Source organism: Symsagittifera roscoffensis, chromosome 3 (genome assembly GCF_963678635.1).
Source record: "Symsagittifera roscoffensis chromosome 3, txSymRosc1.1, whole genome shotgun sequence".
NCBI lineage: Eukaryota > Metazoa > Xenacoelomorpha > Acoela > Convolutidae > Symsagittifera > Symsagittifera roscoffensis.
The window spans coordinates 47,393,138-47,454,085 of NC_087064.1; the positions used below are offsets into that span (position 1 = coordinate 47,393,138).

Here is a 60,948-nt window from a genome sequence, read left to right on the forward strand (position 1 = left end):
ATCCTCTTTAAAATTTTATCTTTATTGGCATGATAAGGACAGTCGTTCACACTATGTTTCTTCAAGTTTTGTGTCTCCTCATAGTCGGTTCTCGTCGGCAAAGCGTAGCCAAGCTTCTTTCCACGCTGGATTGAAACCGTGGTGTCCAGTGTGTTCAACAACACACTGACACACAGTCCGTTTCGCGTTACCGAGAAGCTCCGGCCTAAAATCACCGAACTCTGACTATTTGGATTCGGTACTAAACAAACCTGTTTACTATCACTTAACGAATTCAAATTTCTCAATCTAAAAATTGCTACTACAGTTTGTCCTTGTTGTAGTTTTACTTTTCTATCCAAAAAAATTGGTACCTTGTTTTCGTCTGTTATTATCCTATTAATTGGTTTCTTAACATACTTCCAGTCCGGGTTTCTAATCCGTATCAGACCGTTGTTCAAGTCAATCATCACGTCAAAATTCCTGAAAAAATCTCTGCCCAAGATGAATTGGTCGGCGTCGTCCAAATTCTCTACCACCAGGAAGCTCATCCAAAAATCCCGTCCTCCCATGCGGAGGACCGTTATTGGTGTTCTTCCGGCTACGTAAATAGCTCCTCTATTGGCGGCGGCCAGTCGGAGATTCGTTGGAATTAGATCTTCCCGCGTGAAGCCCATTCTTTCCCAAGTTTTTATCGGCATCACACTCACTACCGCTCCTGTGGCCAGAAGCCCTGTGACTCCGATCTTTGTTCCGTTGGTGTCGAGCAGATGTGCGGTCACATCTGCTTCATACCCAATGTGTACTGCGTCTTGTTCCATCATGGCGTCATGGCCTATCCTGCGGACTTTGAGCTCCTCCTCACCCAAATAGATCTGCCCGATTTGGTCATCATCTGTTGTTACATAAGTCCTGGTGTAGATACTGATTCCATCCACGTTCAGCATCACTTGATACGGCCCATAGACCACTAAGTAGCGTCCATGAAGTTTCTTCATGCGAGGGCCACCCGTCGTTAGTAGTGCTCACACAGCTCTCGACTCGGTGCGTGGCTCCACCTGCCTCAGATAATCTGCATATGTGTCCAAATGCATCAAAGTGAACTCGGATGGTTCACTCAGATTTCTGATCACCTGGTGTCCAGCCACTGAAATTATCGACTGTATCTTGCTTCCTTGCGGCACCATGCCGAACCTCTGACCGGAGATCACATTTAGTTTCATGCTCAAACTGCTTGGTGCTTTAGTTTCTTCGAACTCCGTTGCTTCGAAGGTATTCAGTTGCTCCTGAAGTTTCTCATTCTCCAGTTCAAGTTTCACTTTTTGTTCGATCTCTTTTGTCACCAGTTCCTGCTGCACTCTATTTAGAGCGTCCCTCGCGGCTGCCCTATAATCGATCTTGAAGTCATCAGCCGCAGTTGCTGGTTCCGGTTCACGTGTCTCCTCTGTTACCGCTTGCTTTTTCTTTGCCGCCAGCTCTTGAGGTTTATCCTTTCTGCGTGCCTCCGCTTCACTCAAAAGGCGAGCCTTGCTGGCTTTCACTCCTGGCAAAGCTTCTTCTTGTCTTGGATGCTTGATGTCTGCCACTGCATCCCAGAATTGCGGACAATCTGATTTATAATGACCTTCCAAGTTGCAAAAGAAACACCTCGGGCCGAATTTTGCAATTACTCCTCTCATGAAATCCTCATGGTCCAATTCTGACGCATCTTCGTCCTCGAGGCTAAAGCCTATTGCTTTCATGCCTTGTTTGTAAGTTGGGCATGCTGACACATGATGGTCCGTTGAACTGCAATTGGCACAAGAGCGTCTCTTGTCCATATCATCCCTCGGTTTGTACCAGTTGTTCCCTTGGTTTGCTGGTCCGTTGTTAAAATTGCCTAATTTTTTCTTGTAGTATCCAGATCTCGAAGGAGGTTTCAACAAAAGATACTCTTTTGACTTGAGCCTCAACTCCTCTGGTGTTGGCGCATTGGTTGATAGTGGTGTGTAATGCGTTGCTAGCATCGTTCGAAGTTCATCATTCTTCACACCATCGATGAATTTTGAGGCTACGGCCAGGTTCATCCTTCGGTTTGACTCATCCGGTTGGCTGCGTCTTCTCAGCATTTCCAAGTCATCGAGAAACTTGTCTATCGTTTCATCTTCTCGTTGCCTCCGTTTCTCGAAGCGCATCATTGCTTGGTGCCCCTGCACCCCTGATCCGAAACGTTTCAACAAGATTTTGAAGATTTTCTCAGCTGTGTCACGCTGATATTGCTTCTTGGCCATGACACAGTTCAGGGCTGTCCCTTCCAAGTTGCTGGTGAGCGCACTGCATTCCTGTCTCTCCGACAAGTCCTCTTCCTCGAAATGCAGCTTCATTACCTCTATCCAGGTATCAATACAGCCATCAGATTCATCTTTATAGCATCTTGGTTTCTTAAAGACTCTTCTGGACTTCTCACTGCGTTCATTGGTTCTGGATAACCTTGTAAGGAATGTCTCCAAAGACCTGTTTAGGGGTTCAAATGCTGTGGCCATTGCCGTAGCATCCCTTGAGTGTCCCGCCTGAGGGTCCTCACACCTCGTCAAAGGCTCTGTATGCGGTGCATCCCTGCAATCCGAATCGCCGTGAGTGTTTCCCGCTTGGCCCACATGACTCCTCCCCGGGCTCGCATGCCCCCTGTTACCGGAATCACTTCTCCTAGTCGCATGTGTGCCTCGCGTTGGTCGTTCATTAGAGGTCTGTCTGTTCCCCGTTGAACTTGCTCTACTGTTCGGGCCCCATGTTCCATTACCCCTTGTGGCATAGCCTGATGAACTACCGCTGCATCTAGTGGATCCATACGTCTTCCTCTTTTGATGTTCATTGAAGTTCACCCTCGGCTCCCTGCTGGGACCTCCCGAGTTCGGTTTTCCTTCTTTTGGTCCACTCTTGCTGCTTAGTAGCCCGTCCAACCTATCCATGATAGCCTGAGTTCGCCTCTCCATCATCGCGTCTATCTTTGTGTCAAGAGTCCCAAGAGACTGCTCTTGCTGCACTCTTAACTTCTCCATGTCGTCTCTTAAGCGTAACTCTCGCTGATCCGCTTCTCTTGTCATTCGCGACAAGTTCTTCGCCATATGCTCGTCTGTTCTTTCTTCCAAGCGTTTTTCGCTCCTGCCAACTTCTTGTCTATTGCGGTTTATTTCTTCCCGCAGACTTTCTCTTTCAATGTGAACTGCCCTTTCTAGTTCACTCATTCTTATGGACATCTGTTCATTTTGTTCTCCTAAACTGTCCACTATGTTGTTTAAGGCTTCTTCTTGTGCTGCTCCGTTATCCACGAGGGGCGTCACTAGTGGCGGTGTAATCCTGTCGGTCCCAGGTAGCTTCGTGCTGGTCGAGATCCGGGCCTTGACTCTCTGCCTCGACGTCTTTTCATTATCCACCTCGGGTTTCGCCAATGCGTTGCCTAGCCCTCTGTTTCTACTTTCTCCAGTTTGCGGCTCTGAATTTGTCATAATCGCGAAGCCTCTCGACTGGCCCGGTGTGTTTGCCTCTTTGCTTATCGTTGTCACCACACCAAATTTGTCCATGGTTCCAGTCTCTCTTCCGACATATGCCTCATTCTCCTGGGTCGAACTATTGAGGCTGACTTGAGACCCAAAGTCCCCTCGCTCTTCTTTGTCCTCCTCCTCCTGGGATTCACCTTCATTTCCTGCGCCCCCTCCCATGGTGAATGGAAAGATGTTTCCTACGGTGTTCCTCATTCTTTCTGAGAACCATGACGACGTTGTTTGTTTCTCAATTCCGCCTGCCATCATAGTGTTGTCTGTCGGAGATCTTCTAGTTGCCGCTATTTCAGTTGAGATGTCGGACAGTTCCGACATCTCCTCTCGATCCAATGTCCCGGTGGAAGTGGCAAAACCATGGCCTTGTTCTACCGGAGTAGATTCACTCGCCAGCCTTCTGCTTCTCCCTTCCAGTCCATGTACTTCCTGGTCGTCGTTCATGGCATGGTCCGTACTGACCTCCACTTCTAACAGTTCTTTTTGCTCTTCTGAGGTCTTCTGACTCCTTGTTTCAACCATTTTGCCTGAAACCGTCTCCCTTTTGTCGGTCCGGGCTCGTTTGATCCAATCCACAAAAGGATCGGTCATCGGTTTTCTTTGCTTCTCAGGTATGAATTTTCTAGAGCTATTACCTCGTTTAGGTATCCTTGACTTGTCTAGGCTCATACTCTATCTGTCACCTCTTAATGCATATACACTTAATTCGATTGCTAGTGACCTTATATTTTGATTACCAATAATAATGACACAACACAATAAATTTCACAAGATTCTATTAAATAGTGACCACGAATCCCTGTATGTTATCAGAGTACAGTTTGTATAAAATTTATTCACACTAACCGATTATCGGTCGTATGATTTGAGAACTAGCACATTATGATGTTAAGAGTCAATTTAAAAGATAGTGTACTCACTACCCAATCAAGCACAGTTTATGTAGATTTAAAATCAATAACAAAAAATATTATATAATGACAGAATCTGAATACCTCTACGAAAAAACGTATGTGTAATGTACTTTTAGTCGGTCGCAGTACAATAGTCGAACTTGTCTTTTAAAGAAAAAGCTTTCCCTGCTCGGTGCTGCACCAAACAGACAAAACTTTGAAGGCAGTAATTTTCTCAAGTGGGCGTCTATTGCACCCACCGAGTACTGTGTTACCTAGCTGCCTTCGGAATGCCCGAGCTAGACCTACTAAAATCCTCAGGGCAGTCACTTTTCACAAAAACTTATTATGTTACAATCCACACCAATGAATCACGCTCTTTTTAGTTTAGACTTAGTGTCGCGAATATCCGAGTTCGGACCTGTTTTGTTTTGGTCTGGTTCTTATTGAAAGGCAAGTTACCAGTGCAGTCACTGATTCCTAGCCTGTCTGCTAATAACCTAATACCTCTCACTTTAGTCTTTCTTCCGTCTACCTAAGTCCTTTAATAAAATAATACCCCTCCGGATTGGCACAAATAGAAACCTTCCGGACTAACAAAATCTAGACCCCTCCGGATTGGGACCCCTCTGAGTTAGTTAATATAAGACCCCTCCGGATTTGGACCCCTCCGAATTAGCAACTATAAGACCCCTCCGGATTCGGACCCCTCCTAATTTGAAAAAAATTTTGACCCCTCCGGTTTTGTAAAAGTAGCTTTTCGGAGATCTCCTTCTTTCAACCTATACCCCTCCGGATACGTTTTCCGATGCTATTTTGCTTTTTAGATTAACTAGGAAGGGTATGTAATGTTTTCCTAGACCCTTCCGGATTGAAGTTAAGCCTCTTATTTGACAATTCACACTATCGGTGAAGGGTCTTATCGCTCGCCTAACTTCGGCTCGATTAAGGTTCTGCTGTGCCTTTAGCCTTCCCTTTTCGCCTAGAACAGCCTAAAGTTACTTTATTCAACCGCTATTACCTTTTGGTAGGCTTTTCTAAAAGAAGTTTACAAAACGTGAAGGGTCCACCTTCCTAAATTGGTGAATTTGCTAGAAACAATCTCAAAAATTTTCACGCTTACTTTTCCGAAAAACTTTTGTCCCTATCAGTAAGCTCAGCTAATTTCTGATCTATTGGTACCAAGATCAACTGGATATGCCCAGTAGTTCCAAAGTTATTAACCAAAACGTCTTTTTTCTAAAGTCAAGAAATTTCTCTCTTATAGGTTCCGCCTAACTTTTTCCGCAAATCTGGTCCTTTCGACTTAAAAATTATTGATCCGAGCTCAAAAGGCCTATACTTTTCTAGTTCAATGCAAAAGACCCGATCTAAAACGCTTTAGTTGAAAAAATTTGCGAAAAACTATGCTACCTGTACCCCTCCGGATTGATGAATCCACCAAATCAAACACGTTAAGTTCGATTTCTCTGCAACCCGGAAGGCTTTCGGGTAGCGGGTTTTAAAACTTGTAGATTCACTAGTGGACGTTGTCCGAACAACTATTTTTACGGTTGTAACTCAAAAACTTCAAAAAATTTTCTGAATTTATAGTGTTTCGTTTTCTCAAAAATCACGAAATTTCGGTTTTCAGTACCAAAACAGTTCCAACTACTTCTGAACTAAACTTAACCGGTTCTATCTATTATAGTAGTGCAGTTACGATGTAACACACTACTTTAGCGCTTTTTTCCGTTTCAAAAAATATCGATATCTCAAAAATCGCGATTTGTGGGGGATCAAAATATCGCTATTTTGACCCTAAAAACCGGTCTGCTTTCTGTGTTTTTCACTGAAAAACGGTATAAGAGTATTAATATAGGCTATACTAGTAATAATATTAGTAATAGTATACCCCTCCGGGTTTGTTTAATATCCGAATTAAGGTGCTCAACTCGGATATTCGCAGTTCGGTGAAGGGTCACTACAGTGCAGCACTGTCGAGCCCCCCACAGATTACTATCTTAATTTTTGTACCAAAAGGGATACAAAACTTGTTAACGATACCCAACAGTCGATTGTTGTTGTCGTTGAGCCCCTTCTTGTTGCTCCTTGTACTGCTTGCCGGATCAGTCTTCTCCCAAGACCCTTCCGAATTGAGCGCAAATCAGCTGACCCTTCCGGATTGAGCGCAATTTATCATTAACTTGCTTAAATGCTCAAATAACCCTACAGTAGAAGCCTCACAAACGAGCTACACAACTGATCGTAACAATCCTGACTGATATAAATGCCTGTAACAACAATATATCTATCAACAACAAACGGGAGGGTCGGATCACATCTTGTCTGGGGGGATGATTTCTACTGATTTTTTTACTTTTTTTACTGTTTTTGGTTTTTTCGGTTATTTTTTATGTTTTTTGTTTTTCTTCGGTACTATACTACTTTTTGTTTGGTTTTATATATATCTTTAAGTGTTTTTGGTCACAAACCATTCAGGAGATGACGGGACCGCGAATCCCCCCACCCTTCCTGGTTCGTGAATTTTCGGTCTTAACTAGGTTAAAAAGCTATTCACGGTAATCCGGAAGGCTTCCGCGTTCCGAACTACCCTTCCGCCCCGGCGGTTTAGGCCTACTAAGGGCGTTAATGTGAGAATCCGCTCGGCGCGGAGTGCTCGTTAACGGTTCTGCCGGCCATGATGTTAAAAAAGAATACCACCCAGGAGCGCCATAAAAACATGTATGTAACATTCGCCCGGAAGATACATATCGACGGAAAATAAAACTAACCCTAATACGACTGGCTAACGTCTAAACAGAGCTTTATATGCTTTTCACCGTCTCTACCAAGCCAGTACTTTCGGTGGTCTTTTCTAACATCGGGTCGACAGAAAACGTTACTGCTTTCGCCTTCGGTCAAAACACTCAAATTAACTTAAATACATGCAGAAATAGTGAGCTCATGGCTGGGTCTCAGTATCCCCAGACCACGAGGTCACTCCTAAAAACAGGGCTACTACTATTTATTGAATTATTATTGTTTTTGTTCAGTAGATAAAAATGATCATCTCCATCGAAGATGGATCAACCCTTTCCCCCAACTCCTAGCTTCTCATCCTTATCAAAATGAATCCAGTTGTTATTTAAATTCAATTCAGGACATGACAGGAAGCTAAAAGTTTATATAAAATGGTAAAAGTTTCAGTCCCGAAACCCTTCCGGATTCTTGAATCCACTGAATCAAGCACGTTAAACATGACTTCTCCGTAACCCGGAAGGCTGTCTTCCACCCTTCACCGTTGTTCGCAACGGCCTTGCAAATATTGTAGCGACACAATAGTTGCAACTCGGAACGTTCTCGTTTCTTAACCACAATTTCCGTTCTTCTCGCAATCGCTACTAATGTTGTTCTGTTTCTTTTTAGCTCTTCTGCCAAAATGGCCGTTTCTGACGTTTCTCAGAAATGTTACGTCATCACTTCGAAAATTTAAAATTTCAAAAGACTAGAATATCTTGTCCTTCACCGTTCTACTAATCATCCGAATAACGTCGTTAATCCTTCAAAATCACTAACTCGGAAGGTTCACTGCTAAAAATTCGAAATCTGCAGAGATTGCATTTTTTCCATTCTGGTCGAATGTCACAGCATCAAAGTTCCACTGTCCAATAAAAAGTAACTTAACGGATTGTTCCGACCCTGTTTTTAACGGCGTTCGTGTATTTTGGGTATTTTGAGACCTAAGTATGGGGACGTTCTTATTTTCTAGAGTGGGGGGGTATTTTGGTAGTGGCCTTTAAGCTGTAACGGGTTTTAGTCTCATGTCGCAAGTGATGTAACATTCGTCTACTGCAGTCACACATGAGGCTTAAGAAAAATAGGCCCTATAACCACTGGCTCAAGAGTCAGGGACACTATCTCTTGTGTTTTTCTACCTCAAATCAGTCGGAGCCAATTCGGTTCGTTTGTGACATGAGACTACGACCCGTTACAGCTTAAAGGCTACTACTAAAATATCCCCCCACTCTAGAATTAGGAACGTCCCCATACTTAGGTCTCTAGATGCCCAAAATACATGAACGCCGTTAAAAACCGTGTCGGAACAATCCGCTTAGTTACTTTTTATTGGACAGTGGAACTTTGATCCATTTCAGATGGATCAACCTAAAACTCGCCTTATCTCAACATAACTATCATAAAATACACTCGAGAAATTTAAATTGAGAATTCAAATGTCGATGCGCTTGAGTATGAGGAGTAATTAAAAGATGAGCAGCTCGAGAATCAAATAATATAACTAAATAAGTTTGATTCTAATTAGTTTTAACAACAGAAGTAAGTTCTGTCTCAAGAATCAAAGTTTCTGCATGAACCATCGGGACACTTGAGTTGTCCTCTCTTCCATTGAATGTTCACTCTGTTCCGTTCGAATAATCGTCCTTTCTCAAGTCTGTGTTCTATTCTCCTGTTTTCGGGATAAGACAGCTCTACTCTCTTATTATTTTGTATCAAGAAATTGCGAATAGCAATTTCCTGCCTTTTTCTTGAGTAGTTTCCCGCAATTGTTAATTCGGTCGTTCTGATTTTTCACTTTTTGTTTTCAGTTGGTTCGAGAAAACTGAGCATGACAGGCTCCATTTGAAATTTTTAAAATTAAAACTTCACTCCAAAATTACGTGTTTCTCAAGGTCAAACCAGACATGACCGACTGGCACATACTCCCCGGACTCGAGATCGATGTCCTCATCGCGTGTTGTCATCTGCCAGTGAGTCCCAGAGAACCGAGTGTTGCTCAAGATACAGTGCCAGTGGTCATTTACAGAAGTTTGCATCGGACTTAAGTTTATCTACCTTCCAAAATTCACAACCATATAAAATTTTCACACTATCGCTTAGCAGCAATCAAAATCTGCACACACCTGCACCCATGAATCCCCGCTTTTTAAGCTGGTAATTTTAAAATTTCTTTTGTCCTATTCAGTCAGGAAATTGTCATGCATCATTTTGATTTATATAATAGATCCATCATATTAATAACAATATCTTATTCGTCTAAAATTTCTTTTTCGTGAACCCGGATTTCATCCGAGCTCACCCTCGAGCCTCCTCCCTCTCAAGACTCAAGACTCTAGAATTTTCCCTTCGAGCCACCGGCTCACCTCGTGTCCTTCGCCCTCGAGGTACCCGACACCGGTGTTCTTGGCACTGTAATTTGTTCCAACAGTGCCACTTCGTCATCGGAGCTGATCACAATCTCCTCCCAGGCCTTCAGCTGTTCATAGGATTGCATCCACTCCCTCTGCTCTTGCAACCTCTTCGATTGATTTGGTAAGCTCTTTACCTTCGACTCCCGGTTCAAACAGAAGGAATTGTGAAGACTCATGCTTATATTCTTCGCCAGGTCCTCCTCTTGTATCGATTCCCTCGCTCTAGAATTGTCTCGGGATACTCTGCCCACTCTTTTCCACCCCGTCGTGATCGCATTTCGATGGGTTAGCAGAGGTCTCTTGAAGGCATCTGGTCCTATCTCGGCTTGGAATTGTCGATATTCCTTTTGATGTTTCCTCATGTGGTCCTTTGTCACCAGATATAACCAGGATGTTAACGTCGCACGAAACCAAGGAAAGAATCTCAGGCGGCTCCATATATGTCTGATCTCCACTGGTATGGCGAATACCTTGCATGCAGTCTCGAACAACTCAAGTCTCCTGTTGTAATCTATCGCATGAATCGACTCAACTGTTGGCGTTCTCGATTCTCTATACTTCGCTATGTTTTCTTCCATCCATCGTAGAGCCAGCATCGTGCTCACCACCAAGATGGTCACCTTTTGTCGATGCTCCGGTAGTCCCAACGACTAAATTTCTTCTATGTCCCAGATCAGACAGAGATTAGCGCGGTCTGGGTACCACACTGTCTGCGCCAGACAGTGGCATGGACAATCCCCATGCGTGAGGTCGATGTTTCTAAGATTGCGTTCTCCCGAGGCTTCTAGGAGAGGCTCAAGTTCCATCATTTTCTCGTGTATCACGTCGACTTCTTCCGAGCTTGGAGCACCTACTGCGGGTTTCCCCACCACGTTTTGCCTTCCGTGATCACTTGTGTTTTCGCTCTCCAAGCCTAGGAGTTCTTCACCCCAGATTTCACTCAAGTCGTCTCTTTGTTCCTTCGGTACTGCTCCTCGGATCTTCCTCAACAGCTTGTGTGAATGATGCGACATCCGAGCTAGTCTCACGCACTTGGGCACTGAGAAGGCTTTGTTTATCAATACCCTCTGGCTGGACACCTCCACCATCGCCATGTGTAGTGGATAGTGGCTTCCACATAGGTTAGCCAACACTGACCCCACTAAGGATTTCTCATTTAGAGGCAATCCATAGGCTTCGCTCATGGGAAATCCCATCTCCGCCTCGAGTCCAATCTTCCAACTCTTGATGTGCTTCTGGTTCACTTGTAACACTCCGGGCCATGATTCCACGCTCAACGCGGTCACCAGGTGGTGTTCTGACTCTAGCCTCTCCAGTGACTGGAGACTACACATTCTTGAGAAAAATCCCAAGGCTGTCGCTAGGTTCACGGTGCTACTCGCGTAACATTCAGCCACTATCTGTATCTCGCTCTTCTCCCTTTCGGTGATATCCTCAAACCAGGCGATGAGGTCCTCTTTCTGGAAAGACTGTATCCTGACGCATGATCGTCCATCACAAGTATGCTCGCCGTTGCCACATGTCGAATCAAGACAACTGCCCGGCTCCATCTTCTTCACCGACCCTGTTCCACTCGTCACCTCACTCGACTCTTTCATCTGAGGCAGGATCAGTCTATGTACTATACTCAAGGTCGCCAAATCCTCATCCTCTGTCGGTGCCAATCTCACTCGCTCAGTGACCTCCTCAATCAGGCTCGCATGGGGATGTGGACACCAGGAGGGTCTGAGTAATTTCCATACCACCCCCAGATTCGTGGTCAACATGCCATTCCCGTTACCCATTTTTAGTTCCACTCTTTTACTTGAGCGTGGCACACTTATCACTTCCGGCGTTCTCTCGAGAATCAGACCCAGGCTAGGTCTCTCTCTCTCCACAGTGTCTATCTCCATTATCTTCTCTGTCCAGAACTTCAGCAGCTCCGCCACCTCATAGTTTCTGTGGGCACTTCCGGCTTCCAAGTCCAAGAAGGGGTTGTACGCCATTCCCATCACTCCAGAAACATACTGGTACTCTCCCTTTTTGTTGAGTTTTAAGTACTCCCCTGACGAAGCCAGGTTGCGGTGAACGTCGTGTTTCTCCTCGAACTTCTTGTTGTAGAACCTTCGTATCTCGTCTAACTTCCTATGGCTCTCCAGAGATTGCCTAGAACCATCCTCCTTCTCTACTCCAGTACTCTGGTACACTTTCAAGATGACTGTGGAGACTCTCCTTTCCAGCGTCTTGCTTCCAACTGCTCTCTGATGACATGCTAGGATGGTACTGTCAGTCATCATCGACATCGTCCATCTCAAGAAACAGGTTGCATCTTTCCTTCTTGCCAGACTCAGGCCTGAGTTGTCCCTGGCGACGTGCTACATCAGCATTCGATACATCTCTAGATTTTTGCCTCCCAGCTTCAACTTATCGTACGAAGTCAGTGTCTCCAGTTCTATCCCCAACAGGCTCCACGCGAACATCAGTTGTCCTGCAGTCCTGATTAAGGGATTCGCCATCAGCGGCGGTGCCGATGAGGGTGTCCTCGTAGCCTCTTCAAAATGATCCTTCAATAAGTTTTGCCAGGATCTCTTCAGCTGGTTCGCCAATTCTATCTTGTTAACCTCAGCTTTCTGCTGGGTGGCCCAACTGTGTCGTTTGCGGGCTACTCCACTGTCCAATTTCTTCAATGTCTCAAGGGCTATCCACCACGGTCGGGGGGTATTTCTGGTTTTATTCTTCTCAAGAGGATCGCTGGTCACTTGTTTCCCAATAGCCTGATGTTCACTTGAGACCCATTCTTTGCCGACGTCTACCTCCCAGGTCTGCCCGCTCGTCGAACCTCGCTTCATTTTTATTCTCTGAGGTTTGAAATCTTCCTCCGTCACTGAGCTAGTGGGGTTTTCCATTTCTTTTTCTATGTCGAGCAGTTTCCTCGGTTCATAGTTACTCTTGTAGGCTGCCGTTTTCCATCGCGCCAGAACCATGGGGGCCGTCTCTCTCAAGTCCTTTTCCGAGACCGCGTCAGCTGAAGGACTGCCCAATCCCTCCACGTCTCTCTTCCTCTTGCGAGACCTCACGTCTTTATTCGGGGGCGTCGTCGTTATCATCACTGATTCAACTTCCTTCTCTCCAGCCAACTCTTGCCTCCCCCCTGCTCGAGCCTTAAGGATATTAGTACTTTTAATCATATTACTAGTTCCTACCTTATCCCCCCTTGTATATTTAATTATTTTATTGTCAGTTTTCTGTTTCGGAGTAGAGCTGTCTTTACATTTGTCTTCTCTGGTCTTTCTTGATGTTTTCCTCAACTCGACCATCTTGCTCAGCAGCTCTCCTCTAGCTTTCTCCTCTAAACCCGTCCCCATCAGGACAGGTTCACCGAACTTCACCACCGTGTCCCACAGTTCCTCTTTAAAATTGTCCAATGTGGTGTCTTCATCCACTTCCCGATTGAAATCGCTCAAGAATTCTTGCCAAGCATCCTTGTCCAGAGTGCCCAGGAAGGCGTCTTTGTTTCCCTCGAAGGTATTCTTCTCCCTTCTCTCCGCACTCAAGAAGATCATTCCCATGTTGGGATTCTCGCTCGTCAATGACAACTCTGGGTCCTTGCGGGGGGATGAGGTCAGAGGTGGCGTGGGGGTATCTGCCCAGTTTTCTTCACTCAGATCCTTCAACAGTTCCTGCGCAGTGAACTCCTCCTCCGCTGGCTTCTGCTCCGGTGTGTTTCCACCTCCATATCCTCTCCTGCCTCACTGAGAGTTTCATCCATGCTCTCGTCTCCCGACTCTGCTTCTCTTCTCTCAAGAGTCCTCCTGAATCGATCTTCCACGGTGCCACTCCTTTTATCCCCAGGGGTGTCCACCGATAGGGGTGATGGTGTCGTTGGATTCGTCCCCTTGTTCTCTGTCAGTGCCACGTACAATGGACCTGCTGCATCCAGCTCCTTCCCTTCCTGTCTCTTTTTCACCTGCTCTAGTCCGTGAGGTGCCCGGTATCTCCTTGTGGCAAGCAGTATCTCGTCATCTCTCAGCGCGATATGCCCTTCATTCACTATTATCCTGCCATCGTCCCACACCGGCAACTTATTCTCCAGACCTGCTCGTTCAAGTATTCTCAAGGCATCTCGCACCTCGAATTTCGGGGGCAATGACCCTCTCATTTTCTTCGCTTGAGTGGTCCATGGACTTATCTTCGCATCGCTGGTATGAAAATAAACCGCTGCAGTGTAGCCGATGAAGAGCGGATCCCAGCCGTCGGTGAACTCCTTCTGCTGTTCTTCGGTTGCGGTTCTCGCGTAAAGGGACGGGACAACCAGGGAACTGTTCATCCCCAGGGTCATTCTCCTCACTATGGGGAACTCAGGAACGCTCGCTGGCAGGACTTCTTTCTCCAATATCGCCTCTAGCTCCTTTTTCACTAGCTCGAAGTTTTTCGTCCATGCAGGAATTCTCAAGATTTCTCGCCCATTGGCTGTCAAGGGATTCAAGTTCCAGAACTTGGGGTAAGTTTCGATGGGGCCCTCGCGCTTGCCTCCCATCCGGCATTGCAGTTGTCCCCGGAAACTGTACACGACCAACTCCGGATCCTTCAACTTTCCAAAGAGCACCGTGTTGCTCATTTGTGTCCTTAGCACCTCTTGCTGACACCAGTTAAGTGTCGTTCCATCTAATACGCTTATGAGGCTCATGTGGGTCACAGAGTATCGATAAGCTGTCACCAGAGGATCTGGAAACGCGAACGTGACGGCCGGTCCATAGATACAGGTCACGACCTCCCCTAGCCCCCGGATCATCCCCATGGGGTCCGATCTCATGACCAGGCATAGGTCCGTCAATAGGGGCATGCCTCCATTCACTCTTCTCCATTCCTCTCTTGTCTTCGGGCTCTTTTCTTCACCAGTCAGGTGCCTGTTTTGCATCAGTAGGTACTGCACTAGCAGCGTCTTTAGCCCGGCCGCACACTTGTACGAGTAGGTATCCATACTCGAGTGTGTTCTTCCCATCGACAGGGGCTCCCCGTACCTCATCAATCGATGAAATGAGGTCAGTTCACCGTGGGTCAGAAGTACTAACGTCAAGTACCCGTCTATCCTGAGGGTATCCACGCCACGACTGAACATGTATGCTGGGCCCATATTAAACAAGTACCTCGGGTAAACCAGGTACAGCGCCAGCAACAGACTGATAGGCATATTCAATACCTCCTGATAGGCATATTCAATACCTCTTGTGCCAACCGATGCACCATCGACTCTAGTTGCTTCTCCGATGCGGCCACGTTCTTCCTTTCGTTGTTCGGCCCTCTAGATCTGCTGGTTGAGCTCGTGATGGTCAACTCCATGTCCCGAGACCACAGACTAGCCGTCAGGTGAGCCACCACTGGATGATCGTCCCTTATAATCGGGCTGAGCTTGAGTTGCCTGGCGAAGTTGGATATCTCCAACAAGAGGACCTCGTCTAATACGATGAGGATGTCGGCCAACTCGTAAAAGCCTCTCAACGCATGGGAGACATCCGCCCATGCCGCCGCGAGTTCTGATCTGCGCAGTCTCAAGTTCGTCGGTTCCAATTCTCGGTTGGGAGCTGCCATCAGGACACGCCACCCATTCCCCTCTGCGATCAAGATCAAGACCGCGTACACAAGTTGCAGAGCAAGCGGCATGTTCGAGTACCCGGGGGACGTTGTGAACGCCACTTTTGTCTTGGAGCCGAATCTTGAGGCGACATTCTCTTGTACTTCATTTATAGCCGCGAATAAAGTCTGGATGGCCTCCCAGATCCTCTTTGGTGTAGGCTCACCACCCTTGAGCTGCTCAGGAAATCCCGTTGCTTGCAGATGATCGTTCATCCCTGCAAACAGTAGTAACTCAGGTTCGCAGGGCATTTCTGACTTCATTGCCACCACCAGGGTCAACATCTGGTTTAGCTCCGCTCCCGGCAAGGCATATATCAGAGTTTCTGGCCAAAACAACTTGGGAGACGTTCCTTCAAAATCTGATCCTGTCACGATAACCACCCTTGCTGCAGCTGGGTCTGCCCTGTCGTAAACTGCCAAGGTTTTGGCCAGCTGCGTCTGCCCGCAGGGTTTCCCGTATCGGGGGTCATTGGCTATTCTTGTGCCTTCATATGCGGCGTCTGGTAACTCCATTTCTCTCGGGTCCATCAGTTTGTCTACCACTCTCAACTGTGCTGGAGTTGCCACTCTAATTCTGGCAATGCTGGTTCGGTGTTTGGGAGGCTCCACCACCAGTCCCGGGCTCCCCAATGACTTGAGAGGTCTGTAATTAATCGGTCCAATCACCGATTTTATGGGAATTCCAGTCAGATCCGCCGTCTCCATCAACTTCGCTCTCGAGAAATGTGTTTCATGAGCCTTCAACCAGTCCACGCACTGGTGTCTCCCCAAGTCTTCGTGTGATACCTGCTCAAGACCCAAAGTTCTCGCTAGCTCCAGCCTACATTCCAGATCCTCCAGATCCAGTTCCTTGACCTTCTCCTCATATTTCGACCTGCTGGTCTCCAGTGGCTTTCCTGACCTCTTCTTCTTCGCAACCACCACTGAGGATATTATCGACCCCTGAGGAGTTGCTGATGTCGCTTCATCAGCTTCCATGGGCGCGGTGCTCGGTAACTTGGTCCGGCTGTTCCTCGAACTGTCTCTAGAATCGGCTCTCTCGCCTAAGCGACTGGACAAAGACCTCGAGTTGAAGAAGGGTGGGTTTGGAGGTGGTCCGAACCTGACCTGTGCCGTCTCCAGCAACTCTGCCTCCAGCGCACATATGTGTCTTTGGAAGACGTTGTTCAACCACTCCACCCCTCTGGGCCTATCAAAGTGAATGCCATCCGCAGATGCATCGTCAGGGAAAGAGGATAGCTCCATTTGCTCAGCCACGTCCAGTAGCCGAAGGGGAAGGACACTCCTTTGATGTATCTTCCTGATTGTTTCGTTCAGGCTTCGCACTTTTGTGTTCATCTCCACTGCATGTTGATCCGCTCCCATGTTGTAGGGAACGGTACATACCGTGAGAATGGCCGGATCCATTTAGATCCGTATTTCCTCGAGAATGCAGCTCATCTTGTCGTGTAGCCTTGTCACCTTCCTTGCTTCCCCCTGGACACGTCGTTCGTCCCGACCATCAGGGTGACCGTGTATGCACTTACCATCCCTATCTGCGGCGTTGCGGCTCCGGCGAAGCTCAAGATTCCCGTTTGCCAATGGGACTGGATCCGGGTCAGCACCCGCAGCAAGCTGTCCCCAATGATCAAGTGAACCACGCCTTCAGGCACTCGCGGATGCGTGAAGTACTCCACCCAAGTCGCGTCGTGGAAGCAATCTCTCCTCTCCCTCTGCGCCGCGTTCCAGTCTATCCGATTGTGCTTGCGATATCTCCCTTCCGTATTCTTCTTGTAGCTCGAGATCACCACACTCCTGACAGGTTGCTCCCCCCACGTCGAGGGTAAGTCCGCTCTTGCCGGACTCTCGCGACTCCTCAGCTGTAGCCGCTCGTGCAACTCTTTCAATCGTGACGAGCTGCCACTCACCTGACTATTACCCGGGGTCGAACTCGGTGTATATCCAGGCAACGCGACGTCCATCAATGGTCGTATTACTTGAGTCTCCAAACCACGCAGGGAGGACGCTGATTCGGGCGGTATCCATACCTCCAGCCCCTCGTTCATATGTTCCTGAGCCGCTGTCTCAAGTTTTGCCTGATCTCTCTCGAGAGCCTGCTTCAGCTGCTCACAATTCGCGGCATTCTCCCGCACCCTTTCTACCTGTAGCTGTTCAGCTCTCATCATGTCCAGTTCTCTCCGCGCTTGATCCCTCTCAAGCACCGCTTGATCCCTGTCGAGGTTCGCTTTGTTCCTTTCCCGCTGGGTCCTCTCGAGTTCTCTCTTCATGGCGCTGACGTCCGGATAAACTTCCCCAGTCTGCTGTGCCCGTGTCATCGATAGTACTTTACTCGTACTCGGGCTCGTGGACCTGACTGATGGTCTGACCGGCAGTGGGAATTCCCCCGCGCCATACTCCGTATTGTTGTTCAGGCCAGGGTTCCTCGCCAAATCGAACCCCCTTATCGCCCCATCCACGTTCCAGGACAGCCATCTGGTTTGTTCTTGATTGGACACTCCATCAGTGGTGTAGCCTACCATCAAAACCGCTTCCGTCGCAGACTCCCGACACTCGCCCTGTTCCTCCAATTGGAGGATGGCATTCAGCATCACTGCCATTCTCTCGTCCACTTGAGTATAATCCAGGTCCCTCAGCCGCCTGTACAATCCGTCAAGTGTGGGCTTTTTCAGAGCCGATGGCATGGACTTCCAGAATCGATCTGTCATTTCTGTGATCTCAATTGAGTCCTTGAGTATTAGCAACTTGAGTTTTACCTGAGCAACTTGAGTTTTACCTGAGCAACTTGAGTTATCTTTTTGAGATATCGTTTTCTTCCTTCAATTGAATATAGATGAGTAGTCAATGTGAGTTCAACAAATCAATCTGAAAATAACACCCGATTTTTTAGACCGACATGCTGTGTTCCTAACCAGAAAACCCCATTACTTTTATGATTAAAAACCCTCTCCTTTTCGCCCTACTAAAATAGTTCAATTGAAATTTTCTAAAAACATGCAGATACATTTTATGTTTTAGCACCATCAATCATTTAAAATAATAATTGTCATGCCAATCACCCCTAAGATCCCTTACCTGTTTTGTACCCCAGTACCTAGCTCAAGACTCCTCCCTCACACCCGACTCGACACCCCCGTGTACCCGACTCAGGCGATGCTCAAGTAGTACTTCTTATGAAGATACACCACTATCTCAGTTTCTGCAAAGACTACATGTAGGATAGCGTACAATTCCCTTGGGCTCAGTTTGCCCCTGTTTGGGTCATACACCGGCATTGAGACCTCTGTTATCCCTCTTTCAATCATGAAGTCTCGTAGTCTTGTTAGTGCCAACATTACGTGTTCGGGATCAATTGTGTTCCTGTCATTGACCCTCGTCACTAGGAAGCACAGGTATTTCCCCGGGACTTGTGCTACTGATGGTGGGAGCGCTGCCATCCCTCCCAGTCCTGGTCTCTGTCTGAACAGAAACTCTACGTTCTGGTATTCTCTCTTGAAGTCAGCTTCCAGTCTTGATTTGAAACTCATGTCTGCCGTGATGCAGATCGCGCTCGTTCTGTTTGACAGGATGAAGTCACTATCTGTTATCATGATGTTTTCCGAGTACTGATTGGGTATTTCAAATTTCGTTTTGAAATTCCGGCCTATGTTAGTCTCTGGCTCTTGTTCTTCCAGTTCCAATTCGCTTGTTTCTCTCACTTCCTTGAGCTTCTTTATCATCAAGTTTTCGGTGTGGGTAAGTCCTACCCCCACTCCCCGTCAAAAATATTTATCGACGTCCCCGTCGATGTTGTCGGGTCTGAATTGTCCGGTGGAATGTCCAGCGGCCTGTCTGTCGCCGTCCAGCCGAAGAGAGGGTCTTCTGACTTCTTGTGTTTTTCCGCTGACACGTCGACTTGCTGGATACTCTGTCCTCCATGGCCTTCGTCTTTGACGTCGCGTATCCACTCTAGTATCCTCAAGTTCGTGTTCTCCCTCCTCTCTATCTCGCTCTGTTCGAGGTCCGTCTCCATTTCTGGTGTCGAGTAATCTTCCTGCGGATAGTGTCCACCATCATCAATGACCTGCCATTCCTCTTCGGCTTCCAGTTCGCCTGCACTCAGTAATTCCTCGCCCAATTTGTCTGGCTGTATCTTGTCAATCAAGAAGTCATCCCCGTATCTGTTGTATCTCATACCCGTCCGTTTACGATTGCCAGTTCTGGTTCCCGGTGATATTGGTCGATCTGGCTCCATCCACTTCGGCACCTCATCTTGCTCCGGGTCGTTCCAGTCTTCTTCTGCAAACGATCCTGCTTCAGACTCCACCTCTATCTTTTCATTGTCGTCCAAGCTCAAGTTTTCATTGCCATCATTTATCTCTCTGGTGCCCTTTTCATTCACTTCACACGCTGGCTCTACCACCAGGTACTCGAGACCCTCCATGTCTTTCGGTAGGCACCAGTCTTCCGGGGACGGGACGTGAGGCTTCAGATTTTCGTAATGTGCTGCTCGCCCAGTACTCAAGCGGTAGAACCGTCCTTGTTGATGTACTTCCGTTATCATGAATGGTCCCCTCCACTTCTTGAGTAGTTTCTTTGTTCCCTTGGGCGGTATGACATTTTGGAAGACCCACACGTACTGGCCCACTTCATATGGTTTTGCTTGTAATATTTTTTCGTCATATTTCTTGCGTTGTCTCATTTGCGCTTGCGCCGTGTTCCTCCTGCATAGCTCGTTTAGCTCTTGTTGTCTTTTGATCGCTTCCTTCACATATGCCTGAGGCGACGTCCTCTTCCCCTCGTATTCTGGGTAGAAGAATGTTAGAGGCATCGCCCTCTCTCTGCCCGTCAACATCATGAAAGGACTGATGCCCGTCGTTGAGTGCTGTGTACTGTTGTAGGCTCCTACTACCTGTGGCAGGTATTTGTCCCAGTCCGTCATGTATCTTGAGCAGTACACCCTTAACATGTTGACCAGTGTCCTGTTCTGTCTCTCTACCAACCCATTGGTCTGTGGATGATAGGTCGTCGAGTGTGCTTGAGCAATGTGCGATTTCTTCATCAATTCTTTTGTTTTTGTCAAGTCCCCCACAAAAGCTTTGCCGTTGTCCGACTGGAAAGTCATTGGACAACCATACCGCGATATCCAATGCGTTATCAAATGATCACATGTCTCCTCGGCCGAGGCTGTTTGGCACGGGACCGCTTCCGCCAACTTTGTGAAGTGATCTATTATAACCAGTATCTGGTTATATCCCGACTCCGTCATGCAGATTTTTTGATGGTCTATCTGCACCACTTCATTGAACTCTGAGCTCTCAACGGACTTGAGGGGAAACTTCATCTTCCTTGGGTCTTTTACCTGGAGACATGCCAGGCAGGCATTCACCCATCTCTCGCAAGCTTTTCTCATTCCTGGCCAATCAAACCTGTGAAGTATCCTTTGTTGTACTTTGTCTATCCCCTGGTGGCCCATCTGGTCGTGTGATCTGAAAAGCACCTCCGTTTGGTACAATTGTGGTAGTATGATGAGGTTGTGTTTGTGTAATATCTTTTCCTCATCTCTCCTCTTGCACGCTACCACCCCATCAGCTGTGTGATAAAGTAAGTCTTTCTTTTCTTTATAGAACTGGCTCAAGATCTTGTTGCTGTCTTCCTCAAGTTCCCCCTTCTCCTTGACCCCCGACTGGATCCATTTGGAGAGGTTACTTGTCATTTTGTCATTCTTCTGGGCTCTTATTAGGTCTGACAGCCTATATCTCGCCTTGACATGCTCCTTTAGCGCCATGATCTGTCCATTCATCTCACCAGGGCTGTGGATGTTGTCACTCAGTTTCACGCATATCATCCTTTTCACGATTTTCATGTCGTCTTCTGGTACCAGATTCGTTCTGACGTTTGAGTTGCACGATAGTTCCCTGAATGGCTTTCTTGAAACCGCTATTCTCTCAAGTTCTTCACCACCTCTTATCTCTTGTATGTCCAGATTGTACGTTCCTGAAGATGGGTCAGTTTGTAACTCCCTGTCGTGGTGCCTTGTCGTCTCTTCCGCTAATATCATGCACAGACTGTCTTGGCCTTCGCTGCTCTCATCCGAGTCTTCATCCCATTCTTCACGCTCCCCGGACAATTTTCCTTTTCCGGGTTCCTCTTCTTCTGTGAACCTGGACCACTCCCCGGACTCTTGATCTAGTCCCAGGTGTTCAGTTCCTTCTTTGAATGTCACTTTCTTTTTCCTGAATTTTGTCTGCTCCAGAATATTTTCGGGGATTTTGTCAACTAGTGATCGCACGACATCTTTGCTATCAGTGACGCTTCCTTTTGAGGAGTCAGTATTGTTCGCTGTTTCTTTTCTCCGAAGTATAGTTAGTTCCGGTCCCTCCTGACCCTTCTCTTGGATCACAGGCTTATCATCTGATAGTTTCTCGAGCAACCTCATTAAGTCATCATCTATCTGTGCAGCTCCCGCTTCTACCTGGTTAAGATCATAGCCTTTTGCCTTAAGTGTTTCCCTCACGATCTTCGACTTGAGTATTACCTCTATCGGGATCCTTCTGTTCTTCTTCAAGATGGTTTTTTCAAGAGGCTCTTTTGGTAATTCGGGATGATCTTCAATCGGTTTACCTGATTTGTCCAGCCATCTTGTGAGTGGAAGACTGTCGTACGTTTCCTTGTTAATGAAGGAGAAGCCCTCTTTGATTTCAGGTCTGTCTGCCTCTCTTTGTTCTTGTCTCTCGTAGAACTCCGTCTTCTTACTCAAGCTGTCGGCGTTTTGATGTTTATCCCGTGTTCTGTGCTCAATTATCATGTTGTATCCGTCCAAGCGAACTATCCACCTCCCAATGTAACTTTGGTCCATTGAGTACGTTTTCAGCCAGCTTAGTGCTCGGTTGTCGACTCGCAGCTTGAAGGGCTCACTGCCTAGGTATGCCCTGTATTTCTCGACAAAGGTGACCACTGCGAACATCTCTGCTTTCGGTGCTCCGTACTTCATTTCTGTGTCACTTAGGACTTTGCTCCCGTAAGCTATTGGTCTCAAGACTGTCTTCCCATTCCATTCTTGTTCCTGATGGAGAATTCCTGAAATCGCAACTACCGATGCATCCGTGTCCAGCACGTACATCCCCTTCTCAGTCGGCATACCTAGTACTGGTGCCTCGCATAGCTCTTTCTTTATCCTCTTGAATGACTCTTCTGCTGCGTTGTTCCATGTGAACTTTTTGCCCTTGTGCCTCATCAATTGTTGCATCGGGTACACCTTGTCCGCGTAGCCTTTTATGAACTCTCTGTAGTAGTTAGCGAAGCCCAGGAAGCTCATCAACTGGTGTTCCGTCTTCGATGACTTCCAGGTTAGGACTGCTTCCACGGCGTCTGGATCAGGTCTGATGCCGTGCTTGTCTACCATCCTGTCCAAGTATTTTATTGTCAAAGTCCTTGAGTATCCATCAAAGTCCTTGAGTATCTCGCACTTTGATGGTTTACACTTTAGCCCCGATCTTTTCATGCACGCGAATACCTCGTCAAGTCTCTCAATGTGGTCTTCTAGTGTTGGCGTTGCTATTACCACGTCATCCACGTAGCACATTACCAGATTGCCTTACTTCTTTGTCACGCCTATCAGCGCGTGTGCCATCAATCGCTGAAACGTGGCTGTGGCATTGCAAAGTCCAAACGGCATCCGTTTCCACTGAAACAGACCCAACTCGCATGCAAACCCTGTCTTGTCCCTGTCCTGCTTCCGTAGTGGTACCTGCCAAAAGGCCGAGCCTAAATCAAGAGTCGTAAAAAATTTTGCATCACCTAACTGCGAGAGGCTCTCATCAATCCTAGGTATGGGATAGGCATCCTTCACCGTGACGGAGTTCAGGTATCGAAAGTCACAACAAAACCTCAACTGGTCGCCTTTATTTTTGGCCATCACTACTCCACACGCCCACGGTGACTTGGATGGTTCTATCATGTCATACTCTAGTAACGTTTCGATCTCTTTTCTACACGCCTCCGATTTGTGCGGGGTCATGCGCCTCGCCCCCTCCCTGTGCGGTACCGCGTTCTCCTCAAGTTCTATTTCATGCTCAACGAAATTACAACACCCGATATCCGCTTTGAGCTTCGAAAAAACTTCTTCGTTCCGCTCTAGTACGTCCTTGATGGCTTCGAGCTGTTCGTCCGTCAGTTTGCCCCTCAAGTGTTCAATCTCCGGGAGAACCGGTTTATCAATTTGCATTTCATCTAGTGTGGGCCGCTCTGGAAAGTTCGAACAGCTCGACAGTCCATCGTCCGTCTCTGACTTAAGTGATTTAACAAGACCTGATGAATATTTTTTTTCTTGTAATCGTCTAAGGATACAAATTTTGTCCCTATGATCGGGACAATCAACGACTTCATTCTGTTTTGAGTTTTCAGTCATCTCATATCGGGTTTTAACCGGTAAAGCATATCCCAGTTTCCTCCCTCTCTGTATCGTGATCGGTATATCAAGGGTATTCAACAAGACACTGACGCAGAGGCCGCTCTTCGTTATCGAGAAGGATCTTCCTAAAACAGCAGCACTTTGACTATTAGGATTCGGAACTATACACACTTGCTTATTGTCACTTAATTCATTGTAATTTTTCATCCGCAAGCCTACGATTGCCGCTTCATTCGCCTTTAGCCTCACCCTCCTATTCAAGAACACCGGTGCTTTGCTTTCATTTGCCATTATTAAATTTACCGGTTTGATTGCGTACCTCCTATCCGGGTTCCGTATCCTGAACATTGCGTTGTTTAGATCAATCGCTACATCAAAGTTCCTGATGAAGTCTCTGCCTAAAATAAATTGGTCAGACTCATCTAGGTTTTCTACTACAAGAAAACTCATCCACAGGTTACGTTCCCCCAGATTGAGCGCTATTATCGGCGTTCTGCCCAACACGCGCAGGGCCCCTTTTTTCGCAGCCGATAACCGTATTCTCGAATCTATCAAGTCATCTTTGTTGAAGCCCATTCGTTCCCAAGTTTCGATTGGTATGACCGCTCCCGTATCAAGTAACCCACGTAACTGAGTCTTCTTGCCACTTATGTCTAGCACGTGCCCTGTCACATCTGCCTCTGTTCCGATGTGCATCGCATCTTCTTCAAGCATGGCGCAGTGTCCAATCGATCTCACCTTTAACTCTTCCTTCCCTACGTAGATTTGCCCAATTAGGTCTTCATCACATGTTATCATTGTTTTGGTATAGATGTTGATTCCATCTATATTTAACATCATCTCATGTGGACCATAAGCTTCTGTGTAGCTGTTATCAACACGTACCGACTTGCTACCCCCTCGCGTGAGTAGTGCTCTCAATGCTCTAGAAGTCGATTGTGGGCTTATTAAACTCAAGTAATCTGCGTACACATCAATGTGCATTATTGTCTGGTCGCTCGGTTCGCTCAAGTTTCTGGTTACCTCGTGGCCGCCCACTGTGATTATCGACATTATTCTAGCCCCCATTTTTGATATGCCGAATGGTTTTCCTGTCACCATCTTTACAGTGTTACAATTTCCAGTCTTTTTCGAGCCCGATACAGCCTCTGGTGCTGGCTTCGATCCAGTTAATGCTTCGTTGAAATTCTGCTTTTCGATCTCCTGCTTTAGTCGTTGTTCTATTTTTTTCGCTGCCAGATCCTGCTTCACTTTGTTGATGGCCTCCGCTGCCGCCTTCTCGTAATCTATTTCTGGGGCTTTCTTCGCCGTGGCCTCTGCTGCACTACCACATTGTGTTACAGTTTTCATTGATTTCGTTGGTAGCTCTACATTTGGTCCCACAAGTTTCTTCGTCTCAAATTCACCTTGTCTGTTTCTCTGGTTCTGCACCGCTGCTAGCGCCAACTTGTGTTTCGGATGACTCTGATTCTTGACCGCTTCCCAAAACAACGGACAGTCCATCCTGAAGTGCCCTTCTTGGTTGCAGAAGAAGCATCTTGCTCCTATTTTGGTGATCAAGCCGCTATAGAACTCGTGTTCTTCCATCTGACTCATATCTTCCTCATCAGGTGCATATCCCAAACTCTTCATGCCCTGTTTGTATGTCGTGCAATCCGCCACATGATGATCAACTGACCGGCAGTTAGCACACGACCTGCGTTTGTCCATGTCATCTCTGGGCTTGTACCATGGCGACCTCTGTGGCTGACTCCCCCCTTGGGTGTTCCTGTTGTCTGAGTACGAGTATTTCTTGGGTTTCATCAGCATGCATTCTCTTGACTTCTGCCTCATCTCTTCTGGAGTTGGCGCATTATCTTTCGACAATGTGTAATACGTTGCTAACATCGTTCTCAAGTCATCACTCTTTACCCCATCAATGAACTTTGAGGCTATGCTGAAGTTTCTTCTATTGGTAGTTTCTTCTGGGTCACTCCTTCTTCTCAAGCTCTCGAGATCATCTAGGAACCTGTCTATCGATTCGTCATCTCTCTGTCTCCTTTTTTCAAATCGCATCATCGCTTGATGACCCTTCATGCCTGAGCCGAATCTATTCAACAGTATTTCAAAGATTTTGTCGCGTTCTTCTTCTTTCTTCGCAACCACGCATTTTAATGCCGTGCCTTCTAAATTGCTGAGTATGGCTGTGCATGCTTGTCTTTCATCGTTCAAGTTGTCCTGTTCTAGGTGTATTCTCATCACTTCCACCCAAGTATCAATGCATCCATCAGAGTCATCTTTGAATTCTTTTGGCTTTTTGAATGTTTTTCTGGATTTTCCCTCTCTTCTATCATTCGAGTCAGTGTTCCTCGTGGCGAAGGCCTCTAGAGTTCTATTCATCATCTCCCAAGTGCTTGCCCATGTCATTGCATCCGGACCTGCGTTGCTGTTAGCTGTTGAGTCCCCCGGACCAGTCGTTGTACTTGACGTTCCATTCTTCATGATTGTTTTAGCAGTTGTTGGTGCTATGCTCACCGTATCCCAGGTTAAGGGCAACGGTGTCGATTGCCGTTTGTTCCTTTGTGGTTCCACAAAGTCAACTCTGGTGCCTTGCGTGCGATCCGCTGCCGGTCTTTCTTGTGAGGTAGAATTTCTCAAGATTGCATCCAATTTCGCCTGTATTGCACACGAACTTTCGGCCTGATTTTTGCTCATTGTGTCCATTCTCTTTTCCAGGCTACCTAATTGGCTGTTGACATCATCATATCGGTTTTTCAACTGTTGCATATCTTTTTTGATGTTCCTATCTCGTTCTTCATTGGTGGCTTCTACCTTATCTGTCATCTCCTTGAGTCTCTCGTCTGTTGCCTTAGCCAGGTTGAAATAACTATCCAGATACTCGTGTTTGTTGCATCTTAATTCTTTTCTTATCACTTCTCTGTCCTCTTCGCTGTGCTTCAGTTTTTTGTCGATCTGATTCAGTTTTGCCATCAAGTCACCTAGCTCAAGAGTAGCCTCTTCATGGTCAGCCGTCGGTCTGTCTTTGGCCGTAGCTTCTGCTTTAGTTTGTTCCTCTCTTGGATTTGCTTCTGTCGTCTTCGTGCTCACTGTCCCAAATGTTCGCGCTCTTTCAGCTTTTGGTTCTTCAGTCATGTTTTCTTTCGTTTTTATTCCGACCATCATCGCCAACTTTTCTTGAAGAGATGTCTTTTTTACTTGAGAGTCTTCTTTCACCGTTTCTTCGGTGTTGCCTATTGCATCTTCCACATTGTCTATTGGTGAGAACTCTATGGGTTTCGGGTTTGGTTCTTCTGCATTGGGCATTGGAGTTGACTCCGTCGCCATTTTCCTTGTTTCATCCACACTTTGATCAGGTGTCTCTAGATCAATCTCGATGGTGGGTTCTACTCGTTCCCCTTCCGTACCCTCTTTTGCTCTGTTCTCCGTTGTACTCCTTGTGCTGACCATATTAACTGAAAAGCTCTTCTTTGTTATCTTCGGACCCATCGATGTTGTTTTGCGTAGCGACGAATTATACTTTGTCTTTGCTTCGGTAGATCTTTTTTCAGCTACCGGTACCCTGCTCCGCCTCATTATTTACAATTGTTATTATTTACAGTATTATTATCTACAAAATTTCTACTCTAAGGTTAAAACTCTAAGTAAAAAGAAATTGACAATTCGCTAAAAACAATCTTTCTTAAACTCTTGAAAACTTTTATGTGTTAGGTTAGGATAGGGAATGTGTTGTTATAATTGGTTACTTCAACCTAACTTAGTACTCTTGTAGTACCCCCTTTCTAATACTGTTCCAAGACTTTCTCTCTACCGTCCCAAGACTATTCAGTGTTGTCCCAGTACTTCTTATTGGTATCCTCAGACCAATGTCCCAAGACCAACGTCCCTAGACCAACGTCCCAAGACCAACGTCCCAAGACCAAAGTTCCAAGACCAACGTCCCAAGACCAACGTCCCAAGACCAATGGCCCAAGACCAACGTCCCAAGACTAACGTCCCAAGACCAATGGCCCAAGACTAATGTCCCAAGACTAACGTCCCAAGACCAATGGCCAAAGACTAACGTCCCAAGACTAACGTCCCAAGACCAATGGCCCAAGACTAACGTCCCAAGACCAACGTCCCAAGACCAATGGCCCAAGACCAACGTCCCAAGACCAACGTCCCAAGACCAATGGCCCAAGACCAACGTCCCAAGACTAACGTCCCAAGACCAATGGCCCAAGACTAATGTCCCAAGACAAATGGCCCAAGACTAATGTCCCAAGACCAACGTCCCAAGACTAACGTCCCAAGACCAATGGCCCAAGACTAACGTCCCAAGACTAACGTCCCAAGACCAATGGCCCAAGACTGTTTCGTACCAAGACTGCTCTGGTCCAAGATTGTTTCGTACCAAGACTGCTCTGGTCCAAGACTGCCAAGGCTGCACTGTCCCAAGACTGTGTTGCCCTAAGACTGTCCCCAGACTGCAATGTCCCAAGACTTCTTCGGTACTGTCCCAAGACTCGTCACTGAGTGTCTGGATATCGGATCTCTTTCTTCTTCGTTGTAGGGACTTCTTGGTTCACTGTACCTTGTACCAACACTCAAGCTCTAGTGAAAATTTTCCCAAAAACCCTCTCTTGATGGCCAAATGCTGACCCCCCCTTTTTAGTTACCTCTTTTTCAATGTTCCCAGCAATTGAAAGCCAAAACTTGTGCGCAGGTATCTTGTGATCACCTGTTTGTATAAAAACCAATCGCAAATCTTCACCAAAATGCAACAATATATAAAAAAATTTTAAACCAGAAAAATAATAAAACAGAGAAATCAGCCCACTTAAAATTCAAAGGAGACAACTGTCGACCTTCTATCGAAAAAAATGTCTGGTACCTAATTGCCACGCGTTTTCCTCCCCCCACTAGCGATCTTATGGGGTATCACAAAAACTGTCTATATCCGTTCCCCCCTACCAATCCAACCAGCGTACCAATCTTAACTCGAGTTAAATTTTGGATATCCACCTATTATAACCAAAGCGTGTTGATGGCTAATGTAACTAAATCAACGATGTCGATTAATTAGTTACTCCTTTTCCCCCCTTTTTACAATTTACAACCGCCAACCTCTAACCTAACCAGCCCCCCTACTAACCTCCCCCCTCTTTAGCCCCCCTCTTAAGCCGAAAAATCCCTTAAGCGCCGGGTGCTAAACCTCTCGAGAGAAAACCGTAGACCTGTTTCCAGGCCTGCTTGAGTAAAAACTGCCTCAAAACAATGGGACTCCGCTTATCCAATTTTACACTTATTTCCTGTAATGTAATGTGGATTCTAACGATACCCGTTGCTCGTCCTCTTGCAGTGGTCCTGTGCTGGTTGTCTCTGTTCTGCACTTGACAGCAGAACCACTTTCCCACTCGACTGGTCACCTCTTCCAATCAAGTCTCCTAGTGGTCCGTTTCGATCCTTGTGAACCACTTTCCCACTCGACTGGTCACCCTTTCCAGTCAAGTCTCCTAGTGATCTGGTTCGATCCTTGTGAACCACTTTCCCACTCGACTGGTCACCTTTTCCAGTCAAGTCTCCTAGTGGTCCGGTTGGGTCGCAATCAATCTGAAAACCCTTAACAACGCCCCCCACTCGGGCACCTTGCTGAAATCACTGGTTTAAATTGCTAGATTGATCGAAACGATCGGTCTTATAAAACAGTATGTGTATACTATTTAATTAATACAAAGGTTTGATCCAACTAATTTGGTATCAAAGTCACTGTCTTTTTTCGTTTTATGGTTTTTGTTCCTTTTTGTATTCTTTTTTGCTCGTGTTTTTGTCCCCCTAGTTGCCCCCCTTTACTCGGTTAGCTAAGTCTCGTTCGGAGAGCGTACCAGGAAGTTTTCTTGAGTTTTCTTAAAAAGCTATCACGGTACAACCGGAAGGTTTACACGTTCCCGCTGAACCGTACCACCGGTACTCTAGAATGGGCATGTAGCCCGGAGCTGTGTCAAGTGGGTTCGACTCCGTAGTCATGATGTCGTAAAAACACCCAGGAGCGCCATAAAAACACTATGTAACATTCGTCTACTGCAGTCACACATGAGGCTTAAGAAAAATAGGCCCTATAACCATTGGCTCAAGAGTCAGGGACACTATCTCTTGTGTTTTTCTACCTCAAATCAGTCGGAGCCAATTCGGTTCGTTTGTGACATGAGACTACGACCCGTTACAGTTTAAAGGCTACTACTAAAATATCCCCCACTCTAGAATTTGGAACGTCCCCATACTTAGGTCTCTAGATACCCAAAATACATGAACGCCGTTAAAAACAGGGTCGGAACAATCCGTTTAGTTACTTTTTATTGGACAGTGGAACTTTGATCCATTTCAGATGGATCAACCTAAAACTCGCCTTATCTCAACATAACTATCATAGAATACACTCGAGAAATTTAAATTGAGAACTCACATGTCGATGCGCTTGAGTATGAGGAGTAATTAAAAGATGAGCAGCTCGAGAATCAAATAATATAACTAAATAAGTTTGATTCTAATTAGTTTTAACAACAGAAGTAAGTTCTGTCTCAAGAATCAAAGTTTCTGCATGAACCATCGGGACACTTGAGTTGTCCTCTCTTCCATTGAATGTTCACTCTGTTCCGTTCGAATAATCGTCCTTTCTCAAGTCTGTGTTCTATTCTCCTGTTTTCGGGATAAGACAGCGGGATAAGACAGCTCTACTCTCTTATTATTTCGTATCGAGAAATTGCGAATAGCAATTTCCTGCCTTTTTCTTGAGTAGTTTCCCGCAATTGTTAATTCGGTCGTTCTGATTTTTCACTTTTTGTTTTCAGTTGGTTCGAGAAAACTGAGCATGACAGGCTCCATTCGAAATTTTTAAAATTAAAACTTCACTCCAAAATTACGTGTTTCTCAAGGTCAAACCAGACATGACCGACTGGCACATGAACCGAATTGGCTCCGACCGTTTTGAGGTAGAAAAACACAAGAGATAGTGTCCCTGACTCCTGAGCCAATGGTCATAGGGCCTATTTTTCTTAAGCCTCATATGTGACCGAAGTAGACGAATGTTACACTTTTCGTCTCCTAATTATTGCGATTAATTGCCATCTTCAATTAATTGATTTTGTGGATTGTGAAATTTGTAAAAGTAACCTGATTTTGACTTACACTTGCTTTTTGGAGTTTTTTTTCAAAGTGCAAGTCAAATGTTTTTATTTTTGTTCCAATTGAAATTTTTGCAGTATAACTTATTGTATTCAACTTTCAGTTGGGAGGAATTGGTTTTCAAGGGAGGAAATGGAGGGATTGGTTTTCGTGGGAGGAAAGCTGGGAGCTGAGCTGAAGCAGCGGCCCATCCCGAAAATTGTAAAACCAGACGATGTTTTGGTCAGAATAAAAGGTGCCGGAATATGCGGAACAGACATAGGGGTCATCAATGGAAAGTTTCCGATACCGGAAAATACCATTATAGGCCATGAAGCTGCAGGACTGGTAGAAAAAATAGGTTTGTATTTGTTCACTATTTGATATCTTTAAATTTTTTCAAAAACAATTATTACCCGTGTGATAAGCTAGGGTTTTGCAATCGGGTACTAGACTTTTTTCCTGTAAATAACTTCAGGCACAGGGGATCTTCACTTCTAGAGGATATTCATTTCTAGAGGATATTCATTTCTAGAGGATATTCACTTCTAGAGGATCTTCACGTGATCATTTTCTTGAAAATTCAATTAAAAGTACTATCAATTAAGTAGTAATTAGTTCCAGCCTATTTCAGGTCGCAATTATCTTTTCAAAACAATTTTTCATTCGCGGTTTTCGTCCTAGTTTCTGTCGGCTCATTTTGCGTTTAAATATGTTAAACATTTCAAATCAATCTTTCTATTATATATTTAAATGCGGGCTTTACTATCTCGCCATGTTTAAGCTTTTTCAACGTATTATTTTTGCATGTTTAACAAAAGAGTTTTTGCACGTTTAAGCTATATCGTATATTGCAATAGTTAAGATTTTTTTAGATTTTCCAGTTTGATTTTAGCGGTTATTTCACCGAGTTTAAAATTTGGCCTCCAATTTTGAATGCCCAAATACTTTTAGTAAACTAGATAAGACGATTTTTTCAAAAATTTTCAGAAAACTAAAATTACAAAATAATATATAAAACTTGAAGTTCCCAACCCTGTAGTTCGGTACTGTCAGAGTACTATCAAGGACTGCGAATCTTGCCTCCAAATATGACTGCTCAAATACTTGTAGTTTTCGAGATATGACGTTTTTTGTGTTTTTTTTCAAAAATTTTTAGAAAAATTAAATTAAATATTTTTATAAAATTTGAAATTTCCAACCCTGTAGTTGGGTGCTGTCAGGGTACTCTCAGGAGTTACAATACTTGTCACATGCGACTGTTTGAATGTGACTGCTCAAATACTTTTAGTTTCCGAGATGTGATGTTTTTTTTTTTTTTTTTCAAAGTTTCTCAAAGAACTTATCTACAAAGAAATTCACAAAATTTGACACTACCAACTTGATGAAGACACAAACTTATTGTCAGCGTATTAGGGTGCTCTCAGGGATTCTCAGTGATTGCAAATCTGGCCTCCAATTTCTCCAGAGGCCCATTAAGTTTTCGAGATGACGTTTTTATGGTTTTTTCAAAATGGGAATTAAAAATTTTTGAAATTACCAACCCTGTAATTGGGTGCTGTCAGAGTACGCTAAAAGTTTTCAGATGTTATTTTCAATATATATGGTTTTTCATGAGTTGTGGAAAAATTTCGAAGCACCGGAGGTGTGTTAAACGCTAGTTCTGTTTTGATTTCCGATAGAAGACTTGTTTTCACACAGTAGACTTGCTTTCACGCAGTGCGGCGGATGAATTTGTTTTGAATCTGAAAAACGAACGTTTTAGGGCAACTGCTATTCAAAATACATCATTAAAAAAATGCATAGCTCTTTTATTGAAAATAGGTTATATATTTCAAAAAAAAATGTAACGATTGTATATTTAAAGGAATAGCTTTGTGAGATGTAGTAGGAATGATCAAGTGATATAAAGAGTTTAAATGCTGCAAGTGCACTAGTGAAATCAGGGTCAAAAACGGTACCCGCCGTCTTGTAAAACGTTCTGCTGCCTCTCAGGCATGTTATCGAGGATTTAACTAGCAAAAATGACAGTTTGCATCTGATCGTCGAGATTGTTTTTGACTATTCTGATGACTTTTGTTCTGATAAGAGTAGGCAAGTCTCTTCAAAATTAAGTCACTTTTACATCCTTGGCTTTCTGTTGATCCGAAAATAAGTGGGGTTACAACTCCATGCTCGATTTCCATAACATTGTAGCATTTTTTCTTTTCGTTTTCCTGCTCTTTGACTTAAGTTGATGAAAACATGTAAATGACGGGACTCATAAACCCTTAGGAAGCGTGACTTTCCAGAAGCCTCAACTACTACTACTACAGCCTCCGCTTTTTTCCTTTGATGGCTAGGTGCGTTGGGATAAAAAAAAACTCGCATCGAAGAATGCACACTGGCCATTTTGACTTCAAAAGTTTCGAGCGCTGATATCGAGTCGAGCATTTTCAGAGGAGTTTGCGGGTCTGTGAGCCAGGTGTTCAGTTATCAGTGGCTGAAGAGAGACGTTGGCAAAATCGACGATGACTTGCAGCCCCAAATTTCAATGTACCTGGAAAGGCTTGACTCGCCGCTTCCTTGACAATAGCAGATTCTACTTTTAATTGTTCATATTTTGAATTTCTCTTTGACCGAAAAGTAGTGCGAGTGTTTGCTGCAAGGCTGTCTGGGATTATCTCCTGCTGCAGCAGGATAACTGATTTCAGGTGGTCGCTCTGTTGCGAGAAGTGAGTTTTGAAATTGAATCTCAGCATCGATAACCGGGTTTGATATAATGTCGCGTGACTTCACGGATGAATGCCTACCCTCTTTGACCAGCTGGGACCTTGAATAAATTCTTTTTCCATGTGATGCGCCGAAGATCTGTTTTTTGAAGTCTTCAAACTTTGAACGGGCCGTCTGCTGGCGTCGGAGTCTCTCGGAGATGTATTTCGATACGGTCTTCAGATATCTTCAGCCGATCCATGGCCTGTTTTAGTCCGCACGATTGGTCTTCTTCCGCATGCCCTCGTTTTCCGGCTATCAGATCGCTCCTCCGCGCTGGAAACAACCACCCCCCCCCCCCCCCCGGTGCTGTGCTCAGTTGAGCAGTAACTACCCGGCTCACTTCTTCCGCCTTGTCTGCGTCGTCGCCTGTTAGTGTCGCGCCGGTACGGGATACTGGAGGGCTGCTGGTTGATGGGAGTGATGCATTTCCCGCAAGGCCACGTAGGAAAAGCTGTTGAGGGTTAAGTCTTCGCTTCTCGTTGGCGCTGCATCATGGGGTAAACATCTATTAAATAAATTGCTTACCCCATGAAATATTAGTTAGAAGACATCATTGAAGTAGCATTTGTTTGTTGCAAAAAACTGCTGCATGATATAGATGGGATAAAACTAAGCAGTGAAGCAAAGAAACCAAAGATATTTTAGGCAGTTATTGTCGAATTCTATCTTTGGCCTTAATTCCTAGAGCCATTTGTCAAAATTTTCTTGATTTCAGTTTGAAATGAGATATTAGAGTCAAGAACTAAACCTAAGTTTTTGCATTCTAATTTTTCTCTACATAATACTCATTGATAATAATACGGTCTAATTCTACATTGTGCTTACCATTTTTTTTGAGAAAAAGTATTAAAAAGCAAGTTGAGTGCTGCTTTATTTTACCATGAATGAGCAGTTTTTGTTCAATGCTTCAGGGTCTGTTTTTGTTCTACCACTGTGTAACCGATTCTGAATTGAACAGCATGCTCTCAGGAGTTCACTAATGTCGCCTTGTTTCCACTGATGAAATCTTTGTTCAAGTAAAGCTGAATGTTCTTTAGCCTTGGTTTCAAAGCGTGGTTTCTGGAGTAGGAGAACTGGTTTTATGATGATACTTGACATTGAGACAATTTGGTGCTTTGTACCTCTCGCAAACTCTTCTAAATGTTGCGTGACTTCACGGATGAATGTTTTTCCTCTTTGACCAGATGGGACCATGAATAAATTCTTTTTCCATGTGATGCGTCGAAGATCTGTTTTTTGAAGTCTCCAAACTATGAACGGGCCGTCTGCTGGCGTCGGAGTCTCTCGGATATGTATTTTGATACGGTCTTCAGATATCTTAAGCCGATCCATGGCCTGTTTTAGTCCGCACGATCGGTCTTCTTTCGCATGCTCTCGTTTGCCGGCTATCGGATCGCTCCTCCGCGCCGGACCCCCAAACCCCCCCGGTGCTATGCTCAGTTAAGCAGCAACCACCCAGCTCACATATTCCGCCTTGTGTGCGTCGTCGCCATTGATTTCGATAAATTAGTAGTGGTTCTTGTTTCATTTTCGGTTTTTCCTTGAATTCTGAATTGTTACAATTCGTTTTCAGCACGTTTTTTTTGCTGTGAAATTACAAACAAGTTTCGTTTCGATTCGGGCATGTTGTTGAAGAGCATAAGAAACTAAATATTACAGCGTTGAAAACTTGGTTTCTTCGTCTGTATTTTGATATTGATGAAACCAAGGAAGAGCGGGTTGAATTTGGCAAAACACCAATTGTCTTTTTTCCATTCAGTATCTTCTAGCGCAATGTGTTTTTTTTGCATAACAAGTGTTGAAATTTGCTGAATAACGTGCATCGTATTCATTCGGTAGTTTTCTAAAAAGTTTAGCACAGACCCACCAAGCGAAATTCTTCAACACTAGACAGCCAATTGGTGAAGACACGTAAGAGTTTTTTTTATTGGTCAAATTTAATTTGTTCGTTTTTCCTTTTTTAATGTTTGTATAGATATGCGAAGCGAATTGATCTTTTTTGTAGGGCGTATTCAAGCTAAATTCATTTCCATTCGTCTCAAAATTAGCAATCAGATAATTAAAATGGGTTTCGTCGAAGAACTTACTCGTGTTGCATCATTTGGAATATAAACATTCAATCCATATGGAATGTTGAATTAGTCCAGATTTTTTTCTCCGATTTGTTCAAATAGTTAATGCTATAATCCCCCATCAAAATCATTTGCTTAGATACAGAAAGTGCATTATCATTAATCAAATCAAGATTTTCCTGAAACTTAGTAAAATTCGCTCTGTTTGGGTAATAACTTTAAATTATTCAACATTTTTACTTGCTGGCAACATTAAAATTAGACTTGCATTCAACCCATACTGACTCATGTTTTTCGCTATTAAACAAGTTTAAACCGTCTCTCGATTTTGGGGCCAACGTAACTGGTATATATAATAAAACATCACCATTTTTTTTCATCACCGAGTGTCTGTCATATTTAAATATCACATGTGTATGGGGTTCAAGATTCCATAAGCTCATGTCATCTTCTTTCTTGAGCCACGTTTTTTAAATCTCAAGACTGTTTTTTCACCCATGTTCTGAACAAATTTACTAACCTGCATGCGTTTTCGAATGACTCTTCGAAAAGTTGAATGGGCAAACTTCAAATTGTTTGAACATAGTTTTTATGTTGATTCGACTATTTCCGAAAAGTTGGGAAAACTTCAATTTGTTTAAACATCGTTTATATGTTGGTTCAACTGTTTCCTTGGGACCTGGATTGGTTTCTACATCCACACTTTGTGTGAGTAATAGGGTAAAACTGAAATTTTGGGTCAGTGGAATTGATACCCGCTCAATTTTTTTCAGTTCTGCTGGAAACATTTCTGGATGGGAGCTAACACTACCCAAAAGACTTTTCGTTTGATTTAAGTTTCTATCCGAAATAAGAAAAAACTAGAAATGACGCAGAAAACAAACTTAAATTTAATGTTAAGCATTGCAGAAGATTGTAAAAATTATTTATTCTTCGAATTTACGCCCAAGATAAAGTTGGAATTTTTGAAAAAAGTTGTATCATATCGGCGGTTTGTGGATCTCAATTGGGTTGTTGATAGGTTTTTTCATACTCGGTCGAGTTGTTGTTTCACTTGTTTTTGCTGTTATGGAAAAATTTCAGAATGTTTGTACCGAAATTCCAACTCCACCATCAGAAGGATGCAACCCATCCGAACAAAGATCGTCATATCATTATTTATAGTACCTTACAAAACTAAAAATTACTTTATTGTCCGATTTTGAAAGGCATCTGATACAAATATGAAGTTTTTGTAGCTGTAATTTCCCAAATTTTTTCAAGTTATTTTTTCAAATAACTTTTTCCAACATAATTTTTCAGAAATTAAATTTGACTTCTGTCTTTTTATCCATTCACTATTTTGTAGCTCATTGGGTTTCGCATCGCAAGTGGTGCGCATCTTTTCTCTGCTTAGTTGAAAAAATGTGGATGAACTTTGAACTCGGGTGTGTTTTAGTTTTTTCGTTTGCTTTCCACGCAAAATGAGGAACCACAAATAATCAGAAGAATCGGCGGAGTCATATTTCATAATAAAGATTTCTCGTTCGTGATTCGAACGACATTTAAAAGTTTTGAACAAAAAAACTGTCGAGAAAAGCAGGTGTGAAATTTTGGTTTATTTTCGAGCTAATAAGGTGAGTGTACAGGCTTATAATAGCTTATTTAAGCTTAGTTTAAGCGGTGAACATTTAGTTTTACTCGAGTTAAGTTAGTTTTTGGTGTTTTTCAGCGACATATTGGAATTCAAAAAATTTTCTTCAAAAAATTAAAATTTTTACGATTTTTTTTGTTTTCCAGTCATTTTTCTATGAAAACTGTTTTCCGATTGGCCTATTTGGCTATAATTGTCGCATTTGCCTAATTACTATATTTTTTTCGGGTTTTTGGAGACTATGGTCGGAACACTCATTGCTACTTGCACAGTAACCGGCTATCCCTGAACCTGATTTATTTGTTTATTGGACTTCCTGATTATTGAACCTCTTCCGTTTTGTTTATCTATCAAATTTTTCCAACATAATTTTTCAGAAATTAGTTTTGACTTCTTTTTTATTCAATTACTATTTTGTAGCGCATTGGGTTTTTGCATCGCAAGTGGTGCGCATCTTTTCTCTGCCTCTGGGTTTTATGTTAATTTGAACAATTTTTTCTATAAGTGGAACATCACAACTGTAAATTTAACATGTCTGGTTTGAGTTTTTTTGTTTTTTTTCAAATTTTCAAGCAAATTCAGTTCATGGTATGTCGATCTATTAAACTTTTTTTGCGTTGTTTTTTGGCCAAATTTTTTCCGTTATTTTTTGGCCAAATTTTTTCCGTTTGGGATTATGTGTTTCACTTTGGATGGTCGTAAAATCTTAAATTTAATGAAATTTTTTTTGACAAGTTTTTTTTTCGGCTCAACAGGTTTTGACTCTAAGTTTGTCGCCGCTTGGTGAATGTTTTTTTTTGTTGTAGGGGTTTTTTATGTTTTTCATTCGATACAAATATGAAGTAATTTTTTCCAACATAATTTTCTCAGAAATATTTTTGACTTCTGTCTTTTTAAAAATCCACTAGGTTGTGGCGAAATGTTTTTTTGCTTTTCAATTGTTTGGAAGCTCCGGCTCTTCTCTATGTTATTTTTATTCGGTTCCCCCCTAACTTCACAACTTTTTAATTTTACCATGTCTGGCTTTGAGTTTTTTCCGATTTTTTTCGTGTTTTTTTTTAAATTTCCAAACAGTTTCAGTTGATGTTATGTCGACTTATTCAACTTTATTTGCGTAATTTTCTGTTTTCCGTTTGAGATTTTGTTAAATGGAAAATTTTTCCGTTTGAGATTTTGTTAAAAACGTATTGCCTCGAATGGTATTCAATGACCAAATTGACCTAGCTGTTTACGTTACAACACAATCCCCCACTTATTCTACATGCGAATGTCAACTCAGTAGAATAAGGCAGCAAGCTTCCGAATCCAAGCCGTTAACCTTTAAAAGTATTGGGTAACTAGCAGAGTTGAGATTGGTTTTTAAGTTATGACGCATATCGTTAAGAAAAACCATTGTCTTCGGTACGTTACCTGCTCTTGATTGTTTTATTAGCCAGATAGTTTGCATTGCGATGGAATGTTTTGCACAACGATTGCTTGTCAAGTTTACTTGTCAAGTTTACTCACTTTTCGGTGTTGTTAATTACCCTTGCCATAAGCAAAGGGTATTGCAAAAGGGTATTGGACTTTTTTCCCGCAAATAACTTTGTTCACAAAGTGGTAAAAATAAGAATGGTAAGTTTAGGTTCACTTCATAAAGTCAAGTTTCTTTGCGTTTTCCGCACACTTGGTCTGGAGGTTACGAATACGCTTGGGACGGCAAAGATCCTTGGTTCGAATCTGACAGGACCTGTTTTTTTTTAAACAGGAAAAATTGTCGTCTTTTTAATTGTCTGCTTATGTTTTGTCGGGTTAGTTATCACATCGTACAATTGTTTTTTTTTGCTCTTCGCAAGTTACACTGTAGTTGCTTTTAGTGCTTGGTTTTTTCTACTGTTTGTAATTTGATTTTTTCAGTCTTTACTTTGTAAATTTTCTTTTTTTAATGTTTTTTCTTCCGCTTAAAAAGTTTATTCGGTCCAAATAATTTCGGTTTATGTTTTTTTTTGGTTTAGTGTACTATTTTCGTGTGTTTTCATTGGAAACGTCATTTTCATGCTCCCCTTTGGATCGCACAAAACGCTACAAATCTGAATAAAACGTAGTTTTTATGACAAAAATTTTTTTCTTTTCATTTTTTTCGGCTATAGGTTTCGGCTTAGATTAAATCGGCTGCTTAATGGCCTCATTTTGTATTCTTCGGCGAGCGAAAAAAAAAATTGAATGTGCGTGTTTATATGTGTTTGGTTTGAGGGTGATTGGAGATGTAGTAACTTTTTTTCGTCGTATTTTTTTTTGATTTTTTTCCGATTTTGCCTCTTTCTTTTTTCTATCGCAAGTGGCGCGAAGCTCAGCTTCGCCTCTGTGGGGTTATTTGAATACACTGACTGGCTTATGTTTTTCTGCCCAAAAATGCTGACCAGCTCCTAAACAATCTGCTTCAACTACCAAAAAAAAACATTGACTGGGCTCCAAAGCTAACATTGACTCTGTAGCTGATACCCCAAACTCGCGAAAATATTCAACGCAGCTGGGATATTTATTCAATTTTTTTTATTTCGCTCAAGCTTTGTGGCATAATCTACAGCAGCTGGGATATCAAAAATAAAATCCAGACATTTTCGCTTTAAATGCAAAATTGTGTTCTGGCGTTTTTGCCAATAAGCAATGTGTTCGGGTTTGAAAAACGGCTAAAAATCTTTCCCGTCATGTTCAGCTAGTATGTGATAACTTCGAAGTTAACTACGTTAGTCTAATGCTTTGTGCTCGTATAGCGAAGCCGAAATTCACACCAACGGCTGATTCGAATATGCTTGATCGGGTTATGGATCGTGAAGTCCGGATAAGTTTTTTCTAGGAAGGATGAAATGGTACTTTGTAACAGTTTGTCACGAAAGTCTCCGTTATTGAGTTAATTGGTTCTCAAAATCAAATATGAGCAAAATAACTTCTAACTTCTTATGACTGTTGAAGAAGTTGAAAATATATTAAATATTCGAATGCAAAATAAAAACTGGAAACAACGCTTTTAAGTACAACAGCATTGAAGTTCTATAGAGGATTTGTACAATGCTGTTGTCAAATCTTAAATTGATGTTTAATTTTTTCTTTGTTTTTGTTTGAATAAAATTTCATATTTTTTTGCTGAATTTTGTATCGAAAGTGGCGCGAAGCTCCTCTTCTTGCTTCTTTTCTGTGTTATTTTGTTCTTCTTATTTTGCTACAAAAATTTTAGTTTCGACTTTGTATTCTTCGTGCAGTAGCGTCCTGAAGGGGGTCCTTATAGTATTTTTGGAGCTCGGAATAGTATTTTTGGGGTCCTTATAGAGCTCGGAAAATCAAATTGGTCGACCTAAAAAAAAGGTCCGCAAAGTTTTCAAAAATTTTTGAAACCGCTCCCCCCCTTTAGAAAAATTTTTGCGCACGCCACTGTTTTCATGAATTACCGTCTGTTAGCAGCATCAATGTTCTCCAGTTTTTGCGTGATCTAGATGTATACATTCATTTTATACAGATATATTTTGCTTATTTAAACCGTCATTTAAAAAAGCCAAAATATTTTTAAGGATATCATTTTAGGAGATGGCTGTCTGCGTATCAAATGTGGAGATAGAGTTGGTATTAACCCGGCTAAAGGATGCGATAAATGCAAGCTGTGTTCAACAGGTATTTTTGCCGATTTGTTTTTCACGTCACGAAAGTGCCTCTAATCTTTCTGTTTTCTATGTATTTAAGGGAAACCCAATCTGTGCGAGAAAGGTGGACTGAGTTGTTACATGGGCTTGAGTGTTGTAAATGGAGCACTTACAGATTACGTGGTAATAGCAGAGGAGCTGTTATTCAAAATACCCGATGATCTCAGTTTCGAAAAGGCAGTGCTATGTGAGACTATGTCCACTGTTGTGAGAGGTTATGACCAGATGAAGCCACTTGACGAAGTAAGTTTGATTTAAATGATAAGGGTCAGAAAAATAGACAGCTTTAAAAGATTGTGAGTATATCAAGTTGTGTTTTTGATGTGTTTATCTTCGCAAAATCGTATATCAAGACCAAACAAGATGATGTCAACTTAGCGATCACAATAAAGCTGTTTGCCAGAATACGGTTGCATTTAAAAAGTTTTCACAGGTCACAATTGACAAAAAAATGAGTTATTTGTTCAAAAACGGGCTATCTTTGCTTGCTTGGGAATATGGACGGACTAGTAAATATTGGATGCTTTACTCGCAGATCACGAACGTCAAAACTATCTTTTCAGAATATTTTCGAACATTAAAAATCTAACGGCTTTTTGGCTTCAGGACTCAAAGATTCTTGTACTGGGTGGAGGTATCACTGGTACTTTGGCAGCCAGTTTGCTCATTGACGAAGGATTCACAGATTTCACAGTTTGTCAGAGGTCTCAAGCCAGACAAGAGAACATCAGGAAGCAGTGTGCTGGTTTCAGTGTTGAAGTCATCAGTCCGGATCAACTGGAAAATGCGTATGACGAGAGCCATGGAGCTCGATCTTTCGGATTTGATGTTATATTCGAATCAACGGGGAACCCTGAAGCTGTTGAGAATGCAATGAAGTATCTCAAACACGGTGGGAAGATGGTGATCTTTGGTTGCTCTCCAGTCGATGAAAACATTAAAGTATCCCTTTTTGAAATCTTCCGCAAAGAACTGACTATTGTCGGGTCGTTCATTCAGCCAAACACATATGAAAGGGCCTTGGAGAAAATAATATCACTCAACAGGCAAAACAGACTCGATTTTGATGTTCTCAAAATTCAAACCTATTCATTGAGCGACTATCAAAAAGCATTATATGATTTGAGTTCTAAGTCTATCACCAAGGCCATCATTGTTTGATGTTAACAGGCATATTATTTGTACAATTCATAAATAGATTTTAGTTAGAATTTAGAGAGATCTTAGAGAGAGATTTTGTAGTTAAAACAAAGACGAATACATTTTTATATTTGGTTTTTTGAGTTGCAGATAATAGTTGTGTATCTAGCTGGTGCTTCAATTAATAACACTAGTGTAGCGTAGTGTCAGATTGCGTAGTCTACTTTTTTTCCAATTAAATTCGCAAGTAAAAGTGCGATTTCCCCCCCCCCCCCCACCTGCTAAATTTTACAAGTGAAGTTTTGTTCACATCGGAACGTTACGAAAATGTGAACTAATTAGGCATTGGCAAACATTTTTGGTCTTCATTTTTAACCTTGTAAAATCCCTCGTTACGCCATAAAATTGATGCTTATGTGAGGTGGGGCAGGGGAGAAAAGAGCCAAAAGTGCTTCAATGCATAGCACCGGTAATTTAGTAGCATCTGTAGCTGCTTTATTCCTGGCTTTTGCTGGAAGTTTGCAAGAAAGCGTCAAACAGAACACTTTTTGAAATTCTAAGCGGTTTCTGGAATAAAATTTTTTTCGCGCAGTCGCCTGCAATCATGGATGTTTTTCCAGTTGTCTTTGGCTATGTTTTCCATGCAACTCGCAACTTTTTGACACAATTTTTTCAATTTAGTTCAAGTCCTTCAGTATAGATAAACTTGTAGGTGATCTAATTGCACGTGGCTCAACCTCTCAAACAAAGCGCACTCATTGACGACAGGTAATAACGATTGAATTTTATGTGATAGTCTATTATTGAACCGTCTAAATGCTTGCCTATTATGCAAATAAATTCTTAATTTGGTCCACCGCTGTAGCCTGGTATTTTGCAACCATATTTTTTGCAGTCTATTTTCTTTGTTTATACATGCAAATGTTTATATTAGAATAGGAATTCATTTTTTCCAAGGTAACTTGTGCAAAGTTTTGTTCAAGTTTTATAACCTTCGATTAGGAACGTTGTTGCTACCGAGTGCTAATTTTTTCCCCGTTAACATCTTTTTCAACAAGATTTAGCTCGTGGAATTGTAACGCGTGTTTCATTTTGCTTCATTACACTTGCGAGAGCAAGTGCCTTGTAATCGGGAACAAGACTTTTTTCCGTAAACAACTTTCTTAGACTTTTGTAGGAAGTTGAGCTTGCTCTAAATGTGAACCCTCGTCACATCCGGTCACCTTGCGTCATGATCTCGAGGCAATACTGTTGCCTTGGCATCCTATGCTCTAGATTCGAGTCCCGCTCGGACCTAGTGTTTTTCAGTATATGTGAATATAATTTTTTTTCCGGAAAAAATTGCATCATCGGCCTATTGTTTTTCTGCTTAGTTGACATACCGGAGATTTTTTGCGCTGTAAGCTCTTTTCCCGGTAACTGCATGTTATGGTGATTTTCTACTATAATTTAAAGTTTTACTAACGCTGACTTAGCATATTTTCCTTATTTTTTCACTTTTCGTTCGGTCTACATGACTTGTATCGGCTTAGCTCACTAATTTGTGTCGCTCGAAGGGCAAAAATGAGTCGTTTGAAGGGCAAAAAAGTGATGTTTCAAATTAGTTTGTCGCTATTTTTTTTCTAGTTCAGATCGGTTGTTGTTCAAAAGTTCAAAGTTTTGAAATTAAAATGCTCAGTTCTGATGGCATTTTCTTACGTTTTTTGTTTTTGGCTTAACCGCCGTCTGCCTTCTGATTGTCGGCTTAGTGGCAGCTCGATAAGCAGTAAAAGCGCAATTACGTAATTGTTGCTGGCATTTATGTTACCGACTGTTTTTTTGAATATAAATTTTTCAATTATTCCAAAAAAATCTTTCAAGAAGGCATAAAATTTCTTTATATCGTTTGTCGTTTTTGGAGATTGTTAGCAATTTTTTTGTTTAGTGAAGCGCAGTTTAAATTACTTTAATTGACACGTAGTTTCGATAGACCATAAATCAAGCACTCGAACATTTTCGTTTTGGTTTGATAGTGGCCACTCGAATATAACAATTTAATGCGACAAAAATTCGAAACTCATAATTCGAAAAATTCAAATTAATAATGAACAGACAGAAAATGAAACTAATTTATCGTTTTCGTTGGTAAGTGGCATAACGTAGAGCCCAAGTCTGTAGCTCACAAAACAAAGTTTTTGTTTTGGCTTGCCACCAGAAAGTTCTTAGTACGAAGTGTGTTAGTACGAACTTTCTTTTTTCCAACCTAAGACGCAAATTAAAGTCCTACTTTTGGTGGCGCTTGTGAATCGGTAGGCTGCGGTAGCACTATAATGTCTTATGTGCTTTGACATTAGATTTGTATAAAGTTGACACAGTTGATGTATTTTTAATTCATCAAATGAATCGAAAAAAGTTATTTGTTTCAAACAGCAGTACAAGGATAAAAAGCTCGATTTCAAAGTTTTTGATTTCAATGTATAGTGCAATTTTTTTTGAAATGCATAATTTATACTTAATTTGGCTTTACGTTTTCCAATTTATTCGAAACAAAATTGTGTCCAATTTTATCTGATGCTACTTTTTCTGCATCGAATTGGCAATTTTTTAGCATACATAGCTGCCTTATCGGTGTCTAGTTTTCGAGAATTTTAATCATCCGTGCTTAGTGTGTGAGACTCTAATTTGCTAGGTCGTAGATTTGAATCCGGATCGTAGCTGAGTTTTTGCTAGTTTGAGGCCAATTTCTACTATCTTATTTTACTTGATCGAGCAGCTTTTTGGTCTAGTTCTTTACAAGTGTTTGCAAAGCACAGGTTCGCCTCTGTGTAGTGTGTTTGGTTTTGGCTGTGTTTGGGTTTCGATATAAGTGGATTGGATTATTAGGTTGAAATTCTGAGTTCATCATTTGTGATATATTTAATGTTTAACTCTGAAGGTGTTGATTTTTTTTCATGCTGCTTTTAAAGAAAAATCTGGAATGAAGTTTCAGCTTAAAGTTTGAAATCCTTTTGGGTTGCAAATTACTGGAACAATTTAGGGATTGGGTTTCTTCAACTTCATATTGGTAATTTTTGCAAATGTTTTGTTATTTTTTTGCATATTTTTTTGTTGGATGGTTTATTACGCTGTGGTTTTCTGAAGGAAAGTGCGTTATCATATCGCTTCAAAAACAGTTTGTTATGAGTTCTCACGAACTCTTTTTCGCAGGTTTTTACCTATTCATCTGTTTTTGTTTTCGATTTCGCGAGGCACTCGAAGCTCTGATTTGACCCTAAAAATGAGTCAAATACTGTGGAACGTTGTAAAGAGGCTTACGTTATAAAAAATCGAACTTATATTTAACGAACCACAACTTTTAATCGATTCAAAAGTTCTTGGAACGTTATTTCTCTAGACTGCTTTTCTCGATACAGCTTCGGGGGCTGCTGCAAAATCTTGGTTCTCTTCGCCGCCTTCTGATTGAGAGAACTGCCGGATAGTTCAACATTTTCAAAATTATGTCGAATTTAATCAAATGTCGAATTTAAGCATTCAAAGGTATGGCACTGCATGAAAGATTCAAAGAAAAGCTGATTACGCAAGATCCAGAATAAGTTGCATTTAAAATATTGCAATAGGCGCCTCGTAAACTACGTTATGGAGAGTTTTAATTGTACACAGCTCACGTTCTATCGAGGTGAATTGGGATTGTACTTTGACTCGGTCAAAAAATTTACGTACTAAGAAGGTTTACTTTATAATGGGGGACGTTATATTTAAATTCGGCTATACTCTTACAAGAGCGACAGTTCCCAAGAAAACTAGGTGATAAACAGGTCCCGAGTTGGTAATTACATTGGCCTGTAAAAATTTGAAAGCTTTATTGTGTATAGTTTTTGCATTTAAAACATCTCGCGAAACAATACTTTGGAAAACTTTTGATATGGAACTTTCGTATTGCTTAGAAATGGCGTAGCCTGTATTCCAAGTTTTTCCTTTGGATGTTTTACTTCATTTTGAGCATCAAAAAAACTATGTTTTGTTAATTTAATCTTTGCATTTTTTTGACATTCTAAAATCGGATAGGCATTCTGAACTAGGTTTATTCATTTCAATTATCTCACAAAACAATGCATTAGAAAATTTTGGAATTGTTATTTTACGCTGTTTAGAAAAGTTTTGTCCGAGATTCCACATTGTTTAGAAGTGATGTTTTTTCTACATTTTCATTCCCAAATAAATCATGCTTTGTCAGTTCAAGCTGAGTAAATTTTGCTTATGGCTTTTATTGATTGTATAAATATCGGATAGGTTTTGAAGTTTTGATTGCAACATTTACATTCAAAAGAAGTTAAGATAAAGTTTGACTTAGTTTACTGAGTTTATTACGATGTCGCGAAGAAAGCTTCAAATTAATTCAGGACACAGGATCAAGCTTTTTCACAGCAAAGTTATTGAAAAAAATGTCAAAAAAATGAAAAAGGTAATTGAAGCTCAACTTCGCCCCGTAAAAATAAAACCTTGGTTTTTTTTAGGTTGTAAAGATCAATCGAGTTCATGTTTTTGTTTTACTGATACGTAACTTTTTGTTGATGTAATTCTGCTGTCTTTTTAATTGTTCTGACCATTGAAAATAAAAGTGAGCTTACAATCCAAATTAAGCCGTGAAAATTTAGTCTTACTCCAGTAAATTTAAATCTCGAATTTTTTGAATCACCGAAAATTTTGAAATTCAACTCTACTGGAGTAAGACCAAAATTTCACGTCATAGCTCGGATTATAAGCTCACTATTACTTCCAATGGTCGAGTTTTGCTTTTATTTAATGAGAAAAACTGTTTTCAAATGTCCTTATCATACTATAACTATCGAAGTTATAGGCTTTCGTTCAGATTCTCTTGTCACATCACGAACAAGAAACGATGCAATTTGAGAAAAAAATTCTTTTTTTTGGTGGCCGTAGTTTAGCTGCCGCCTTTATGCACAAGCCACCGCTAGTTTTGACCGTTATGCTTTTGACCCCAAAAATGAGAATCTCGCAATATTTTTGCCATTTTTTCGTCGGGATTTTTCATTGACTTGCTTCTCAAAATAGTGAAAAGACAAATCTGAAAGTGAAATTTCCATTCATTTCCTGGGGAGAAATCTCACTTTTATCCAGAAGAGTTGTAGAATTAAAGGAAGAATGAATTAACTTTTGAAAGTTTTTCAGGTTTTCTTTTCAGTATAAACATAGCTGAGCGTATTTGTTTTGGTCACACGCATCGGATGACCTGGTTTAAATCACAATCTGAAAAAATTGGTTTTTATCATTTCATTTTTTCTCAGCTCTCTCATTTTCTAGAAGTGGAAGCGTTCGAAATTTTTTTTCCTCTGATCAAAAAAGTCGATGTCAAGTGTATCTGACGCGCACTCTTGATCTGAGTGCGCAGGTTTGAATCTTAATCTCAGAGAAAAAAATTATCGTTTCAAAAATCGAAACAACATGTTCCGTTTAATTCGAAGTTAAATTTTTAAAAGAAAATTCAAGACATGCGGTTTTCAGTGTTGTCACTTGTTGAATCTGTTTTTTATTAAAAAAAAAGAGCAAATTCAAGCTTGCTTGATCCGATATTTAAAAAATCATTTTTTTTCAGTTTTTTTCCATTTCATCAATTCAACAATTTTATAACAAAACAGCTTCACTTTCCGATTTTTTCTTGAGTGCCATTGAGTGAGTCTTTACCAGAAACATGTAGTGAAATGATATAGAATTTGACAAAAAAAAATCAGAGGAAGCAGTTCGAGTTCCAGATGAGCGAGCATATTTTTTTTTTCACTTCTTCATCTTGATCGAATTGAAATTGCTGAAATCATTTGAGTAAAAGTGTCTGCAATGTCTTCCAAACATTTGAATAAGCACAAATTTATCAAACTGTTTCGCCTCCCCACCGCAGGGGCTAGACCGGAACAGCCCTACAATATACTTGTCTCGAGCTACTCGATCGTCTTTTATTGATATCAATTGGTATTCAAGATTTGTTTTTTTTTCGATTAAACTCAGTGATTGGCAAAACTGCAAACACGACAGACTGGCGATCAGTACGTCAGGGTTCCAGTTCAAGAGAATTCAGGTACATAGTAAAAATTTTGAAAGTGAGATCTGAAAGCACGAGTTACTAACGTAGTGCAAGCAGCAAAGATCTAAAAACCCCGATGGTGTCTCGCGACCTGACCCCTTGTTGTGGTTGGAACTTTCTGTGCTATTGGCACTTCAACCAGATACCCTTGCTGTGTGAGCAGCCGCAGGTGAGTGGGTAAGACGCACGGCCTTCAACTCAAAGGTCGTGATTTCGAATCCAGCTTCGGTCACAGTTGGAAGGATCGCAGTGTCATCCGCCTCCTCAAAGCGGGACCGGTTGCGGGAAAATGAATGACATTCTCTCCCACACGGAAAAAGGGCCCAAGGTTGAATAGTGGGAGCTGGGCTGGGAGCTAATGAAAAATTAAACAAAATCCTTGCTGTGTTACGAATTTAATAGAGCAAGCTACTTTTGTTGATAGATGCTCTAACAGTGTATTCTGCAGTAACTTGTGAGGAATCCTCGCATTCCAAATCTACTTCTTTGTAGACCCTACTTCTTTTCCTCTAGAAACTCGAAATCTGTTAACTTTTTTGATGACTCAAGGAATCCTACAATTATGTCAAACCTACAAAAATGTGAGAGCAATTGTCTTGTAATCAGGAGCTGGACTATTCCTGTGAACTACTCGTCTTTCATACGAGTAAGAAAATGAGATTTCTCATTATGAAACTTCAATTACTTACAGGCCCTTCCCACCTGCTCATCCCACCCTTCCCATGTGGCTTCCGGTCATAAGGTTTGTCGTTGTCTGAACTTTTCGGTTTTCTTATCTTTTTCTTGTCGACGTAGTTTCCGTTCTGTTTTTCTTAAACGATCAAGCCAAATCCTCTTGAATGTCTTGGGTCCTGATCATTGTATGTATGACGATAGAAATTTGATTTTATTCAGCTGATAATTTTTTGATTTCCTGGTTTTCGATTGAAGCTCAGTCCTTTTAGTTTCCGTATGGTAAAATTATTTATATGAGTGCGTGTGCTCAGGGGCGGATCTAGGATTTTCTCGAAGAGAGAATAATTTTCAGAAATATTTTTGAAAATTTTGTCGACCGTTTGTTTTCTTAGCTCGACAAAATTGATTGTTTGAGCTCTCCCAGAATACTATAAAGGCCATATATTGACAAAATTTTCTGCGACGCAGGCAAAATTTCAAGAAAAAACGGGCTCTCTTGATCTGAGTGCGCAGGTTTGAATCTTAATCTCAGAGAAAAAAAATTATCGTTTCAAAAATCGAAACAACATGTTCCGTTTAATTCGAAGTTAAATTTTTAAAAGAAAATTCAAGACATGCGGTTTTCAGTGTTGTCACTTGTTGAATCTGTTTTTTATTAAAAAAAAAGAGCAAATTCAAGCTTGCTTGATCCGATATTTAAAAAATCATTTTTTTTCAGTTTTTTTCCATTTCATCAATTCAACAATTTTATAACAAAACAGCTTCACTTTCCGATTTTTTCTTGAGTGCCATTGAGTGAGTCTTTACCAGAAACGTGTAGTGAAATGATATAGAATTTGACAAAAAAAAATCAGAGGAAGCAGTTCGAGTTCCAGATGAGCGAGCATATTTTTTTTTCACTTCTTCATCTTGATCGAATTGAAATTGCTGAAATCATTTGAGTAAAAGTGTCTGCAATGTCTTCCAAACATTTGAATAAGCACAAATTTATCAAACTGTTTCGCCTCCCCACCGCAGGGGCTAGACCGGAACAGCCCTACAATATACTTGTCTCGAGCTACTCGATCGTCTTTTATTGATATCAATTGGTATTCAAGATTTGTTTTTTTTCGATTAAACTCAGTGATTGGCAAAACTGCAAACACGACAGACTGGCGATCAGTACGTCAGGGTTCCAGTTCAAGAGAATTCAGGTACATAGTAAAAATTTTGAAAGTGAGATCTGAAAGCACGAGTTACTAACGTAGTGCAAGCAGCAAAGATCTAAAAACCCCGATGGTGTCTCGCGACCTGACCCCTTGTTGTGGTTGGAACTTTCTGTGCTATTGGCACTTCAACCAGATACCCTTGCTGTGTGAGCAGCCGCAGGTGAGTGGGTAAGACGCACGGCCTTCAACTCAAAGGTCGTGATTTCGAATCCAGCTTCGGTCACAGTTGGAAGGATCGCAGTGTCATCCGCCTCCTCAAAGCGGGACCGGTTGCGGGAAAATGAATGACATTCTCTCCCACACGGAAAAAGGGCCCAAGGTTGAATAGTGGGAGCTGGGCTGGGAGCTAATGAAAAATTAAACAAAATCCTTGCTGTGTTACGAATTTAATAGAGCAAGCTACTTTTGTTGATAGATGCTCTAACAGTGTATTCTGCAGTAACTTGTGAGGAATCCTCGCATTCCAAATCTACTTCTTTGTAGACCCTACTTCTTTTCCTCTAGAAACTCGAAATCTGTTAACTTTTTTGATGACTCAAGGAATCCTACAATTATGTCAAACCTACAAAAATGTGAGAGCAATTGTCTTGTAATCAGGAGCTGGACTATTCCTGTGAACTACTCGTCTTTCATACGAGTAAGAAAATGAGATTTCTCATTATGAAACTTCAATTACTTACAGGCCCTTCCCACCTGCTCATCCCACCCTTCCCATGTGGCTTCCGGTCATAAGGTTTGTCGTTGTCTGAACTTTTCGGTTTTCTTATCTTTTTCTTGTCGACGTAGTTTCCGTTCTGTTTTTCTTAAACGATCAAGCCAAATCCTCTTGAATGTCTTGGGTCCTGATCATTGTATGTATGACGATAGAAATTTGATTTTATTCAGCTGATAATTTTTTGATTTCCTGGTTTTCGATTGAAGCTCAGTCCTTTTAGTTTCCGTATGGTAAAATTATTTATATGAGTGCGTGTGCTCAGGGGCGGATCTAGGATTTTCTCGAAGAGAGAATAATTTTCAGAAATATTTTTGAAAATTTTGTCGACCGTTTGTTTTCTTAGCTCGACAAAATTGATTGTTTGAGCTCTCCCAGAATACTATAAAGGCCATATATTGACAAAATTTTCTGCGACGCAGGCAAAATTTCAAGAAAAAACGGGCCAAAAAGTTTGCTTGTTTGTATGTTAGATATCCGTTCTATTCGGTATACTTTTATTCGAGATGTACCTTTTTTCCACTTGTGACTGTTTTTTTTTGCTAGTTTTCAATGCTATGCTTGTGATTTATTGTATGTGGTCCGAAGCTCCACTTCGATTCTTTGTAACCAACATGTAAGCTAATTATTTCGCTTTTCGGTCTTCAAATTATGGAAATCGGATTATCAACAAATAAAACGATGTTAATCGTTATATATGGAATTCCATACAGATTTTGTTGATCCAAACTGTTGCTCATTTTCGGCATACTTATAATCAGAAGTTATCAGAAATGGTACATCACCCTTGATGCTATGGAACAAGAATACTGCAATTGAAGATTATACCAAATCGCCGTAGGTACAGGTCAATGCCTTCAGTGATTTCTGTCAGAAAACTTTAGTCAACAGATAAGTTTGGTTCGCTTTTTGACTATTCTGCCCACGAGGGTGTTGATGCAGCTATCCAATCCCTTTTAACATAAGCGACTACCATTGACAAAGGAGAAGACATCACTTGATAAATGATATAGCTCGATGAATTGATTAGTTTTCTGAGTAAACGTAAAAGGTGGCAATGAGTTTGTATTTGATACACATTCATTGGAGTCAAATTTTTTTTGCAAAAGTTTTCTGGAAATAAATGCTTTTTTCAGATTTTAGATACGTTTAGTAGATTTGTGATTTGAGTGATTGTGTAACGAGAGTTACAAGCAGTAAATTCAACGCACAATCTTCAAACTAAATTATGAAGATGAGATGGAAGCATTTGTGTGCTTTGTTTTCTATCTTCTTTCTCATTTTGATCGTTCTCAAATTAGTACCAGACAAAGAATGGTTCCAACCGAAGAACAGTTTCACTGACGAGAGAATTGCGGTTTTTGTGAGGACATCGACGCAGACTGCAAAGACAAGGTTGCCTCTACTTCTGCAAACATGGATAGGTCAGTCTTGATCAGAATTATCGCTCCTCTCTCAGCTGTTTTAGACAATGTATGCGCTGATTCAAAAGAAAATTGCGGAGGGTTCAAAAAACATAATGATTATAAAAGGACTGATTTATTTTGTTTCTGTTTTAAGGGTCGTCAAACAGAAGCGTCATAGTTACATCTCCGGGTCATGTTGATCATAAAAACTCGACCCACGTCTCATTCGTGCAATCAAACTGCTTTTCCAAGAATCGAAGACTGAATCAATGTTGCCAGCTGGCCTTCAGTTTGAGCTACTCTATTCGCGAGTTCCCGACAGCGTTCTGGACATGTCATTTTGACGATGATTCGTTTGTCAATACGGGACAATTGAAGACGTACCTTTCACAGTTTTCTCATTTAACAGATTATTATATAGGAAGAAACTCCTTAGCTACACCTTCTAGTGTAATCAATAAAGAAGACAAGAGACAACATTATTTCTATTTCGCAACTGGAGGCGCAGGATTATGTCTTAGCCGTCCATTACTTATGAAATTGAAATCATTCGTTGATCCTGGTCAGTATATAAGTCAGTGTGATCAAACTGGTCTTTCGGATGATGTTTTATTGGGATACCTTCTTTCGAAAGAAGTTGGTGTGCGGCTAACCATTACGAATCGTTTGCACTCGCATCTTGAAGACTTGAGCGCTATGAAACGAGAATTACTTCAGAAACAAATAACTCTGAGTTACAATTTGAATTACGAAAATAAAGTCAGCTTACCAAATATGTGGAACATTGATGATTCAACTGGTTTCAAAAGACTCACTTGTTTAATTTATGGTGTCGGAGTTTCCCAAAGCTGCGAGTCCACGACGCACAAATTGGTATGAAAATATCTGAGTCAAACTATTTTTACTTGATGAAACGAGATTGATGAAGTAATTTCGTATAAAGCAAAAATAGCCGGTTGCCGAGATTTTTCAGGCCATGGACATTTTTCGAGAAATCAATTTCGAAAAAAAACTAAAAATATAATAAATACTTTTTTCTGGAAAGTGATGAGGGAATTATCACCCTTGATGCTATGGAACAAGAATACTGCAATTGAAGATTATACCAAATCGCCGTAGGTACAGGTCAATGCCTTCAGTGATTTCTGTCAGAAAACTTTAGTCAACAGATAAGTTTGGTTCGCTTTTTGACTATTCTGCCCACGAGGGTGTTGATGCAGCTATCCAATCCCTTTTAACATAAGCAACTACCATTGACAAAGGAGAAGACATCACTTGATAAATGATATAGCTCGATGAATTGATTAGTTTTCTGAGTAAACGTAAAAGGTGGCAATGAGTTTGTATTTGATACACATTCATTGGAGTCAAATTTTTTTTGCAAAAGTTTTCTGGAAATAAATGCTTTTTTCAGATTTTAGATACGTTTAGTAGATTTGTGATTTGAGTGATTGTGTAACGAGAGTTACAAGCAGTAAATTCAACGCACAATCTTCAAACTAAATTATGAAGATGAGATGGAAGCATTTGTGTGCTTTGTTTTCTATCTTCTTTCTCATTTTGATCGTTCTCAAATTAGTACCAGACAAAGAATGGTTCCAACCGAAGAACAGTTTCACTGACGAGAGAATTGCGGTTTTTGTGAGGACATCGACGCAGACTGCAAAGACAAGGTTGCCTCTACTTCTGCAAACATGGATAGGTCAGTCTTGATCAGAATTATCGCTCCTCTCTCAGCTGTTTTAGACAATGTATGCGCTGATTCAAAAGAAAATTGCGGAGGGTTCAAAAAACATAATGATTATAAAAGGACTGATTTATTTTGTTTCTGTTTTAAGGGTCGTCAAACAGAAGCGTCATAGTTACATCTCCGGGTCATGTTGATCATAAAAACTCGACCCACGTCTCATTCGTGCAATCAAACTGCTTTTCCAAGAATCGAAGACTGAATCAATGTTGCCAGCTGGCCTTCAGTTTGAGCTACTCTATTCGCGAGTTCCCGACAGCGTTCTGGACATGTCATTTTGACGATGATTCGTTTGTCAATACGGGACAATTGAAGACGTACCTTTCACAGTTTTCTCATTTAACAGATTATTATATAGGAAGAAACTCCTTAGCTACACCTTCTAGTGTAATCAATAAAGAAGACAAGAGACAACATTATTTCTATTTCGCAACTGGAGGCGCAGGATTATGTCTTAGCCGTCCATTACTTATGAAATTGAAATCATTCAGTGATCCTGGTCAGTATATAAGTCAGTGTGATCAAACTGGTCTTTCGGATGATGTTTTATTGGGATACCTTCTTTCGAAAGAAGTTGGTGTGCGGCTAACCATTACGAATCGTTTGCACTCGCATCTTGAAGACTTGAGCGCTATGAAACGAGAATTACTTCAGAAACAAATAACTCTGAGTTACAATTTGAATTACGAAAATAAAGTCAGCTTACCAAATATGTGGAACATTGATGATTCAACTGGTTTCAAAAGACTCACTTGTTTAATTTATGGTGTCGGAGTTTCCCAAAGCTGCGAGTCCACGACGCACAAATTGGTATGAAAATATCTGAGTCAAACTATTTTTACTTGATGAAACGAGATTGATGAAGTAATTTCGTATAAAGCAAAAATAGCCGGTTGCCGAGATTTTTCAGGCCATGGACATTTTTCGAGAAATCAATTTCGAAAAAAAACTAAAAATATAATAAATACTTTTTTCTGGAAAGTGATGAGGGAATTCCGGCTCAGATGATTATGTTTCCGAATGGAATATTAACATATTTTTATCGACATAAAAGTTTTTCTTTGATAAGTTTATCTTGTATAAAGTGACTCTCCACTCGTTTGTCAAGGATCTTTCAAGTTTCACACGTTCTAAAAAGCGGTTCCGAGTCTTATAGCCCTGCGCCTATTAATGCCCTATTTCTAACCCCTTATCTTTTATCCCCAGAATTAGCTAACTTCACTACAATTCAACCCCTTTTGTTACTAGTGGTTAGAATCAAAGTGAAACTTACTTCTGCTAAGGAACTGCGAAACCATACGCGATATCATGTACGCTTATAAATGCGGTATAGACTTCAAAAAAGTTGACCTTATCAATAATCTAGACTTTGATATGAATTTGAAAACTACTCCGACCGGCTATATTCAATAAAGCGTCAGCAAAAGGTTAGATAAACGAAACCTGAATATGATCCTGAAAATATTCCTGCCAATAATAGGTTGTTTGTCGCAATTTGAATGAAATCTGGAATGCAATGTGGCTGTGAACAAAATTTTTTTTCTAAAACAAGCAGTTTTCAAATGCCAATATTGTAAAATAAAACTTTGATAACTTTTCGAATCATCTGAAGTCTCTGAAGTTTCGGCATATAACGCAATGTCCAAAGGGTTTGCCAGTACCTAATCCCAATCTAGTGTCCCATCATGGGAGCAGTCGTTACGGTATCCAGCTTCTAGAGACAACATGTTTCAAATGCGAGTAAAGACATCAAGACAGATAGTTTTTTACGTCTCCGGGATGCTGCAAGGATACGTATTTTCTCAATCAAATGGACAAAAAAAATTTTTATTCAATTAATTGAAAGAACAAACGAACAAATTTTAAGCTTGATTTTAACACATAGCGCGAATGAAATTTAAATCAGTGTTTTTTTTTATAAACAATCACAATATTCTGCATTTTCTAGGACCTTGTTTTTGTTTGTAAATTGGTGCCCACTCGAGGCGTTGTAGAAATAGAGCTTTTGAATGGAAGCGAATTCTTGTAAGTCTGAAATTACTTCTTTTATACTGGGATGCAACCAATAAATATTGGCTGTTTACCATTATTCCAGCCCTCTACAGCATTTGTTGCTCTGACCACTCCGGATGACGCCGCATCTATTTTTTTCCGCATCTCTTAGCCGCATCTGACTTTTGGTAGGAACACCTGCCTTAAATATCAAAGTTTCTTACATGTTTACTTAACTGGTTCATAATCTTATGTTCCTGCGTTTTTAACCCCCTGATTTTTTAGCGCCATCTCTTCAACCCAGAGTTAGACAACTCCAACACGCTTTAACCCTTTTTTTAATACTTAATGTTAAGTTGAAACTTACTTGAAAGTGATGCGGGACGATCAAAGCTTTAATTGGAAAAATATCCGAAACAAAACAAGACAAGAATGCTCGTATATCAGGGCGAAGCCCTGAATGTTCCGACTGCCTTTTAAGGTTAATGGAGCAGTAATAACAGTAAAAAATTCAATGAAATAAAACAAAATGAAAAAAAAACAAATTTGTAAAATTTGAATTTTTTATGAAAATTATCCCCCCACACGGCATATAAAGTACAAAAATATAGATTTAGCTCCTTGTAGCAAATCAATTATGGCGAATAAGCTTCTTTCAACCATTTCGGAACGATTTTAAGACGGATTAACTCTCCGCTTACGCGTTAATAGCGCGAAATATATCGCGCGTTAATTGTCCCAAATTGACCAAAATGGCAATCTTCAAACCCCCGTAACTTTACAAAAAATGATCACAGGTAAAAAATCTTTTCAAATTTGAGCTCAGGACAACAATACCTTTCGAATGATATAAAAAAATTCCGTCAAAAATTGCTAGTTAAAAAGTCGAAATTTGTCTGAAGAAAAAAAAACCCACCCCGAGCACAAATATTCCGTTACTTTCGTATCGAAAGTTGGAACAATAATAGGCATGATACTATTTAGATTTAAGTAATTTTTAGATAGTCTATCTTTCATATGACATTGGAATCGAATCTGAACGTCGATATTCAATTAAATTTTTGCAATTGTTTAGATTTTCTTAACATAAACTTGAGCTTGATTATAATCCTTTAAATAGCAGATTAAATGTCTGAGTTTATACGAAATTTTGAATGCAAACTGCTTGTGATCAAAATTTTAATCTAATCAATCAATTTAAAGTAAAATTTAGCTGAATTTTTGAACCCTCAGAAGTTGCCATCTTATGAATTGTCGGCATACCTAGCGTCCCATCATGGAGATAATTGTTTCAGAAATGAGCTGCTGAAGACAGCTTTTTTCACATGCGAGTTAAGACAGTGCGTTTTTGTCTTCGGGAGGTCGCAAGTAGACGACTTCTCTTAAAAAAAAAAATTTGACAAATAAAATTTTATTTCAAAAAGCATACGAAAATCAAATTTACAAACTTATGCTTACGTTCGCCATTGCGCAAAAAAATGAAGAATCAGTTTTTCGGTGGTAAAAATGCGTCATTTTTTGCACTTGATCTTCTTTTTTTAATTGGTGCCCTTTCGAAGCGTTGTAGATGAGTTTTTGAACGAAAACGTCTTATTTCTGACCACACCAGTTGCTGCCGCATCTCTTTTGGATTCATTAGTGAAAGGGAAATAGGACTTCTTGATTCGGGGCTGATTTTATGTACTTGGATCGGAATTAAAGGCATAGTTTGTCAATTTTCTTTTTTTCCTTTAAATTGGGCGATTGCATTTTATTTCAATTTCCTCGAGGATGTGGTCTTATGAATAGTTCAATTCCCCTTTTTCAAAAACTAGTGAGAGTTAATTTTCAAGTGCTGCAATTTCGCAGCTTGTTTCATAATCCTTTGTTAATCCGAGGTTTTCAAATAATTTTGAGGAAGAGGAAAGAAACATCCAGACCGCTTGAATCAGCTATTTTTTGAAACATTTGAATGGCCGTCTGCTGTATATCCAGCAATTTTTAAGGGCCTTATATTTGGGGCTAGTGCTTTTAGAGCTCTGAAGAAACGGTGATAATTATCTTCCCATTTAGTTGGTCAGAACGCATATATGCAAGCAAGGGCTAATCCTGAAAGACTTGCATGTATAGAATAAAATTGATAATTATATATTCAAGTGTGACTATGGGTTCTTTAAGCCAACCAAAAGGTTGAGTTTACCAGCACACCTAGCATTGCAGGGTGGTCGATTTGAAGAATTCTATCGTGATCTTTTTTTCTACTCTCAAATCTTGAAAAATTGTCAAAAATTTCTGTTATTTCGAAGTTTCTACCTGCTGGGAAGATTGGTAAAACCTGTTCCTGTTGCTTGCTCATGTCTTGTGCAGTTTCTTCTGTTGGTATTGTTAGTTGAGTGCACTGTCAATTGATATGGACTGAATCGCTGTGGGGACTGCGAAGTTGGGTTATTACTGTTGGTCAAATTCTTGATGTTTTTATAAACTAGTCGAGCGTCGGGTTTTCCCGTAGATAGGATACGATTCTCTTCGTCACTCGTTTAAAAAAAAAGTTCCGCCATCCTTAAAAAGATCGTGGTCAGCCTTTATGAAATAGATGTTTCGATCACTTTCAGTTCGTGGTAGTTTCGTTCTTGCGCTTAAGATAATACGTCTGACCTGATACCACTATTATTTGTTTGTCTTCCGACGATAAGGTAAATTGAAACGGGGCTTGAAATATTGTAACTGATAGAATGATACAATAATGCTTAAAGTGTGAGTGGTTATGATTTTTACGCTTTTAGTTGCCTTGAATTAGCTTCTTGTTGATTATCTCTTTTTGAGCACATGAGGGATTTATTTTATAGCTCATCAATATTCGATCATTTTTAAGGGACTAAGTGCATCAAGCGAATTAGAATAGCTTTTCTGGCTCCAATTAGTACAATTAATTGGATTACTACTATGTTTTGAAAAGGGCCTAATTTGAAATAAATTTCGGTTATTAAAAGGGGTTACATTTTTGTTGGGTTATGTTGTTACGGGATGATAAAGTAGGGGGTGAAAAAGTAGAAGGTTAAATCACGCAGTTAAATTACACGGGGTTAAAGAGTTACACCCTAAAAGCCAAAAACTCTAAATGATTTTGCTTTCCACTGAAACCAGTTTTTGGAATATATAATCATTATTAAAACCCGAATAATAACTTAAAGTTTTCTCCATGGTACTTGATTTTGCGCTAGAGGAAAAACCAATCCAACTTTCGGTGGTCGGAGCGCAAGAAATATTTAATTTTGCGTAAGAAAAAAACCAGCTTAATAATAAGCGGTGCTCGGAAAACTTTGTTATCATAATTTTGCTAACATTTTTGTAGTGAAATTACCTGTCGAAATTCAGTTGATTTTCCTTTATTGTGATGCAGGCGCAAAAACTAAGTTAGTGTACAATAAGTTAATTTCGTTTTTTTTTTCATTTTTACCGCACAAAAAGCAGGTTTTGGGTAGCGAAATGAATAACCAATAAGAACTTGAAAACCCTCACTGATATCGGTCGTGATTAGTTATGTAAATTACAGCTGCTCCTACGCTTCTTTTTGTTTCATAAACATAACAAAAAAGTTTTCCAGGGCGAAATCTTTTAATTCAGAGCGAGCTATAATGAGTTAAATACAACAACCAATCTCAACAACCCAACTTCACTCAAAAAAATGAATACGTTTAAAATGTCAACAAACTCAATTGTTAATATCAGTATCTCTTTTTGGTGATAGATTACAAAAGGTAACTTTAAGAACTATTTGAGTAGTGCCTGAATGAAGTTCGGGAATTCTGAAGCATAATAATAAAGTAATTTCGTTTTCAATAAAATCTTTGTTACTCAAGATAGTTTGTGTAATAACAAGGTTCTGTCAGATGAAATGTCATCAACCAAATTTATTTTACATCGTTTTTGTCAAAAAATTTGGCTTTGACTTAATTTATAAACTCATTTTGAAGTATAACAAAGAGCAATCCAGCTGTTTAATTTGAATCTGCTTGGTATTGTAATATATCACCCTCTTCATTCAACACCTCATAATATTAGTATCTCAAAGTTAAACCTCAAATTTGAACATCCTAATTATTAAGTCTCTTAAAGCTATATTAAACATAAATATTAAATAGTTAATTTTATATAAGTGGAAAACAATACTAATAATACTAAACATTGTCCCCATTACGTACCACCACCCACCTGATTCGTAGACTCATCGTTTCCTTTTTGAGCAGGGATTGGAAGCCAGTTTCCCTCCAATTCTTTCAAATGTTCATCGTCAGACTGATAGATTTTTTTAGTCTCTGTTGGCGCTACTCTATGGTTAGTTTCGAATTAATTGTCCACAATTTCTGCATCTGCCCTCGCCCATGCGCAGAGCAGATTTCCCAACGGAGCTTGCTCATGACATGTAATTTGGCGCGTTGTACGCGGCTCCCGCGCTAAACTGCTTGTTAGCATCACAAACCCTCGTAAGGGTTGTCGGGTAAGGTGAGTGGGCCGGCTGCAATAGCCGGCCACCCATTTTTTAAAATCCTGATACTGACATTAGGATTGATATTAGCTTTACTCTTTGCTGCATTATTATTGGTTTGAAATTTTCAACCTCAAGATAAGATTAATTCTCTTTTTTTATCTCAAAATAAAGTTTGTAGTTAATGTGAGTTTTTTAAGTGAGATTATGAGTTCCTATTTATGTGAAAATAATTGTAAGTAAATTACATAAGATTAAGTGCTCAGTATATTCTGATTGCTGGTAGTTGAAATGTTTAATGATATGTCGTTGTCGAAATCGTCCACCTACTGTCCAACATGAATTCCTTTGGGTTTCGAATGTCGGGGTGTCACATTAACTGTTAGGAGGCTAATTGATTGCAAGGATAATTATTTTTTGGACTCAATAAAGTGACGAATGGTGATGCTGAATTCGTGTCTATTCACATTTGTTTCGTGGGATGGTCAGTTACTTCGTTACCGCCTATCATCAAAACAACAATACCCGGCTTCGCATCTTCTACCTCCTGCCTCCACAAATGCCATTTGGCTCATTGATCCGTATGTTCCAAATAAATAATCATTCTAACTACTTGGGAATCTCCTGCAATCATTACACTTTTTCCCGTTGAATTACG

At 41.2% G+C, this 60,948-nt stretch overlaps 2 protein-coding genes across 2 annotated transcripts; both read left to right on the plus strand.

Annotated features, from left to right (window-relative positions):
• The first annotated feature begins 30,033 nt into the window (after positions 1-30,033).
• Positions 30,034-42,144, plus strand: LOC134841880 (sorbitol dehydrogenase-like). The gene is made up of 4 exons (XM_063857942.1): positions 30,034-31,097; positions 40,754-40,840; positions 40,910-41,112; positions 41,476-42,144. Exons 1-4 carry the CDS (start codon positions 30,890-30,892, stop codon positions 42,028-42,030), a joined length of 1,053 nt encoding a protein of 350 aa, XP_063714012.1. The 5' UTR covers positions 30,034-30,889; the 3' UTR covers positions 42,031-42,144.
• Positions 42,145-51,820: 9,676 nt separating this feature from the next.
• On the plus strand, positions 51,821-53,099 carry LOC134842303 (beta-1,3-N-acetylglucosaminyltransferase radical fringe-like). The gene is made up of 2 exons (XM_063858576.1): positions 51,821-52,104; positions 52,241-53,099. Exons 1-2 carry the CDS (start codon positions 51,909-51,911, stop codon positions 52,963-52,965), a joined length of 921 nt encoding a protein of 306 aa, XP_063714646.1. The 5' UTR covers positions 51,821-51,908; the 3' UTR covers positions 52,966-53,099.
• The last annotated feature ends 7,849 nt before the right edge of the window (positions 53,100-60,948 follow it).

Excerpts from the sequence above, each read along its gene's own strand:
- LOC134842303 (XM_063858576.1), top strand. The coding sequence starts at position 51,909 with ATGAAGATGAGATGGAAGCATTTGTGTGCTTTGTTTTCTATCTTCTTT. Across the intron at positions 52,105-52,240 it reads ACTTCTGCAAACATGGATAG|GGTCGTCAAACAGAAGCGTC; the intron begins GTCAGTCTTGAT and ends TTCTGTTTTAAG.
- LOC134841880 (XM_063857942.1), top strand. The coding sequence starts at position 30,890 with ATGGAGGGATTGGTTTTCGTGGGAGGAAAGCTGGGAGCTGAGCTGAAG. Across the intron at positions 31,098-40,753 it reads AGGACTGGTAGAAAAAATAG|GAGATGGCTGTCTGCGTATC; the intron begins GTTTGTATTTGT and ends ATATCATTTTAG. Across the intron at positions 40,841-40,909 it reads ATGCAAGCTGTGTTCAACAG|GGAAACCCAATCTGTGCGAG; the intron begins GTATTTTTGCCG and ends TATGTATTTAAG.